The sequence below is a fragment of the Lepisosteus platostomus genome, chromosome 3 (assembly GCF_059453375.1).
Source record: "Lepisosteus platostomus isolate fLepPlt1 chromosome 3, fLepPlt1.hap1, whole genome shotgun sequence".
Lineage (NCBI taxonomy): Eukaryota > Metazoa > Chordata > Actinopteri > Semionotiformes > Lepisosteidae > Lepisosteus > Lepisosteus platostomus.
The window spans coordinates 74556750-74628838 of NC_142613.1; the positions used below are offsets into that span (position 1 = coordinate 74556750).

At 38.6% G+C, this 72089-nt stretch overlaps 2 long non-coding RNA genes across 2 annotated transcripts; both read right to left on the reverse strand.

Moving 5' to 3' along the window:
• Window positions 1-8682: 8682 nt before the first annotated feature.
• On the reverse strand, window positions 8683-15382 carry LOC148675457 (uncharacterized). The gene is made up of 3 exons (XR_015935599.1): window positions 15158-15382; window positions 11257-11415; window positions 8683-9590 (listed from the first exon to the last, which is right to left on the reverse strand). It is a non-coding gene; the product is annotated as an uncharacterized LOC148675457 (long non-coding RNA).
• A 27973-nt stretch (window positions 15383-43355) lies between these two features.
• LOC148675458 (uncharacterized) lies at window positions 43356-49212 on the reverse strand. Its single transcript, XR_015935532.1, has 3 exons — window positions 48961-49212; window positions 48344-48393; window positions 43356-47394 (listed from the first exon to the last, which is right to left on the reverse strand). It is a non-coding gene; the product is annotated as an uncharacterized LOC148675458 (long non-coding RNA).
• Window positions 49213-72089: the final 22877 nt, after the last annotated feature.

Genomic DNA, 72089 nt, shown 5'->3' on the forward strand with positions numbered 1-72089 from the left:
TCAGATAGGTTGTTGCCTTTTAATATGAAGTGTAAGATTCATTTGACATTAACTGATGAAACTATGTTTTCAGAAGCAGTCACCCATGTTCTTAATCAACATCTTGAGGTAGAGAGTGTTACTGTAAGTGTTGCAGTGGTGTCTGGAAGCTGCCAGATCTTTAGTAAATGTATGCAGAGAAGAGGCGCTTGGCCTTTAAAATATAAGAAAAATGTACAAAGGATTGCCTTGTACATTCAATTTAATGAGCGTGAGGTGAAGCCCTATCCCTTCCATTTAACCGATCTCTTACAAATTCCACCTTTCCTGTGGCACAAAGGGGCAACACATGCCAGCATGCAGAGTCTCCCTGATGTTCAGGGGCTCCTTGATGAGAGTGTCATGGGTGATTTAATTGCCAATGACCAGAAGATAAGATGTGTCAGGATACCCTTTAGTCTCTCTTACAGCATGTCTACCATTAAGATGATGACTAAACACCCTTCTTCGTTGAGACATCTTATTATGCTGAATAACACTAGCTTTCAATCCCATCTAAGGATAAAAATTATACTGAAGTAAGATTTCATGTATGACCTGCAACTGCGTGTAGGAAACGTTCAAGTTTCTGATTTTACATTTCAGGCCTTTCTTCTAAATTTCTCAGCTTTATGTTTTCGTTTGCATTTCACATTTCATATTGATTACTTTTTCTTTACTCTAAACACTACCTTTTCATGCATGTCATTCCAAACTGGCATAAGTCTTTAAATGGTTCTTCTACTGTACAGTATATAATCTAATATATACACATTTTTTTCTAGCTTATAATCTAAAAAAATGCATGTAAAACAGATTACATTCCGAAAAAGTGTTACAAGTTAAAAGATGTAATAGAATTAAGAGAAATAAAAATAACATTTGATAAAACTATAAACTATAATGTGATAAAGAAACTGCATTTGCATCATTCTATACATATATTTAATTTTCATCAGAAAGGATGAGCAGCAGCGACTGGAAAAAACAAAGGCTTTAGATAAGGTAACAATTATACAATTTTGAATACGTTTTGATACTCGATTCTGGAAGGTGTGAAGAATTGAGAAGTCTGAAAGGGACCCCTGTAATTCTTATCTCTTAAAAACAAAGTCATGGCATCAACATATTTAAACATACAGTACAGCAGCTTCTTTGGCTGAGACATTAATGAAGAGTACTTCATTCATGCATATTTCATTTCAGTTACAAATGATTTAGGTTTTGCGTGTCTATTTTTACATTCTTTTAACGCTGCTCACTTGTACTATACAATATGCTCTATTGTTTTTAATGAGGGCTGTGCTGAGGCAGAGAACGGGATGCAGGTAGGCCCTGTAAGGTCCCTTACTGTCCCCGGACTGAGTCAAAGGTTGTAACTACTATTGATAGAGTTTTTTTATGCTGTACAAGGCATTTAACATTCATCTTCATTTACACAACTCTGGGTTAATTAGTCTTTATTTGTCTTCTGCAATGCTACAGCTGCCTCTGGTCTCTTCCAGTACAATTAAATCTCAGGGTTTAAACATTTATAGTGCTGAACAAATCCTGTTTAAAGCACTCTTCAATTAGAGAATATACTGTACGGCTGAGGTTTCACACAGAATGAAGAATAACAGGCTATCCTCTTGCATATCATGACTTCCGAAACCAAACATTGCGCATCACAAACAAACAATTCCATATGGACATATTCAAATATATTGCAGGCACGCTGTATCTAACAATAGCTTTTCTGAGAGAGCTTACACAGAATAGGAAATATATTCAATTTTCAAAGGAGCTTTTATCGTAATTCTATCATTTACGAGAATTATTGGCTTCAGTTGTTAACGGAGAGTACTGTTGCTTCTTTTTCCTTAAAAATCATTGAATAACAACAGTTAAGTACTAACAGTATAATAGCTAAAAACTCTCGCTGTTTACTTTTTTCACAAAAGGATTAAAACAACTGTATTTTACACTGCAAACACAGTGTAATCTCTTTGCATCAACTTGTGGTCTCGAGTCAGTTTCAATGACTCTGAGATAAAATAATCAATTTTTTTAATAGAATGACCCAGAATGGGTTCTCAACAATTACTGATTTATATGTAGAGATAAATGGTCTAAATCTTGTAAGAATGCTATTGCTATATATATCTCTGGAACTCCGGAAAAAAAAAAGTAAAACTGCAGCTTTACTGGATGAATGAGTATGACATTGAGTATAAGTGACATGGGCTGTTCCCATGTCTTGGAAACAGTAAACCTCAGTGTTGAACAGTGTCATCAAGTGTCATCAACAAGCAGATGTTTGTTATTTGTCATTAATACTGTTTTTTTCTCTTTGAATTTGTGCAGCTCTTGTTCAATTGCTTCGCTACTGATATAGATGTTGTTGTTATTATTATTATTATTATTATTATTATTATTATTATTATTATTATTGTTATTATTATTATTGTTATTATTATTATAACTCTACTATTGCTTAGAGGACCTTGAAATTCTGGTCTCCCAGCATCACTTATAGTACCTATCTGGTTTTCCAAGGAATTGTCCAGTCCCAAATCAGGTGGTAGATCTGCTGTCAATTGTACGATTCCAGCTACATCCAGGGCTGCGACTAATAATTTTATCTTGCAGCTCGGTGGGATCATAAATTGTATATTCTGTGGTGTAGGACATCCTGAATTTGTTCACTAGGATTCTTCTTCATAGTGGTCTACTAATATACAGCTTCTGATGAGACAGGATTCAACCCTTGTGATGAATTTACAAACAAATAAATCATCTACTAACTAGGCAGTATCCCATGGCACCCCCCACAGGTGAGAGGAGCTGAGCTACACAGTTAGAGACATATATAACAGGAAAGCACAGGGAGAATACAAACCTCCCTCAGGTCCTGAAATGTATGCAAGCTCTTGTCATCTGGGTTCTCACACAATCAGAAAATGAACACATTTTCTAGACCAGGGTGTGAAGTGATGGGATATCAGCAACAGGAAATGATTCCATATTGAAAAGCTTATCGAATCTTTACAGGGCTAAAGAGAATACAGTTTGCTACCCTCCAAACACGTCAGTGAATTTCCAATGATTAGACCTAAATGAATAGAAAGAGCCCTAGCATTAGGAGCAGAAAATACCAACCCCGAAGATTTATCAACTTAATGCTTCCTCAAGTAGGCATCATGAGGTATGATTTCAGCCCACGTTGTGCAGGTGGTTTGAACCACCGGAGGAGAAACCTCCTTCCCTCTGTACCAACAGTATAGTGTTTTTTCAAAAGTACTCGGACCACAGAGTCAAGCAATTTGAATTTGTGATCATGAGGTTAATATGGGCTCCTGAAAAAAATTGGCCCCTGTGTGTGTGTGTGTGTGTGTGTGTGTGTGTGTGTGTGTGTGTGTGTGTGTGTGTGTCTGACACACAAGATGCATCCCACCTCACGCCTGTTGCTTGCCAGGATAGGCTCCGGCTCCCCCATGATTCTCAACTGGGATGAAACAGTTAGAAAATGGATGGATGGGTGGAGGTTAATACGAAATCAAATATCTAGTTTATTTTTAGATAATCCAATGTCTTCCTTTCACTGTATTGGAAAAACACATATACTCGTGCTTAAGCCAGTGATTTCACGTGAACATAAGCAGTAGGACTTCATGCAAAGCTTCAGAGAGTAGAGGTCAGTATTTGATGGTTTTCCCTTCGACACAATAACTACACGAGGTCTGCAATCCAATGAGCTCTCCAGACTCTTTGCTGCAATGACTTTGAGCTCTTCCTAGAGCCCATGAAAAAGCTGTTGGCAGCTGAAACTGCTGGACCCAGAGACAAAACAAGTGAATAATCATAAATAATTATGAATGGGTTTTAAGGTCAAAACTTGAAAACACTATCTTACACACTATCTTAATAGAAATTATAATTCAATGTGAAACCTCTCATCACTTTATGTCATTTCCTTCTATACAAGCACTATAAAGGTTATAACAGAGTTGGGCTGTGTACCCAAAGTTTGCTTTGGCTCTGCATTTTGATTGTGGTTAGTCATTGTTCCAAATGTTTTAGCATTAACTGCGTCAGAAAGTCTTGTGGCTAGCTGTACTATCTAAACTTCAACTCAACTTCAACTCCACGTCTGACCTACCTAATATTTCCCCTCTAGTTTATACTGCTGAATCACTCCTTGCTTCACCACCATTCCTGCTGAGCAGCAAGCTGTAAAAGCTGGTGTGCATCACCACTTAAAAGCTGATTCCTTTCTTTACCATTTAATTTGAATTCTTATGGATATAAGGCATTGTATACAGTAGATGTGAGGTATTCGTATTATTATGGGGAACACAGGGTACTAGAGCCCTCTGCTGCAATTAGGTCTTGATGAGCTGCAATACCAGCTGATGTGCAGTTTTATTTTGTAAATGTACATCAATTTTGTTTCTTTCTCTTTAAAACAAAGATAAAACATTACTCGGTAATTATAACATGTTTCTCCACCCATGATTTTGAATAACAGCTTTGGCCAAAACATGAATATTAAATTACAGATTAAATAGGTCTGTAAATACAGTACTATACCTTTACTACATGAACTGTTTTCTGCACAATTTAAATAGAAATGGATGTCACCTAACGTCCTCGGGTCTACTGCCCAGGTTCTCTGATTGGAATATTTTCAACAGAAAGAAAGCGAACATCCTTAGACGTTTCTGCAGAAAGCAGTAGAGAACATTTACCTGACATTTGCATATTGGCGTAACAAAATATGATGTTTGCCCGATTTCAGAGAAACAACAGTGAACAGGACAGATTTTTTATTGCATTGCGCCCGATGTCCTGAGTGAAATGGACACACATGGAAACCACAAATACAAAACCTTAGACACTAATTTCAGTTCTTTTTTTTCAGAAATGCTGAGGAAGTGCAACGTTTTGTGTAGATGATACCACATCCACAGCTAGCAAGTCATGTGTTGTGCCTTAATGCCCTTTTATGGCATTAATTGTTTATATAGAAGTGTTTAGATTTCCCTCTAGGGAGCAATAATGACAATAGTTTCACTTCCTGAAATGCAAGTTAGCTCAAACAATTATCATCAAGAAATACATGTAACATGATTATTTCACTTAGTTTCAAACACTGTGTGTGTCTAAGGAGGATGTTCTGTGTTCAATGGGCTGGGGTTTCCTGGCTCAGAGACACTGGATATGTCACAGAGCACTAACTCTTGAAATAATGCTGCTGCCTTCAGGCCCACAGAATACCAAAAATCCTTTCATATAATCTCCAAACAAATGACACAGCATGAGAAAAGACACCAGAAGAAATGACTGTCAGTTTAAGTCTCATTGTAATATGAAATGGATTTAGTTACAATCCTTAATTATTGTATGATGTAAGGAAAATAGTTGCCAAATGTCAACTCTTGATAAAATCAGAAAGAGAAAGGTTGTACTATAAATGGAAAAGCAGAACTGTTTCACTAGTTGCACACACAAGTCCACACAAATGTTTGCTGATTGTTGGAGGCCAAGTGGCCCGTGTAACTTATTTGGTTTTTAATATCTAATTGGTCCTGTTGTTCTTTGTGTCAGGTATGAGAATAGTGTTGGGTACCTTGTTCCAGATATCCACAAACTTTTGTCTAAGATTTGACTCACGATTTCAGTTTTAAATGAGCTTCCCAGTTCCCATCTGTGTACCTTGGTGTATGCTTCACTTTTGCTACTGAAGACGTTCATTGGCTCAGCTTTGTCAGTGTCCTCAAGGAGTTTGAAACCTTGTAGGTCCCCATTATAGATCTCACTGTGTGACACTAGAAAGATTTAGTCTTTTATGTTGGGAGTAAACATTGCTTTGAGCACAGAAATATACCCAGTCATTCTTCACTGGACTGATTCAAAAGCAGAAATACCTTTTTGTATAGATAACCAACACAATATTCTAAACCAGGTATTCTTTTGACACAATATCTCCTGACTCAACTTCTGTGCTTCGAGCAATAGCATATATTCTGACATTCTGTTGGCCTTTGTCATTGTTTTCTCATCTGATTATAGAAGATGAAAAGGTGTCAAGTTTTTTTCATACTCTGTGTATCCTCTTCCTGCTTCTACCCTTTCCTAGTTTGAATTTTGGATTTGCTACCTGCATTGCAACACCCTGCATTAATTGAAATTAAATGTCACCTGCCAGGTGTTTGTCTTTTTCATAGGTAGCTTCTACAAGCTTAGCATAGCCCATTTTTTATTTATAGTTTGTTTTTGCAACCTGCATGTAATAGGACATACCTACAATAAAGGTCATTATGAAATGTTTCTTCTGCGGTGTTTGCTAATCCTTTATTTTGGTATCATCTGCAAATGTATCTAGTATACTCGCTCTACCAGAACTATACTAGTTCTATACTATACTAGAGCATTGATCTAAATTAGAAGAAGCATATACATATGTACAGATATACGGATGCCTACCACCTCAAATTACAAAATTAATTATTTAGGAGGAACTATGTCAAAAACATTCAGAAAATTGCATGCAATGGATACAGGGTATACTTTGTGTTCATTACTGCTGTTGCTTATTCCAAAAATTAGAGCAAGACCTAACTTTTATATACATCAATGATGTCTATGCCCAAGATATCCTATTGCCATATAGATGTTCTCATTATTGTTTCTTTTCTCACAGGTGAATTTCTTATCTTGTTAAATTGAATTGGAATGATACCAGCAGGATGAGATGATTAGTTTATCTTAATCACTAAAATAAATCTTAAATGCAATTTTAGAATAGAGTATACAGGGTTACTGCCTGTGACCCTCAGATATTGGATGGGTATTTGAATTAATGCACTGAAGAAAGACACACAAAACTACTGTAACATACAAATTGTCCTTGAACAGTGGAAATTAATACTCTACATCAAAATTCAATCAATACCTCCTTCAACAATTAGATGCATTCTGCTATTGTAAAGTCATATCCAATAGTATCCATGGTGTTCTTATAGATAGCTCCACAGATAAAGGAAAAATCACATGGTATAAAATTAAGTGATATGCCTCTGCCACAGATAGGAAGACATTGGAAGACCTCCAGTGTCATATTTTATGCTCTACAACTTTCTTTTCCAGTTACAACAAAATTCCCACTGTGATAATACATCTTCCACTGTGCGTCACAAGATGTAATTTACAGAAAATATTTGTTGTCTAAGACTACAGCTATTGTGTTGGATTTTATGATAACGGCTTTTAAAGATATATCTTTTCCTCCCCTTTATCATTCCCTTTCCTGTATTCAGGTGTCACCCTCTCTTAAACAAATGACAAAAAATGATGCTAACTCCTTCTAGTCATTCTTGAGGGGGAAATGGTGAAGATGTTTCTTCTGTGCAGAGAAAGAGTGTGATTCCAGACTCTTCATCTGACATACCAATGACTAGATGGTAGATTCTCTTCTGTGCTTCAAGGCCAAAGATTTACAGTAAATAACTTTAATCCATCCATTTTTATGGACCCTATCCCAGCAGGAAATGAGCACAAATCAGGGTTCACCCTGGATATTCTATCTCAGAGCACACGCCGGCGCACCCTCACACCTGAGCCAATTTAAACTCAATAAACTCATCAAGACGGCTGGCTCTGTGTTGGGGCTGAGCCTTGACCCCCTGGAGGTGGTGGCGGAGAGGAGATTGCTGACCAAGCTCGCAGCCATCATGAGCAACGCCTCTCATCCGCTTCATGGGACTGTTACTGGGCAGCGGAGCACTTTTAGCAACAGACTGCTCCAGCTACGGTGTTCAAGGGAACGTTTCTGCAGGTCTTTCCTCCCAGCGGCTGTCAGGGTGTATAACACTGCCCTAGGCTAGGACTGTTAGCCCTTCATCTGCTCATCTATGGACAGCATGTTGCACTATTGTAGTTTTTGGACACTGCATTAATATACTATTTATACAGTGGTACTTTCAATCTGTACATACCTATGAGCATTTTGCACATATTTTCTTGTTTAACAGTGACTATTAGCATATTTTGCACACACCTAACTCTATCTTATTTTGTATTGCTGCGTTTATTTTAATTTTAGTCTATTCTGATGTCTGCCTTGCTTATCTTGGGCTGGGCTGCTGTAACGCCTCAATTTCCCTTCGGGATCAATAAAGTCTTATCTATCTATCTCTATTTTCCCAGAAGTCAATAAACCTACCAGCATGTCTTTGGAATTTGGGAGGAAACTGGAGAACCCAGAAGAAACACAGGGAGAATATACAAACTTCATCCTTTTTTATCCGAGTCAGAAATGATTTGAAAAAAGAGTAAGCAGATAAACTTGCAGTGAAATTCATTGTTCTCTGCTCTAGACATAACAATCTAATGTAAGAAACAGGAAACTGTTATTGCAGGTGTTTGTGTTCTGCATGTGCAGTTGTGAATTAAAATTGACATTTGTCAAAAAGAAATGGAGGCTTTAAGTGAAAGAAGCCCTTTTTAAGTACATTAAGAAACGTGAGGAATGAATAATGTTAAAGATTTTTTTTGTTATGCAATAAATTGTCATGCCAACATGAGGAATTCTGTGTAGTCAAAAAAAGAGGAACATAACTTATCACATGCAGTATATCAGAAGAAATTACAATGCAATCAAATATCGCCAACAGAAATAGTTTTAATCTAGTTTTTTTTACAAGAGATAATTCTTAACAAATTCAGGCAGAGTTTATATTTCATTTGTATCGGATGAAAGATCAAGCAGTGAGTCGCATTTTGTCACCCAAGTATTTAGAAATCATTACAAGATTCGCCCTTATAATTACATTTTTTTTTGCCATAAAGAAACAATCTTATTTCTATAAACAAACCAGACAAAACAACATAAGGTTTCTGTTAAGTTTGGTTTCACTTTTAAAGGGCTTTTTGTCATGCAGCAGAGCTAAGTTATGAAGTTACTCCTTATTGAAGTAAAATTGCAGTCAAGATCTGAGAAAGACAAAACTGCAGCTGGTCTTATAATAAAGAAAAAGGCATAGTCAGAAGTGATTATTAAAAAGGGGAATATTGTAATTAGTTCTGTGCTCCACCAATGTCTGATGTCTCACAGAATTATTACACGAAATTCTTGAGAGCACTATTCAACATGTAATATTAAGTAAGAAGGAAAAGTTAAAAAAATCTTTTGGATCAAGTGCCTGTTCTATTTTTTCATTTTAAAATTTTAATTATTTTTAAATAGTTGTCAGTATTTGTTTCTTTTAAACACGCTAATAAGACAGACCATCAAACTGAATATAACCACAAAAACAGAATTAGAAAGGTACCTCAGACATCACCTTGTCCAAGTGTGTTTCTCTTTTAACATTATTCTTCTTTCAACTTGTTATGGAACCACAGCAATGTCTGTTACTAGGCAACTTAAGAACATCAGCAGATATCCAACATATTAAAGGACTATAAGTTGTGACAAATTTAAGACTGAACAATGAGTTTCCATGGTGAGGATATTTCTGGAAGCTGTATTAGTTCTCTTTGCTCTTGCTGAAGCATCAAAAGGCAAGCTGTGTTCATGGAAACCCATCCTGCAGAATGAAGACATGGGTGTATTTGACAGCTGAAATTGTCCATTTTATGTATTAACGGTGATTCCTAATGTGTTAGAAACTGTGTTAGGAAATATTGTACACTGATTTTAAAATTCTCAGCAATATATAACATGTTAAAAGCATTTTGTGGCTTAATTGAACAGGCTTCTGAGAATCACACGCATAGATTAGATACGCTGCTGGTGCAAAACCATTTTCAATACCAATGTCATAAACAACAATGAGTTCTGACGTCCTTTTCTTTACAAGTATAGCATAGTTTAAATAGATCAGTGCTTTGAATATTAATATTGTTTATTAAAGGTCAGATGACACATCACAGCATTTTGGAAAACTAAAGATCCTGTTCTCAGAAAACTTTGTGTATGAACTGTCATCCTATTGTGTGTTTTCTTTTATCCCTTCCAACAAAAACTGATTTAGCACAGCCGTATCAGAAGTGCTTCGCTAAAAATAAACGACAACAAGAATATATGCATACATCCAACGCAATACATTTTCTGTTTCTTCAATTCAGGGTCACGGGGGAGCTGGAGCCTATCCCAGAAAGCATCAGGCGCAAGGCAGGGTAACCCTGGATGGGTCGCTAGTCCATCGTAAGGCAGACACAGAGATGTACACACACCTAGGGTCACGGACGTCCAAAGGGACTAACCGTGGGGAGCAGGAGAGCGGAAAAAGACCCATATGCGTAGCGGCGAGACAGGAAAAAGGCCCGGGCTCGTTAGTGCAAAGAGTTCAGGAATGCCGTATAGAAACCTATGCCCTCAGGGAGCGGACGTGGGGCGCCCTGGTGCTAGGCGGGTCTCAGGACATCCGAACGTCAATGCTGAGCGAGGACAGAGTGCAAGACCCGGAAATATATAGCCCAAGGGAAAGAGAGGGACAGGAAGGACAGCAGACAGGAAACAAGGGACAGGACAGAGAAGGAGCGCCCTATGGCTGCAGAGGGCGTGACACCTAGGGTCAATTTTCCCAGAAGTCAATTAACTTACAGTATGTTTTTTTGGACTGTGTGAGGAAACTGGAGGACCCAGAGGAAACCCACGTGAACACAGAGAGAACATCCAATCACCATGCAGAGAACAGCCCAGGATCAGAATCGAACCCAGGTCCCCATCACTGGGAGGCAGCAATGCTGACTACTGCACCATTGTACTGCCCACAAAATGACATAGGAGACAAAAATATAAATAGCACCCCCAGACAGTCCCTGCCCAAGGATAACTATAATATAGTCAAGCAACTACAATGGAATCCACAAGCAACAGGCCTTTAACTACGGCAGGAGCAACACACCAAGCCTCCACTGCCAGCACTGACACTCCCCTGCAACTACCAGTTGGCAAACCCCTGAAATTAAGCAGGTGTGAGCCTGGTCAGTACCTGGATGAGAGATCTGCTGGGAAAGCTAAGGTTGCTGCCGGAAGAGGTGCTAGTGAGACTAGTAAGGGGCGCTCACCCTGCAGTCTGTGTGGGTCCTAATGCCCCCAGGATAGTGATGGGGACGCTATACTATAAAAAAGGCGCTGTCCTTTAAATGAAACTTCAAACTGTCTGTAAAGAGTCCTGACTCTCTGTGAAAATGTGTGTTTCTTGAAAAGAGTATGGCATCCTGGCCAAATTTCCCATTGGCCCTTACCAATCATGGCCTCCTAATACTCCCCATCTCTGAACTGGCTTCATCACTCTGCTCTCCTCCCCACTGAGAGCTGATGTGTGGGGAGAGTACTGGTGCACTCTGGCTGCTGTCGCATCGTCCAGGTGGGGCTGCACACTGGTGGAGGGGAGTCCCCATTACCTGTGGAGTGCCCAGAAAAGCACTATATAAGTTTAAGGAATTTTTTCCATCATCTTCTTATCATCATTATCTCACGGACACCATGGGACCTGGCAGTAAAATGTTCTATTTAAATACTATCAAGTCAGGTTATAATCCATTTAAAGTCAGGAGAGTCAGAAACCAGACAGATTTGGTGCCGCTGGGAGAGGGCCAGATTAGAATAATACCTCCAGCAACATTGCTGCGAAGCTTGTTCACAAACCCCTGCAACCCTCTGAGTAAAGACCTGCTTCCTGCTCTTAGTTTTAAATGCATATCCATCCATAGTCGTTTTCACTCACGCCCTCTCATTCATTCATTTGTGTCCTGGGGTTTATATTTCACCATTCATTCTCAAGACTTCACTGTGATGACTTTGGGGATTTTGAGTACTTGAATCAGGTCTTCCTGTAGTCTTGTCTGTGCAAGATTTATTTAACCTATTGGTATACTGTAGCTCCACACATTCCTTCTTAATCCAGAATGTATGTGCTTAGTGCTTTTTTATAATGTGGTGCCCAATATCCTAAATGAGGTCTTACTACTTGCACAATATAACATAGCATTTTTTTATTTAAATAAAAAACATTTTAACTATGTACCCTAGCATTCAATTTGCCTTTACAGTGCTTGCACAGTGTTTGCTTAGCTTCTTAGTTTAGTAAATTAACTATGCTGACTATACCACAATCTTGTTTGTTACTGACATCAATTAAGAAAATGTTTTTTTCTGATTCCTAATTTTCTCAGCGCTGACGCAGCAAAGCTGACTTGGGGATTGTTTTCCCATCCAAATATACATTTAATGTTAACAATGCTAACGGTTTTACAGCAATTTATTACATATGTTCTCACGCATGTTAAAAAAAGGCCACTGAAACATAATGAAAATGAAATGCCAGTTTGTTCTCAGCTCCTTCAAGCCAGCGAAACGTATTGAGTATGCTTTCTCCATGAATCCAACCCTACATGGTATCTGAGGCTGAGCTGGAAAATACTTTGTGTGCTTCTGATGCATCATATTTTATTTGGTATTTTTCCCCTAATGTGTTATGTGTTTATTAAAGATGATCATTTTCATTTGACTGGGCTCGGTTTATTTCTTGTCACTTTTCCCAAGTATTTTCTACATGTTTTGTGTCTCACTTCAGAATCTGTAGGCAGAATCCGTTCCTGTGCCCATCAGCAGCTGTGCCAAAGAGCACAGTCTTATTTTTTTTGCATTTACATTTCTTCTGGATGTTTGGAACTAACCAGATGGTCATTGGGTCAGAAACCAATTACAAATTGGTTCCGAGTTCTTGAAAATGTAAAATAACAGGAAAGAGTTTCTTACTAGCAGAGCAAATAACAGACTAGTATTTAAAATGCATTTTCTTTCTATTTATTCTTTGTAACGTGGTGTTCAGATTTAATTATACAGATTTACAAGTTCTTAATATAAGGTTATATTTTTGATTCCTGGCTTCTGTCTCATGGTCCTTGCATATATTTTCAACTGCCAGTTCTTAAAGAGGAAACTAGCAGAGCCCATGTGTTCAAAAGTACTTCACATTTGTGCAGAGGTAAGTAATATGTGTTAACACACCTTTATCAAGTGTTACAAGGAGAAAAATCATGGATGCAGGCCTTCGGTTTTTGTTCTGTTTTTTTTTTTCAAGATAATTGCAGACAGTATCAAGTTTGAGATAAGGGGAAATCAAAAGAAGTAAAGAGAAACATGAAGTCAAATACCAGACTGACAAGGAAGTCATGTGAAAGTCAATTGCGTTGTTACCACAAGACTATTGTGTACAACTTGACAGACAATATTAGAGACAGCCTTTAGACTTCTGTGTGTCACTAGACCTATAACGATGAAGTGGAGGGAGTTTGATGATGTGGAGAGGGAGTTTGATGATGTGGAGAGGTAGTATAGCCTCACGTTCTTCCTATATGACAATACACACTTGTTTGTGTGTTTGAGGCTCACATTGTCAAAACAACCTACTCACCTGACAAGGACTGGATAAACTGCAGCCTATCAGCAGACGATGATTCTGCATTTCTCAAGTTACTGAATTGTTGAATAAAGGACTGGTATGACTGTTACATATTCTAATCACTCATCTATTCGTTAAACCGCATACAGGGGGTTTAATGCATGGTTAAGCATGGTTTTCTTCTTTATTTTCAGGAATTTACTTTGTTTTCACAATGCTTTCCTATGGTTTTACAATATGTTGCTCCTTGCTAAAAGTAAACAAGGATGATATAATTGCAGCATTCGCTGACATTTATCTTCTTTCAGTGCTCAGTCTGAGTATTCAATGTGTGAATAAGAATGTTTAAATTCCCATTAATAGTGATAATAATACTGGCCTTTGCAAGACATTGCAACATAGTGCACATTCAGAAGGACAATGTCACACAGCCGTACAATAATTGACTGCATTGTTAATCTAACGTAGTTAAACCACTGTCAAAGAATGATTTAGGGGAGCTCACCAGTTTTCTTACTGTCAGGACTTTGGTGTGCACCTCTGCTATGGATACTACATGCTTTTTACCTGGGCATGTACTCAAATCTCATTGCTCCTGCCCACTGAGCTGTACAAAATTACCAGCATTTGCTGGGGATCACCGTGCAATGGCCTGGTGTCCCATCCAGTCACAGAAACTAGGGTACGCTCTGAGTTGTCGAGGCTGTACGCTCAAGCATACGCTGCGTGTGTATGCAGGATGTCATTGCCATTAATGTGATATACAGAAGGAAGCCCTGGTAAAAGTTCTAAATGACTGTTCAGTTTAAGTAATGCAAACTTCCATATCGCCCAGCCCCCACAGAAATTGCAACACATTCATGAAATAATAATTGCACGATGAAATTATGAAGGATGAGATGAAGGATGAGAGTAAGATCGAGGTCATTTCAAATACATTTTTAGTTTTACACATGGCAATGTGACTCTTGGATCATTGACACTGGACAGTTGGGACTGGCCAACATTTGTGTTAAAACGTTTTGTTTCAGCTGTACTCAAGAACACTCTAGTAATGTTAAACATGGATTAAGATTATTTGTTTCTTTCTTTCTCTTTCCTTTTCCTTCCTTAATAACAACGACTAAATTACATTCAGTTAAATTAGGTGGGTAGCTGCGTCAGCATGCGTAGGCTGCAAAGGAACAAGTAATAGGTTTATTCCATGAAAAAAAGAAGAAAACACGACGTTTTGGCCGTGGAGCCTTCTTCAGGTGACAAGAAAAAGGCTAACGAAGGCTCCTGAAGAAGGCACCTGACACCTGAAGAAGGCTCCACGGCCGAAACGTTGTGTTTTCTTTCTTCTTTTCTTCAGTTAAATTAGACTACAATCTCAGGTGTATCTGAGAGGGAGAGGGTTTCAGACCCTATTTGCAGTCATTACCTCTTTTGAGTATTCACAAGTATCTGTCTTCAGCTTTACCTTTGTTGCAGAAGAAAAAACTGCACTTAATTAGCTGTGCCCTCCCAATTTCCATCAACGTTACAATAGTGTGTCTAACATCACCTCAAGACCATTTTTTTGCAATGAAGAATTCAATTCGCACTGGCTTCAAAAAGCACCAATTAAAAAGCAAATTGCGGCACGTACCTGTGAAGTGAAATATGCATTACTACTCTGTTTTGGGATCTAAAAACAAGTGTTAAACCACTAACAAAAGATCAGAAAGTAAGTAGAAGTTAATCAAGCAAATGATTACCTCAAAGACTCAGCCTCCTTAGTGAAAATAGGAGAGAGATGGAGACAGTATCAGGAAAGACGACGATGGATGATGATTTCTTTACAGAATCTGTTCAAGTACTCTTAAAAGCAGAAGCAAAGAAGAAAATCTAATTTACAAAACTTACCTTAGTGTCTTCAGTAAAACAATGCTTGTACAGTTGACCAAGCTTGTTTGTCACTGGTAATCCTTACTACCATATAATACCTTTACAGAGGAGAACCAACCTTTCTAAAGCATTTTGAAAGGGTTAATTTAAAAGAAAGTATGGAATCTTGCTCTCTTGGATATCCTGTTTCGGCCTCCAAAGGAAAAGAACTGATGTCTTACATTAGAATTAACAACAAAAGCAGGAATTATGTGAACATATAATTTAAACATGTGCTGCAATTCACCCATTGCTCTTTGGTGTGCTCAACAATCGTTTTTCAAACAAGGAGTTGAATTCTCAGTCTTCTCTGAACAGAGAAAATAATGCCTGGCATTGTTTTATAATCTCTTGAAAACCAATAAAGGGTATTATTGAACCTATGGACAACCAGAACAAACAACATTATTGAACATTTTTTAGTTAGACTCATAACTGCAAACAGTTAATGCAAATAAACCTTTGGTCTTGTCTAGCTTGATTTAAACAGTATTATGAAATATCTTTTGTTTTCAGTATACAGATTGGAAAAAAAAACATCCTAATTAAATGTAATAACAAATTTTAATTAAATTAAATTAAAAGACATTATAAAAATCAATTTTAGCAATACACAACAGTTGGTATATGCATTTATTTTCTTTTTAAACTCTATTTGGGTCTGCGATGCAAAACATATGGGAGAGAGTTACTAAAGAATAAAAAGATATGCCATTAAAAAAGGAATAAACCCCAACACACTGCTTAATTGCTTGGTTAAGCCTGCTAAATTCTATTTGATGCAGTTTTTGTCTCCTTAGTACAACTCCCTCTCAATGGATTTTGAAAATCTGACTTGTCTTGTTGTTCCAAACAACATGATGCTGCAATTTACAGATTTGCAATTTGTTCACTCTACACTATGCTTGTCGTTATTTCAAGTACTACATTTAATAAAACCGCACATTTTTACTGATAATCTATTATATAAAACAATAAAAAAATACATATTGCCTGATCTTAAAACACAGATCATAGGAACAGTTGTGCACAATAAGTCAAGCTACCCCCAACAGTATCCTTAACTAGAGACTAAAAATTAAAAACATAATAACAAAAAAACACTAGCACTTACAAACGTTTAGAATGAAACTCGTGACTAATATACCACAGAATAAGAGAGTATGTACTTTGAAAAAGGGGTGTTGAGCATCCCCAGTAGCGATGTGGCTGTTTCTCACATCTAGTCACTTAACAGGTTTGCAGGTTTAACTGTAAGGAGTCACAGAGATGTGTATTTAATGGCTGTTGTGACAATTTTGCTGGGCCTCTCCCAGTCTCCATTGATAAAGTCATTGATAGGGCTTGAAGGATCTGGTTTACAAGCAGAGAGAGGTAAAGCTCTGCCAAGTTCCTGTTAAGTTATGAGACCTATCATAACGTCAGAGGGGTATTCTGTGTGGCAAATGCATGAAAATCAAAACTGGTCACAAAACAGGGAAAGACCCGGTTTATAGATATACAGTATAGAATTGTGGATTTAAATTGTTAGTCGACTGTTTCTATGGTTTTATTGTGAAGGAGTCTTAACAGGATATCACAAATATCAATAACAAGGCCGGTGAAATGACTGCTGACTAGAAATTAAATTGCAAGCATCCCAGCAGACACTTTACAGCGTGAGCATCAAAAACAATGCCTCCTCCCTCCCCCCTCCCCCAGCCCCTGCAACTCAGACACAGGCAGCTGCTGCTCTGGAGAATCCCAGTGACCTAGATTCAGCTGCAGTTTACTGTCGGCTCCAGTCTGTGCTGTTTGCACTTCATCACTTTATTGCCAGCCTAAAATCCACACATGCATTCACATCAGTGCTCTGACCCACATTACCATGGCAACCCTTCTCCAATGCCCAAATGATGCACTATAGGCAGCAGGAGGGGAAAAAAAGAGACAACTCCATGACCTACGGTGCAGCAGATGCCAGGCTGCTCATTTACCATTGTTGTCTTTCTCTATCCTCCATTTTGCTTGGAAATAATTAAGCGGACATTCACGAGTTTTCAATATGGCTGAACACAAAATCCCAAAGATCCCTGAATGTTGTTGACCTCTGCAGTGGTGAGCAGTGATAGTGAAACTGTGCCTTTCTCCCGTCCAGACATCTCATTTCCCTCTTAAGAAAAGTAATCCACCCTGTGCCATATGGTCTTACTGTCTGCACTGCCAGCCCTGCTTTGGTTTTCTTTTCCTGTTTTTCTTTTCTTTGTCTGTGGAATTAGTGATGGTGGTTAACTTCTTGTCTCCTTTTTTATGAGTTACCTAGAGAGATAACTTGTTATTTTCTGAGAAACTGCAACAGAGCTAGAAGCGCTGTATTTCAAAACCAGCTGAAGTCTCCGCAGAAATTAAGCACCTCTGAAAACAGAGCCATGGAACTCTCCTGGAACCAGATATTTGAACTTGAAAAAGCAAATGAAAATGTCAGCCAATGTTAAAGCAAATTAAGGTTTTTTGACAGAGTTTGCTTGTTAGCCTTATGATTGAGTTGCATAAAAATACAGGTCCTCAAAATCCATGACACCCTTCCTTTTCTCATAAATGCATTATATATTTTTGGATTTAATAATTTCTACGAACCCTAAAACAATTAAAAAATGCATGAAATGAAACTAACTCTGGCCACGTATAATAATTGGTAGATTTCCATTCCACTAATTCCCCCCCCCCTCCCCCACAAATAATTCTGCTACTTTCCTGATCCCAGATTTGTGTGTTGAGTCAATATAATTTTAATATTTAAATGACTAAATATCTATGAATGCTGAATAAAAAAAAGAGAACCACATGGCTAATATTAGCACTGTGAAAATAATTATTTTTGTTTTGGTTCCTGTATATGTGGATTCCATCAGACAACATATTATTATTATTATTATTATTATTATTATTATTATTATTATTATTATTATTGGCCCATAAATTGTTCTACATTTATCTGCCAATAAAGTCGACAGAAGTTAGATCTGTGTTTTCTCTTTCATTACATAATGTACTTTCAGTTCAATTATACAGAGGGCAAAAACTAATCCTGTTCATTCCGGGTGTTATAAAACCAGAACATCAAAAACTGACCTAAACCATAAGGTCTGAATTCAGCTCTAAGAGCACAGCTACAAATTTCACCTTTGCGTTCCAAATAAGCAAAGCAGATTGGGTTTTAACATCACTGAAATCTCTGTCTTTACCATCAAAGCTATGACAATCTTTTCATTATGAAGGCAAGTGGTGGCAAGGTCATTGTCTGAGGAGTTCCAGTCCCACCCTATCCAAAATATTGGAAATAATGAAGGTTGAGCAAGCAGCACTTTAAATACAAGATTGTCAATCCACATCTGGCGATTATTTTCACATGTCGTCCATTGTGTTTTGTTGATACTTATTAGTATCTCTGCAAAACTTTAAACCTGTAAGAAATTTTTTAAAAAAACTTGTAATATGCAGTGGCCTACTACATGTGCACAAGCAATAGAGCCCAGATATGACTCTTTAGATCTTTTCTGCTGCGATCTGTTAGACTGTACTCCTCTTTCTAAACTGCAGACATTTTGAACTTGATTTTGTTTTTGGATTTGAATTATGTCGACATTTCACATCTGTATATTTGTATATTCCATTTAAACTGATTGTTTCTTTAAAGGTCAGGTCTAAGTTTACTTGTATGGTTCTCTATTTCAGTTCATTAGACTACAAAAAGAGGAAAAAGGAAAAAAATGAATGGGCTCCAGAGAATGTGCTGGCATTTTATCTTAACTCTTTTCTTGTGACAATCTATTGATTGATGCCATTCACATTTCTTTTGATATGGAAATGTTTGATGTAGAATTGAAATAAGTAGTAGAATGATGAGCCACCTTGGACTTTGACATAAACAATCTGCCTTCCCTTTTTGTTTTCCCATCTTTCTACCTGTTCCATGTTTATTTGCATACATTTATCATGTCCTCTGTGGTCCACTCTCTGTTATGCAAAACCCTGACATTTCCTGCAGCTCCTATCACTGAATAACTTTCCTTGTGAACTGTAGTTGTGGATAAACAATCGTCATCTCTACCTCGTTCCTTGGAACCATGCATTTCTATAGATCTTTTCAGCCCAAATACCCCACGGCGCTTTCACGTGCAGGAAGCGATCCACTTCAAGTGCAGGAGATCATGTGAAGAGGTGTTCACATAACACTCAAGAAAAAACATCATCATAATTTTACTGCCTGTGCAGAAATGGTTGAGAGTTAGTTGCTTCGTTTTATTTTGTTACAGTACTGTATATGATGATAAAAGATTGAATGTTTACATGACAGGACAGCCTGGTCATGGGGGTCCAGTCAGGCAGATTGTTTTCTCATAAAGGTCTCCTTAGCGTGTCCACCTTTCAAGGAGAATGTTGTATTCCAAATTTAAGTAAGATTGAGATTCTCCCTGTCAGGCTGCACTGCAGTTTTAAAAAGAAACCCTAGCATGTCTAAATGGCGTCACTCTACAGTTGAAATGATCTACGTGGCATGAGCTGTCCCTAATTTCCTCCCTCATAGCTCATAGTTTCCCTTTCTTGCAAATGGACATGATTACTTTTCTGTCCCTACCATACAGTATATACTATCTATCTACCAACACAAGTCTCAGCTTTCTGCACCCTCCCCCGTGTTTCACTTCCTAATTTTCTATCAGTCAGAATTTTCTGTCCTAATAACAAGCTTTTATATGCTAATAGTTGGATGCCATGGCAACGAGTGGAAGAAAAAGAGGTTTGCAAAAGAAATGCTTCAGAAAAAAGAATAGATAATACATGTTCCTGCTGAGTGAAAAACCATAAATCCTACAAGTGCGAAGCAGAAACAGTGCTGCCTGCCCTTTTGAAGTTGATATCTCGCTCTTCATTTCATTCCGGGATTTTGTACAGGAGTGTAGGGTTTTGTACTGGGTGTTGTATGAATGTGTAGTCCTGCTTCATGAAATGTCTTCATACAGATGGTTATGAAAGCTGAAGGCGACAGTGTCACTTAAAGTTTACTCTCATTTTTCTGGACAAAATTACAACTGTTTAAATATTTATTTAAAAATATTACTCTGATGCAAAAGAAAATTTGTATGCATCTTGTACGCCTTTAATGACACATCAGGCCATATTGAAAAAATAATTACAATAGTGGAGTAGCACACCAGCACAGAGGTTAGCATCCCTGCCTTACAGGGCTGGGGCCCTGGGTTCAATTCTGGACTTAGGATCCTATCTGCATGGAGTTTGCATGTTCTCCCTGTGTTCATGTGGGTTTACACCCGCAGTCCAAAGAATGCTGGGATAGGCTCTGACGTGTGACCCTACATTGAACAAAGCAGTTAGAAAGTAGATGGAGGAATTACTATGGGTATCAATGAAACCAAATATTCATTCAAACTGAATCACACGGAAGTCTTAAAACTCCACATTCTTTTTTTTTCCCAAGAGATAAAACAGATAATCCATTTCTGCAATCATCTTAATGATTCGTTTTTTGAATGTATTGTACATCGGCATGCATGAATAGATACATTGTTCCAAATAAGAAATGCATTGGATTCAGTTTAATCTAACACACCCAAATGGCCAAGTTGTGACAAAATGTTTGCTATGCATTTTCTATAAACCACTGTATTTACCCAGATGCACATTTTTCTTGTCCAATGTATTTTTAAACGTATTGTCTGCCAGGTCCGTGCTAAGAGAAGGATTCGAAAGTCCAGCCATTCATTCTTGCCATGGTACTGGTCAGCTCTGACAGGATGAAGAACAGACGGGCTCCTTCAGCCCTGGCGTCACTCCAGTTACCAATAAGGATTCGTGCATGAGCAATACTCAGCAAAAAAAGGGGCTCTGGCACCACAGTCTTCAATGGCAGAGCAAGTGAGCAGGTGGAAGATGGTGTAGCACCAGGAAGATCTAGCTGGGTGTTCTGGCGATGAACGCTGCTGCAGAATGAAGCCTCCTTTTGCCCTCGGATCCAGGTTGTCTTCTATCAGACGTGTATGGAAAGTGTAAGAAAGTGTTGGAAAGTGCTGTATGGTAAAATATATCACATACACTTGCTTTCCGCCCTCAGGCAAATTCTCTAAGTGCTATGGCAGCTAGCTAATGGTGATGGGAGCAGGTCAATGTCTGCAAGCACCTTGGGATGATTTGGTGCGAAGTCAACTGTTACAAAAGATCGTCACGCATTTGGGTTTTGTACATTTCAGCAGCTTTTTGGGATCTGCTCTGCTCACTCCTTTTTGCGGGGAAACTCTAAACCATTAGCCTATCAGATTTCAGCTTAATGAGCTCTATTTTCCATATATGCCTACTGGAATGTTAACTGTGAATCACATTTTAAATCAATCTGCATTTAAATTCACTTTCCCCTTTAACAATCCAGTATAAAACGGAGTGTGTGATAAATTACGTAAATGCAGTTTTTACATGCATTATGAATGGGTCAATATTGGATGGCTGTTACCAAAAACAAACAATTTCAAACACAAGCTGACACAGGAAGGAAGTGTTAGGGTTTTTAAAACAAAAACGCATTACCCTTTTTTCTTATATTTAAGTGCAGGAGACAAACATTTCTCAGTGGAAGGTTACTGAATAAAATATCTCAAGTTGAAAGTAAATTAAAGTTCAGCTTTAATTGGTATAGCGTGGGTAGTTACGCCATCTGCATATTGATCTGAGTGTTACGTCCCCGTGCGTGTCCGTGTTTTTTTGTTTTTTCCCACTTCCTGTGTTCAAGTACACCCCTCCTCCCCATTGGTCCATAGCTACACCATTGCTGCAGCTGTGACATCATTAGAATGTCATCTCTACTCCCGGCCAATCAGAACCCAAGATCTACAGTTTAAATACCGAAGAACGTCTGGCCTCGCGAGTTCCGGTTCGGTTTAGAATGTTGCTTGATTGTGCTTTTGCCAGCTTCGGCTTTGTTTTTGCTTGTATTACCTTGCCCGCACTTTTTACTTTCCTTTTTTACCTTGCTTGTGCTCATCTGTTACCCTATTCCCTGCTCGTGTGTTTTCTTCGGTGTTACCCGTTTTCCTATAATCGTGCAGTTGGTTCACTCGTGTCGTGTTTTTGTTAACTGTGAACTTGTTGTGCTTGTTGGTCGTCGGGTTGCATTGTGCACACGTAGGTTTGTTTTCTGTCTGAGCCTCACAGTTCTGGGTACAAACAGTTGGTCTTGTTACAATTAGGCTGCGGGTAATGAATGAGGTCTTTAAACATGGGTAGTGTAACAACACTAAATGACTAGAGACTTTCAATGGTGTCTTTCGCCACCTTATGCATTACGACCTGTGAAACATGCATTCTGGGATTTGCCAGTATGTCAATCTTGACCTGCATGCTTGCGAAGCCAGGAAAACTTTGAAAAGGGTTATAGACTATAAGGTCTATTAGATTTTGTCCAAAAGAAAGTGGTGTGGAAGTTTAATATGATTATACTGTATATTGTTTTTTTAGAGAGCTGCTGCTGCTGATTAATCCTCAGATTTGTTCAAAGGTAATTTAGTAATTCAGTTCAGAGAGTTTCACTGCAATGAAAAATGGCCGTGGATTGGAAGTTCTGGGTTATATTATTGAAGTAGTGTTTGGAGGTGTCTGGGTGCAAGAGGTAGGGATTGAATAGCATGCCAAGCATGCATTCCTCTTCCGTGTTGATATATCATGTAAAATCCACAGAGCATTTCTGTTGTTCTCTTAGCACACTGAAAATTATTGCAGAAAATATTTTAGGTCTTGCATTCCTGGGCAGGTGTGTTAACTCTCAGCCACCTACCTAATGGCAATTCACATGCAGTCTCCATTGCCTGCCAGCAAGTCCTGAGATCATGCTCAGTTTCTTAATACACATTGAGAAGACTGGAAAAAAATCTGTCAACTCCTGGCCCAGACATTCCGGGCTTTCTGTTTCCACATAGTGCCGTGCAGTATTTACACGGTGATAAAAAGGCTGTGCCTTTGTGCTGTTACTTTTGCTAAGCAGTATATTACTGCTTTTCTAAAGTGTAACTTAAAAGCTGTAATACATTTTCAGTCCTAACACTCAGTAAAGACAAAAAACGTTTATTAGTATGAAAAATCAATGGGATGTAGGCATTGCGCAAGATTTATTGAAAAACAGCTCTGTCTTCCTGCTCATCTAAATGGATTGGCTGTTCGTAATAAACTGCCAATGATGTATTAATAAAAAGCAAAGATTTATGTTGGGGTTTTACAGTATATAGCCCAGTCAAAGAAGCCATGATCTGCCTTATTCAGGACAGCACAGCTGTTCCCTGTGCAGCCCCGGTCAGCAGGATTGAAGGTCTCTCTGGCACAGAAAGAGATGTGTGCAATCAATGGAAGACAGTTCGAACAAATTTAATGACATGTCCAACAATAAATGACCAACAATACAATCTCTGCTGCACACAGGGAGTAAAGTCCAGTAAACGTCGTGTTTGATCAAATGACCAGTCACATAGACTTGTCATTTGATCGAAGAAAGTCAAAGAAGTTCTTTCACAGGCTACCATCAATCCATACAGTCTTAGCAATTTACTTGTGATGAAACACATTGACCATGTATGGTCAGTCCTCAGTCAAGCCTTGTAAAACCTCCGCTGCACCCCCCTATACATTCTGTGCCAGGAATAGACAGCAATGGCACAGAACAAGGCTTTCAATCCTCTCCACATCCGTGTTCCCCCACATCTCAGGTTTCTATTTATGTCTAGATGTGGTCCTGTTCACAATAGTGGCTTACAGGCATGTTAAAGGATCATTAAAGTTTTATAGCGCTTAACTCAGTTTGCATCAACATTAAACATGCCAAACAACCAAAACCGACAACTGCTCAGGAGGGAGTTTCATATAGGTTCTAGGTCATAACGGGATGTTCGATTCCAGATGGAGAATGCTCTAATACACCATCGTGCGTTGCAGTTAAATTAACCATAGAAGTAAATCAGCAAGTGAATCACAAGAATAGGGACTGTGAAGAAAATAAATTATACAGTATCAAAACTATTACAGAAATGGCTGATTGATCCATTAAGTGGGAGAGATGCTGACAAGAAAGCTAATTTATTCCTGGGGCAAATAAATCAATACACAAAGAGCTGTGTTCTTTTGCAAGAAACAGCATTATTTATAGAGTGATATCAGCTAAAGTTTTCTTTCTATATAAATGCAGGCAACCTCAATGATACTGTCATTCAGAGTGCGCATAGCACACCTACTACTAAGTACTACTAACCTATCACCTGTGTGTTGCTTTGGTATTTTGAGTTATAATATACAATAGAAGAAATTGTTTGTAATGCTAGGGTGTTTTGGGATACAGTCCTCCAGCGCAGTGCGCTCTGGCAAGAAAGAAGTTAAATCCCTTTTCTTTGAATGCATAATTTGGAAGCCTTAACTGTGTTGAGTCAGAGTTGAGGTAAACTGATATGACTGTTGAACTCACTTGTACTGATGGGGATAGAGGAGAATACAACCCCATATGTTATTCTCATAGATTAATCAGATGCAATGGAAAATATGTCAGATTATGTCAAACAAATATTACAAGGGTTTAAATATAAAAACACAGTGTTCCAAGTCCGTTTCCAGCACAGAAAGTTAGAGGGTGTGTTTGACTGTAAGTTAAAAAATCCCATCATTGTGCAGTCTTTATCAATATTGGAAAGTCCAGTCCATTATTTTCATTTATATGTAAGTAAAAAATGTTCCACTAGATTAACAGCCTCTTAAAGCATATCCAGAAACATTAAAAATAAAGGAAGTGAGACATTGAAATGAAATCTCAGCAGTTCAAAGCCTAATAAGTTTTTTTTCAATGCTATTTCACTGTGTCACACCAAATGTGATTGTCATATATCAAACGTAAGTGATGTTGTGGGATAACTTTAAAACATAAAATTGAAACACAGGGCACTACTCCCACAAAAAGATGGTATTCACAGCGAATTGTGAGAATGCATCCTCCTTTTCAAAACACTCAAGAGGTTTGATTGAGTAAAGCATTTGCATTCTAACAGAGATTCCCTTATTTTCAAGTTCCAGTTACAGTAACAGAAGATGATTGAAATTTAGTCTGAAATTAACAGCCTCACATGTTTGGATCATTTTCAACACTGTTTTACTATTCTAATAGCCATTTTGGACTGCCAATTTAATTAATCCATATACATCTTTGATTTACTAGCATTACAGTATATACATTATATCCTGAACATGCAGTGCGATATCAGCTAAAGATGCCATAGTTCTTGACTGTTGGGATCCTCCCTATCAAATGGAGGCAATAATTGAAGAATATGAGTCAAAGGTTGCAGTATGGATGCATTTAAAAACAATTCTGTGAAATACATTGTGATGAAAAATAATAAAAAGCGATAAAAATAATAATAAGCGCCTTGAGATTATGTATTATAAAATACATGATATAAATTAAAGTTTATTATAAGAAAGTACGCATTTTTCCCTGTCAGTATTTTAAGTAAACACTGAATTCTATAAACACCTGTTTCCCCATAGCATATTAATTTACAGAGCCTCACTTTAAAGCAATACTTCCCTAGAGCAAAGTCTGTCTCCCCTTGTGGAGTAATTTCCTTCTGACGCCATTTGGAGAATAAATTAACTCATTTTTTTGTAAACAAGTATCAGATGAATTAGCATGTCTTTACCTAGCTTTATAATGGGTTTGACTTAGATCTTTTCTGCTCATGTAGACAAGGTCACAGCGTCAAGGTCAAAATCTTTTTCATGCAGTCATCACTCTCAGCTTACCCATATATGACAAAAATACAACATTTAAAAACAAGAAATATTCAAAACAATCATAAAGGATTAATTTAAATTGTATTTGGGACTATAATGAGAAATTCTGACAGGAAAATGGAGATCATGCGAAATGAGTTTTTACTCAGTCCTTCGTGATGGATGTCAACAACATAACTCAGACTGCATAAGGACGCAGTACCTTTTCAATAGGTATCAAAACAGAAGAGCTACTGTAGAAGGCTCTCAGGTGTTAGAAACAACCAGGATTAATAACTCTCCAGGGCCTGATGATATCCCACCAGTTTTACTTTAGGAAACAAACAATAGATTCATAAGCCATTGAAGTAAATCTTTTAACAGTTCCTTCAGATAGGGGTAGTACCCATGGACTGAAGAATTGCTATAAAAATCACCCATAAAAAGGGTGATAAAAACAGGAAGACATTTCAGACCTGACTACTAAAAATATGCTTCCGATTTAGTTATGGAAACAATAATTTCAACTAAACCAGAGAATCACTTACAGTATATGGCAAGACGATCCTAGGGGTTAGTCAGGAAGGATTTAGAAAAGGTAAGTCTTGCTTAATTAACTTGTTAGAGTGCTTTGAACAAGCAATAACTTTGAACAATGGGCACATAGAGTTTACAATATGGTGTACTTTGATTTCAGAAGGCTTTTAATAAACAGATGGCAGACATTCAGGGATATGAGTGTATTTGGATCGAGGATTTATTAATAGATAAAATCAGGAGTATAGACAAGGTGTGAATGCTCGAATTAGGGTGATTTTGATAAGTGGAGTGCCACAGGTATATCTGCTAGGGCCACTGCTCTTCAGAATTCAGATAGATAATCCAAATTCTGATACAGTGAGTAAACTGGTCACATTTGCAGATAGTATTTAAAAGGAGATTTAGCAAAAACTGTAAAAGCAGCATATGCAGTTCACAATATTTAGATAAAATTCAAGACTGTCCAAACAACTTGCAGATGATGTTTAGACAAGTATTACATGAAGGTAGTGAAAACAATATATGTTTTTGAACTGTAAATACTGTAACGACCTCGGGTTCGGCGAGGAATGGAGCAGGCATGGGACTCAGGGAATGGGGATGAACAGCACATTTATTAACTCGAACCGGGGAATGGTACACACACAGGGACAGGGGTTACGGCGCTGCACCTACACTAACACACACACATGAAGGGAAGAGACTGTCCCCCAGCCTCCGTCCCACTATATACAGGCCCGTATCATGCGCCCAGGCGCTGCTAAAGTGCCCCGCGTGGCGCTACAATACTAACAGGGAAATGCTGAGATCAAAGGGTTTTTGATTTCCAATGAGTGGGAAAGTGATAAAAAGGCCCAAGAAATTGTATGGTTAAAAGCGTTGAATTTAAATAAAGAAATATTACGTTCAAAATGTATAAAGACCTAATTTAGAATATTGTGTACAATTTGCTCACCACGTTACAAAAATATATTTTTGGGTGGTGTGGTGGCTCTGTGGCTAAGGATCTGTGCCTATGGCTGGAAGGTTGCCGGTTCGTATCCCGTGGCCGGCAGAGGAATCCTACTCCGTTGGGCCCCTGAGTAAGGCCCTTAACCCCAACTGCTCTAGGGCGCGGTATAAAACCCTTAACCCTTAACCCCAACTGCTCTAGGGCGCCGTATAAATGTCTGACCCTGTGCTCTGACCCCAAGCTTCTCTCCCTGTCTGTGTGTCTCATGGAGAGCAAGCTGGGGTATGTAAAAAGACAAATTCCTAATACAAGAAATTATATATGGCCAATAAAGTGATCTAGACCTAGATATATTGCTACTCTGGAATCAGTCCAGTAAATAAAATGTGAGTCCTATAGTGAGAGGTTGAAGGAACTAAATTCTCTAGCCATGAATAAAGACTATATGGGGATCTGATAGAAGTATTCTCAATCCTCAAAGGTATTGAAAAGGACAGCTCAATGGATGTCTGCAGATCAAACATATGTATGAAACACTTAAGGAATGACATCACCCCCCTCTGAAATTAGACAATGTTGAAGAGGACCTGGTCTTGTGGTCTGGTGAAAATCTCCACTGTCTATAGAGTGGTGCTGTATGACTCTAGGCCTGCTAGTGACTGAGGCTGAGTCCAGGCAGGGTCTGGTGTTGGTGCTGAATTCTCCAGCGGCAAAGGACCCGTTCTCTCATGGTGGTGTTACCTGCTGCCTAGGGTCTGCCACTGAGTGTGCTGTGAGCGACCAGAGCCAGGGGCAGCAAGAGCTGCGTACGTTGCACTGGTGTTGCGACTGGGATTTCTCAGGCTGAGGTCTATCGGTTGCTGCAGAGGACAGTAGGAAGAATGTAGAAGAGGAGATGGAAAGAGGGGTGGAAGAGGGGTGATGGAAAAAAATACTTCATGTTTGTTTTTTCTTCCTGTGACCATTACCATTGCACAGTTGGATCATGTCCCCATCTGGCCCTAATAAGACCTAGTAGGTGTTATTTATGTTACAATGTTATTGTTTCTGTCAACAAAATGTTGAATTTCCTTTACCTTATCGCTCCACCCCATGTGCTTCCTGCCACAAGTTCTTTAAACCTTTGCCTTTGCTTGTTGGTGGGACAGATACTTTTATATGAAGTTTGGGTCACTCCGCCTTGCACAGAAGGCCTTGTGCTTGAGTGATTGGATTGCTTATCCAGTAGTCAAAGTTACTAAAGTCAATCTCAATCAATCAAAATGATTCCAAAATCCAGATACTTTTTTTTCTACTAAAACTCTACATGTCTAGATAGAGGGAGCTTTATTTTGATACTCAGTAATCAATGTTTAGCATTGTTCTACTTCTTAAGCATTTTCCCAGGCTTTTTCTACAGTATGTGATTTCTTTAGCCAGGGAAAGTAATGCCTTCACTCCTGTGCTGTTTTGGCGTTCACAGCCACTTGTTCTGAGTAACCTCACAACCACTCCTATTATTCAGCACTTATGTATCAAATATCCAGGTCTTACTAAACAAGTTTGACTGACTAACCTTTATGCATTTGCAGTTTGTGCCCAGAAGAGAAAACAATGCAGAAAGGCTGAGCACGGGTAGGGGGCATTTTGTAAGTCTGGGTCTTCTTTGTTTTTGTAAGTTGTACCACTTCCAGGTAGTATATGTACATTGTTTGTGTGTTAAGGGACCATTTGCACAGCCCACATCAATAGATCCAATAGATGGACACAGTAGGAAAATAGTTGAGCTCATTGTTTGTTTTTTGGCATCACATGAGCAGTTTTTTTAATGGTTTTAAATAAATACGACTGTTTCACATTGGATTAAAGCCAATTTGCACAGAAGGCCTTATTAAAAGATTGAACAGTGTGTTATTTCGGGTATGGTCATGAATTATTTCTGCACCTGCCTGAATTTCAAAGAAATTGAATAAATTCTTCTGTTCATTCTTATTTGGGTGTTTAACCTATTGTATCATGGTTATACTGCAGTTTTTTTTCAATGTTTACTTATTTACCTCATACTCTATAAATAAGTGATAATTATTAAATGTGTTTGTATAGTGTAAGAATATTTACTGTAAAAAGGATTTAGTCATTCCATATTTGATATTCCACATTTTATCACATTCTTATAAAAGTATAAATTTACATCAAATAATTTAAGGATCATATGAAGTGGCCTAGGTGCATAAGTAAAAATGATAAAAAAATCATGGGGAAAATCATTGTTTTATTTTTAGTAATTTCTGGATCTTTTCTTTTGTTAAACCACATTGGTGCATTCGTTATGCCCCTAAGACATGACCCTGTAAAGAGAAGCACCAAATGTCAGAAGAAGACAAGAACAGAAACTTTCATACCCCATCTTTTGTTTTAGCATTCTATAGTTAACCATACCTCACTGGTTTGAGACTTTACAAATGTCAAAAAGGCTCAGTAAGAAGGCATCAATACATATTAAGCCTGTTTTTCTCTCTCTGCTCTTTGTGTGCTATACTAAAAAAAAGATTTAAAAGGAGAGGTCTTTAATCTTTTAAACTTTGTCTAGAAAACTGCCCCAAGAGGGTAAACATTCCGAAAGGAATTATGTGAATCGAACAATATAAATACTTGACATTCAGATAGCTGTATTTGTGACTTACATATTGTTCTGTTTTGTTCACTTATGAATGTCATCAATAGACCAGAGCCTGAATGTAAAGAGGCATTAGGCAGATGGTTTTTTTCTTTTCCTGAGAGGATGTGAATAGAATTTCTCCAGCTTGCATTTTCCTGTTGTGATTTCAAAGAACGTAGAAGCACAGAGGGAGGTGGGGACTATCTGAACAACATAAGCTCTTAACAGCTGCAATGCGATGTTTAAAAAAAGTCTTTAAAAGTTTTTTTTATTGTTGAATTCCATAGAACATGATCTGGAAAGTATCCTCTATCTTTTGTTTCTTAATGTGCATTACACTATGTTCATGGTATGGAATTTGAGAGAAAGAGAGGAAATATTATTTGTAAAGGAACTTGTAGAGGTTAAGTCCATAATGAAAAGTAAAGAGAAAGAATAACCTTTTCTTTTTCAGCTTGCATGCTCTTGCAGTGCCTCTATCTAACTTATATTAGACTTACGTACTTACATATAATATTATTTGTGTTCTGATGTGATAGAATGAGACTTAGAACTCTTATCGTATTCACATGCAAATATTTCTTGCTACCCCATGATCCTGTGTAAATAATAAAAAATAAAATACTAAAGGGGTTAAAAATGGATGATTCAAGAAGACAATCTAACGAAGGCAAAAATGGTTAGCCTTTGGCATATTTACCATTAAGGTTAAATTCAAAATGCCTATAGTGTTAAATTGAAGTTAATGAGTTTCAAACTGCAAATTTCTTTTTCCAATATTTTAATTAAATAAAGTCACATTTTACACAGAAGTAACACATTATTAATAATAATTTATTTATTTAAGATGAACCCAGTAACCTGCCTTTCTATTTTTCTGGCATCACAACCTCAAAGATATTTAACTAAAAACTATTTAAAATGTTTTAAACAAGTACATTTACATGTACATTGTGACTTAATTTGATATTTATTCTAAATTTCAAGGACGTGATTTCAATTTTATAATACCGTCACCATTTGTATCAGATACGGTTTGTTTGGTGTTTTTTGTTTTAAAATCCTGTTCCAGGAATCAAAAAAGATTGTTGCCATCATTTGGGATTTCACTGTAAAATTTTAATTTAGCCCTTCTTTATATTCTGATGAAAAATTAAGCTACTTTGACTTCACCCACATAACATCTATAATGAAACAGTAGCAATACTGTATATATAATATGCATTCAGAATGACGTTTAGAAGTAATTGTACACTAACAAACACTTGTTATACTGTACCTTCATTTGAGTACTTATTTGAGAAAAAAAAATTCCAAAGGTCACATGGAGGCCCATTAGTACAGCAGGGCATTCCTCGGAGCAATAGTGTGACCGGCGCGGTTCCGCGCGGGCTTGTGCCCTCCGCCACCCGTTTCGTCCCGCAGCACCTGGGGCGCGAACCCGGGTCTCCGGCGTAACGCAACAGGGAACCAGCCGCATGAGCTAAAGGAGACCCCCCCCAGCCCAGGCAGACCCTGCTACGCGCAGGGAGGGCGATGACATCGCCGTATCCGAACGAGCTCCGCTACAGTAGCACGGTGTGAAGTAACCTTACTCAAGGGTGCAACCTGGGATTTGTACCCACAACCTTGCAGTCCAGGGTACTAACCACTACTCCCTGTTGCCGCCTATTACAATCATCTCAAATATTCACAGAATCTTAAAATAGGACTAGAATGAGTCTTAAGTAAAAACTAAAATCAGTTTGCATATTATTTTGCAGCTAACAGAGAATATGTGTGACATGTTACATTATGAACGAACCTAAAGGGGGCGGCATTCCAAGTCGAAAGAGGATCCATATGCAAGGGAGGACAGACGCAGAATGAAGGAGAGCCAAGGACAGGCACTGGAACACAGGAGCAAGCAGGCAGGCAGGGCAGACAGGACAGCAGGCAAAGCAGGCGGGCAGAGACGCAAGCAGGGCGCAGCTCTGAAGTCGGGCCGCAGACCTGCCGCAGAGATGAAAACCTGAAAGGGGTGGTCAGGCAGGGGAGGGGTCCAAGTGCCGGAGAGAGGTCCACGGGTTTGGGTGATTTTGGGGCGAGAAATTCAATACACAGAAGAAACAAGAACAAAGTGCCGGATCACGGAGCAAGATGCTGCGACCGAGCACTGCACTGTTGCTGGGGTGGGAATAGATACCCTGCCGGGGACAAGGTACTGTGAGTGCCGTTTCATTACAGTCCCGTGGTATTGACAACCTGCCTGGCCACGTTGCCACGGCACCACGCAGATTGGATGCTTGATTCGGTGACTGGCCACCGACCGTAATGTTTCAGGCACTGGAAACAACACTTACCCGAGCACAAGCTCTACAACTGTATTGTCCATCCACCCGCCCATCCATCCATCTTCTAACCACTCCATCCAATATCGTCCCTGTGTTTGCACGAGCGTCCTCCAGCTGCTCCAGCTTCCATCCACTGTGCAAAGACATGCTGGTAGAATAATTGGCTCCTGAGAAAATTGGCCCTGGTGTGAGTGTGTGTGCACTCCGCCCACCCCACCTTGCACCCGTGGCTCCAGCTCCACCTCAGACCCCGAACTGAAAGAAGCCGTTAGAAAACGGAAACATGGATATTTACGAAACAAATATGCGCAGCAAAAGTAGGTTGGCAGAAGAAGATTAATTTAGATGAATGTTCGAGGAAGTAAGGATCTAATTCTTGAAAGATTACTATTAAAATTTTAATTGTAAAGATTATTAGTAGCCAGTAAGTAAGCACTGGTGTAATATGTTTTTAGTTGTAAGTGTGTGATCTGTTGGCTCCATTCTGATCGTTTTAAATTAAATATTAGATATACCCGGCTGAATTAGCCAAACCCTGACATTGCAAATGCAAATGTTAACACAGCTGAATTATTTCTAATAAAGATTTCACTCTGACGATATTTCTCAGATGATAAAGTTTCATTCCAGTAATATAAATCAGCACAGATAACCAAAGCAGAAACCTATTATTCACTTTTGTGAACAATAGAGCGTAACTGACACAGAAATTAATTTGAGTCACCTGTGTTACGATTTGATATATATGACCTGAGAAAAATGTTTATTTGAGAGAAAACAGTTTCAAATACAATGTCTACAGAAAGGCCACACACCCTTTCCGAAGTAACACATTTTATAGCTTAATAACCTGACATCATAATGTATTAAATCAATATTTTTTTACCATTATTTGGACATCATCACAGCCAACTTCATTAACAAAACCATTGTGATGGCTCTTTTGTTTCGTGTTCCATCAATAACATTCTTTTTTAATTTGTCAGACTATGCTGGTAAATTATGTGAGTGTCTTCCTAGATATTAAAAACGGCCATCACAAGTTAATCTATGAGAACACACACATTCTGAAGTCCCAGTTATGTGTTTCTATATCCACACCCAGAAGTTCACAAATTGTTCTTTGGGATAGAGCCCCTTGGGTTATAATAATGGAGTAAGTAATAAGTTATACTGATCTAAAAAGATTTAAATAAACAAGGCAAGCATGTTTTCGGGAGCTTAATTCATTTACCTGCAAACCCACTTACATTCAGCTGAGTGGGTAGATTCCCAGTTGCACCTAAGGATACAGTATATGATATGGGTATCTGTTATGCACCAGAATTCCGGGATAACGAGGTAATTAATTTCACCCACGCCAATTATCGCTGCATAATGAGAGCTCCTCTGGTACGCAGCATGAGAATATCAGACAGCGAGACAGGAGAGGATAAAAAACAAATCACCTTGGCCATCTCTGACTAATATTGTATTGTATTTAATCCTTAAGTCAGAGGTTCCTGATCCTTGGCGTTTCAGGTAATACAGGTGCAATGTTAAATTGGGGAAGAAGGGTGGGATTGTGGGATCAAGCCATCCGCGAGTGGCCCCTGCAAAGATATTGCCTTGCCATCCAAAATGACTGAGGACAGGCGTTAGATACCTGGAATTTGGAAAAAGCGTGAGGGAGGGCAGGAAAGCAGAAAAATGGGAGAGACCCCCCAGGTGATAATGAAAAATTTAATACTGCGCTAAATGGCCTCTATTTAATATGTGCTGGGATTTTTAAATAAAATCTTCTGACCACAGGCTCGTAGCAAATTACAAACCCGACACCTGATGGCAGCTATCCACATGCCAGACGTGTCTTCCTTTGGCAACAAATCCTAACCCATCATTAAGGTCTGGATTTGTAATTTGTGTCAGCAGGGTGTTCAGTTTCAATATAGTCTGAACCTATTCCAACTGAGGATGAAGCAGCTCAGTTAGACATACAGTATTTTATCACGTTACATCAATGTGTGTCACTATTCTGAGTAGAAAAAGGGGTGAAAACATACATGAAATTAAATGCAAAATGTTTTTGACACGTAATGCATTGTCAGCCATGTAAAATGATCAAGTTTGTTAGTGGAAGATTATTTTTTAGAACTTCACAAACAGTATACTGTTGGTCAACAGGATAATAAGCAACTTTAACTTTAACAAAACCATCCACTGATTTTCACAAAACTACTGAGTCAATGATTTAGCAAAATGTAAAAGATTTGCAAGAGTTGTATGCTTAAATGCAGGAGAAGGTATGAGGCCTATATGATTTAAATTTCTATGAAGGCTGTCTTTGACTAAATCAAGATAAGAGGGGTATAATAAAGTTTTACTTATCTTTGCAAAGAGTTAACCTGGCTGCTATTGATAATAAGTATAATTCTTTATGGAATACTGGTACTGTTAAAAAGAGATCTATTACAGTATAATCCAATTAATTAAGCTTAAGGTGCCGTTAATTAAGCTTTATGTTGGATAGAAATCCCTGTAACTGTCTAGTACTAATCTTTGTTGGTAATGAATGACTTAATGAATGACTTAAGGATTATAAAAAAAATCATTTTGATTATTCAGATATATCCTTTCATTCACTCATCATTTATTCTTGCTTCTGATGAGAAATGTACCAAAATGTATACCCCCTACATTTTTCTCACTATAATTTGTATGTTTTTTTTAACTGTCAATGGTTCTGTTTCATTCAACATAGACAAATCCTGAGTATTGCTATGTGGATTGATATGTACAACATATAGAATGTAAGGTATGTATATAAGAATATATAAGTACAGTAGCAGTTCAGCCTCAGACTCCATCAAGATGGTCACATCCTTGCTTCTGCTCAAATGTAAAAAATGTAGAACTGTTGCACAGCGTACAATAAACAAGAACACCTTCCAGTTTACCACAATCCCACAAGGAATAAGGAGCTTGGGGATAATGGACGAATGGATTTAGAACTATCTAAACCAGTAAAAGCAAATAAAGAAGTAAGAACCGAAGCAGTGCATATGTTGGAATACATTACATGTTAGCTGTAAAAAAAAATCACAAGAAACACTACCAGTTTGAGAATTAAAAACAAGATGGCAATACAGTGTAAGTTTTACTGAAGGATGTACTGTAGTTGAGAGCTGAAAGAGCACAGGAGCTATCTAAACGCATGACTCTTGAGCAGATCTAGAAAGGAGACCAGGGACTGAACAGGGGTATGGCAGCCTTGCAGTTTATAATGGTTCCACCATGCATATATAATGAATATACTTTTACTTCCATGTATTCTTGGGGTGATTATTGAGTATTATCATAAATTTCTATAGATCTACCATGAAATGCATTACAACTATTTACCATTCAATACATCCCAATGCTCTGTTTTTACCTAGGTTTACTAGTTCCTATTGAAGATTTACAGATGACAGTCCACATATCTCCAAGTGCAGAATTACTTTCAATAATTTATTTGAGACATGCTCAGAGATGCATATCAATCATGAAGAATCAGAGAAGGGTGACGTCTTCATAAAATCTTTATTATAATAGAAGTCCCTGGGTAAATTGAAGGTGGATTTCAGATGCTCAGACTTAATCTTTCCAACAGTTCAGAATCCATCTGCAAAATTATTCATAAAACCTGTCGCTGGCAAATGGAAAAAGATGCTACGTTCACTTACTGGGATGAAATTTAAATTTTAATGAATCTTTGAAATGCAACACAATTGCGCAATATGTATTGGGTTTGTTGTTTTCTCAGTGGACTAAAAACAATTCCTTAAAACAATTATAAAGTAAGACGTCAGCTTCCTGCACAAAGATGCTATGCAATTAGCATGATTTGTTGAATTTTAAATCACTAAAATGTATTCAGTAGTTTGATCAAACCATAATTAAAATGGAGAAGAGGCATGAGTTGAATGAGTGATTCAGAGGACCAGCACTCAAGCAATTTAAGCCTGGTGATTATTAGTCCTCTATGAGCAGTGAATACTTCTGCACTATTTCATAGAACAACTCAAAAGTGCTTGGCACTCCAGTCATCTTAGCATTTTCATTGTAATGCAAGCAAAGGGGTGTTATAACCAGTGACAGGTCACTTACATGTTGATTTATCAAAGGGTAGTGGATGGGATGGTTGTCTGAGACAAAATGTAATTGGTAGCAGCAAAGGGAGCTTTGAAAGAGAGAACTGGTGTTGGGGGTTCTGAATTTTTTACAAAAGGCGACCTAGAGGGCTAGAGAGGGATTAGATGGAGTTTGGTGTGGTGAGCTCTTGCTCTGATTTCGTTCCGAGACACTCTTTTTGTGCAGTGCTTTCATGTTTTTGTCACGGATGTCGGAAGGGCATGCCGTGGAATGACTAGGAGAGCAGTAGAGACCCAAATGCGTAGTGGTTAAAGGGGCTACACGGAGGTTAGCCCAAGCTCAGGGGGTCGGACCATGTCGGTATAGAGACCTGTGCCCTCAGGGCACAGATGAGGGGCGACCTGGTACTAGGTGGGTCTCAGGACATCCGGACCCTCAATGCTGAGCCAGGAGCAGAGCAGACACGGGAGGTAAATAGGCTTCACAACAAGACACACCGGAAAGACATGAATAATCAGGGAACTAGGAACAGGACGAAGAGCAGCGCCCTCTAGATGTACAGGGTGTGACAGTACCCTCCCCCCCATTCAAGTGTGGCTCCTGACACCCAGAAAAAAAGCTGAATAAAAGACATGTGGGTTTTCTCCAGGTGCTTTCCCTTTCAACTCTCCTCCCAGTGACAAGCTGGCAATGATAACAGGTGCTTCTAAACTGCTGCTGTGTGCTCGCGTGTGCCCTGCGAATGATTGGCACCCCATACAGGGTGCAGTCCTGTTTTGTGCCCTCTATTTCTGGGTAAACTCTCCCCTGCCAGGAATAAGTGGCTTTCGGATGAAGGCTTAAAACAAAAAAAGTGCACACAGTCAAGGAAATCTATTGTGCAAGTATTTCCTTCTCTTTGCTGTCTTATTTACATTTCTTAACACTGTATTTGTAAAGAATATTTCGCTGATCACTTTTTATATGATAAAAAAAATGTTGACGTTTGGCATATTTACTGTAGTATGATTCACAGTTTTGATATTTTCTTATTTGCTGTATTTTAAAAGCAATATACATGCTTTTTTTCCAATATTTATCTGTCCCAAACTCAGGCACTGGGTAGATCCTGCTGATTTTAAATGCAGAAGTATAGTGCATGGGTGGTGCTTGTAATTTGCATGTCCACTAGACAGTAACTCATTAAATTAAGTGGGTGTGCAACCCCATTCATAAGAAATCAGAATATAATATCCAATTATAATACGAGGCTGTGAATGCTGTCATTAGCTTCAACTTCAGGATGGATTGTTAATCTGACCTCAGTCTGTGAAAAAGAAAACAATTTAAATTTAAGCTTAGCCATGGAAGTAGCAAAGTGGAAGCACAGAAAAAACAGACGCCTGTGAAAGCTTAATGCAGTGAGTGGATTAGCATATGTTATACAAACATTGGGGTGCAACATGAACAGAGAGCATGAGGAGGTTCACAGCAGTCCTTGTATTATTCACTGTTGCCTTTGCATCCCTGAACAGTTAACCGTCTCCTATTATATTCAGACATTAGACAGACATTATTACCGACCGCAGACATTGATATTTAAGTACGATGACATTCCACTTTGTTCCTGTCTATATCCTTGCATATTAATTATTGTCTAAATACCAAATACCTTTCAAACTTTTGAATCATACTATGCATATGCAAACGCCATAAGCAAATTTATGTTCGCATAATTCACCCACATTAGACATTAACAATGAGATCGCTTAATACAAAGAAACCTCCCCACTGTCGGGGTCATTCTAATTGTTAGAATCTTTTTAGAGATGTCATACAAGTCTTACAGTTTATGCGAATGCTTTTCGTGAAAGAGCTTGGTGCTACAGTATTTGCAGCAGCAACGGGACTCTTCGCTCTGGATCGCAGTGTTCAAAAACCAGTGCCACCGACTGGTTACTGGGGAACACTGGACTGTAGGATGTGCCAGCCCAGGGTCCTGATTACTTCATCATTTAAGATCCTAAGGGACTGCTCTGTTCTTCAGAGCAGGGGTGTGGAATCCCAGTGTCCTGGCTAAATTACCCCCCCAGCTCTAAAACATGCCACATGTAAAGTCTACCCTTAATATAAATGGTGAATCTCAGTCATCTACCTGATCTGCTTTGTCTTAAGTACACCATGGCTGTCGTGTTTCACCCAGATGACTATATGTAAGGCTCTTTGAGATCCTTAGGTGTGAAAAGTCCTATATTGTATATGGTCAAGGCACTTAATAACAGCAACAACATGAATTTTATCTGGATGATTATAAAAAAACATTATACCATTTTTCACTTATAAGTAATTCTACAATAAGGCAATTGCAAGAACTGAAAGGTGAGTATCGGCATAGCTTTCTATTGAAATGGCTGATACAATAGGCTAGAAAATACTGATCGTGACATGCATAGCGAGGGGAGCGATACAAACTGACACCGCCTCATCTTATAACCCCTGCTGAGATAACATCTTAGATTAGTTTAAAATACAGTCTTACAGTTACTGTATATGTTGGCAGGCTGTTCGCTAAACTATTTAATTTAAAATTACACTACCTTATGTGCTGCCTTAGATGAGTGTTCAGTGAACATAGAAGAGATACAGTTGAGAAATTAGTACAGTTCAACAAATTATCTTGGTGTTAATTATACTTTAAAAGATAGTAAAATAATATGGTTTAGATGCTGGGGAAATGTACTGAATGCTGTTAATTTTTTAAAGCGTTCTTCTTTGCGTTTTTTTTTTTTGTCCCTGAGGCCAGGGTTTTTCTAAGCAGTTATGGATAAAGTTAAAGCTCACAGCTTTGGTCATAGTCATGGTGATGTTGGAATTTTCCCTAAAACAATATACATATGAGGCCAAGAACAAAAGAAACACCATCCCTCCAACCGCTCACGTGGCTGGACAAATATTAAATGCTAAACAACGGAAGACAACACACAGAAGCAAATCTGCTTTATTACGTGTTCTATTAAAAGCAAAACCTTTTTATTGGTGTCTTGATGCATTATTGCAGATAGAATGGCCTAAAATATCACTAACAAAGTGTCTACTACTCCTGGAATGACTATAATTGGGATGTTGTTTTGACTGAAGTCTGAAATAACAGATCGTCTGGGTCTGATGTTAAACTGTAAGCAACAATATACCCTCACATGTCTGAACAGAGTATATCGCATAATTATTTCATGCATTCAATGAACCAGTTAAACAAACACATGTAATTTGTTGCAGATTTCATTCTCATTAAAAATGAAGCAATTTGGAATCGAAGATGTCCACCTGGGGTTAAAACAGGGAAGCTTAGCTTTGGTTGTCAAGGGCCACTGTCCAACTGGTCTTACAGATCTCCATTTTCTTCAGAACAAGGAAAGGTTCGACTTGTCCAGTTAAGCAAATTAGGAGTTTAATTAAGAAATTAAGGACTTATTTGGAAAGAAAAACAGAATCTTTCTGGCCTACCTGGACTGTGGTTGTACACCCCTGCTGTAAAGGGTTTTAACTTTATTTACCTTTTTCTTTGTCAGCGTGATACAGTATTACAAACATTTACTCCCCATGTGCATTAGTTCATACTGTACTAATGGGCTCACAACACAGTCCTCTTCGGAGGTTATCAATAAAAGAACAATTGTTTCAGAAACCAAGGCAGCTTCCAAGAGGCAAACTTATCTGTGCTGATAAGAGCAAACTGAACAGCAAGCAAGTGATAGGAGAGAAAGAAAGGGAAATACGTAAAAACAGTTTTCTAATCTGTACAGGAAATTCATTAGCTCCTTCGCTGTAATCAGAGTTGCTCTTATGTCAATTTGACAAAGCTATGAGTTTAATGAATGTTTTTTGCTGAAGCCTTGATCAAAGGTGACTTGCAGTGAAAACAATGTGAAAGTTACATAGAGCAGTTAGAAAAAAAAGACTTGAATTAAAATATAATTTATGACTGCTACTGTGGTGAGTGATTATAAATTGGTTATTATCACTTCTTTCCTACCTAGAATCGTTTTTAATAACTTAAAATAATCAATTTTGTCTTGTTAACCTGTGGATATTGATATGAACTATACATGGGTAAGCACAGGAGATTTAAATAATAATCACATTGAGTTAGAAAACTGTGGCTGCATCTTGGGACTTTCAACAGCAGAACTAGTTAGACCAGTTTAATCATAACCGTAAAACCCCTGTGATTTATGAGGAAGTCATTAAAAAATCCCAGTTATTATGAAACTATATACTGTGTATGAGTGTATATGTATTTGGTGTATTAAGCATAAGCTTAATGTGTATCAAATCTCTAGATAGAACTGCAAAAAGTAAAAAGTGGAAAGCTGCTGTTGGTAAGATCTCAGAACTGTAGATATGGAAATTGGCATTTAAATTAACAACGGCAGCATTCTTTTCACACTTGTGAAATACTGCCACAATTCAAATGTCCCAGCCTACCAGATTAGATCTATTTTCTTCTTTTCCTCAATGGGTTTTGGCCTGCAACCAGTGATGTACTGTAAACATATAATATTTTCAGGGTAGCCAAGCTGGGCAATGATTCCCAAACCTTTACCACCCAGAGGTCCTGGTATTTATCCTAATTACCACATGTCGCTGTTTTGTTTTTTACAAAATGGTCAGAAATGCCTTGTTTAATACGAGTTTATGAATCATGAATCGATTGATTAGCACAGGTTTGCATTACAATTTTAGACTGGGCTTTTCTTTAATTGTACAAACTGAATTTCATCTTAAGGTTAAGGTTACTTACTTAACAACTGGCAACTCATCATTACACTGTGCGTCAATATAAAAGTCAGCTAGAAAGTCTCTTCAGTCTAGCATTTTTAATGTTTGATGTGATGTTTTAATGTAGTCTCAGTAAGTTCCTTCTACTTACATACTGTTAATTTCCTACTTCTGCTTTAACGTGCTTTGAGATGTCCTTGTCAGGAAGTGGTCTTTCAGGACCCTATGCAGACAACACAGTCCGGGGGGGGAGTGAAGAAAACACTGGGAAAGAGGCATGCTAGGGGCTGGAAGGAAAACAGGGGGCGTGTCCATGGTGCACTGGTGTTCGGGGGAGGTGTTGCCGAGGCAAACAGTCCAAGGGAGTCTGAGGCAAATCCAAGAGTGTAGCAAATGTCTGAGACTGGGTGATCCATCCTGACAGACAAACAGAGTTAAAAGCTGGAGCGGTATCCGGCGGAGGGTCGGGGGAATAAAAAGGGGGTAACAGGACCAGATACTCCCTTATCCTGGACCCAGAAGGTCGGGACGCCGTTGTGAAGCCTGTGCCACTGGGTCGCTCCTGGACTTGCGGGTAGGTGGGCTTCCGGGCGTCCATCTTCCAAAGCTAAGCCCCGATAGGCAGGAATGGCCGGCTTACTGTATATAGCGCGGGGGGCTGGAACCGGAGGCAGGTGTGGGAGACGAGTATAAAACAAGGAAGGGCTGGAGTGTTTACGATCGTGACAGTCCTGACATGAAAGATGTCCATCCATTTTCCAACCACTCCCTCCAGTTCAGGGTCACAGGGGAGCCGGAGCCTATCCTGGCAAGCAACAGGCGCAAGCTGGGTCACCCTGGGCAGAACACCAGTCCACCGCAGAGCACACACATACATGCACAGATTCACATCAGGGCCAATTTTCCCAGAAGCCAATTAGCCTTCCAGCAGGTCTTTGGACTGTGGGAGGAAACCAGAGCACCTGGAGGAGACCCACACGGGGAGAACATACTGTACCATCTCTATGCACATATCGTGGCACCACTGCTCTGGAATCGAACCCAGAGCCCCAGCCCTCCGTACCACTGCGCCACTGAGTTGCCAGGAAAGCTGCCATGTGAAACGAATTGATCTTATGAAAGGGGGGTCTACTGTGAAAGTCACAGGCCGGAAGTGTCAGTGGGCACTGCTGAGAGCAGCACGAGCTGTACATCTGCGTCACATCCCTTGATCCGCTGTGTAGATGATGTTCAGGGATTCAGTCCTAGACGTTAGACAAGCACATGCCTGTTTCTTAGCCTCTGAGCCCTACTGAACACTTTGCATTCCAGTTTATCCCAGAACTGCCCAATGGGGCTCAGATTTGGAGATTTGAGCACAAATAGCATAACTCAGATTCTTATCTCTTAAGGAGCCGTTACACAGTACATTCGTTCAGGCAGGACGAGGATACTGTATGTGCTGTTCTGTGGGAATGTTGTTATGCCAGGATGAGCCCACAGGATGGGCAATAAGTGAGGTTCCAGGACTGGATCAAGGTGGCACTGTGCAGTCAGGCTCCCATCCATCACTTCAGTTCTGTAGCAACTAATTCCTCCTGTCTGCGTCAGTCAGTTGTACACATCAATTAGCATAGTGCTCCATGCATCTGTACCACACTCACTGACATCAACACGGTTTTACCTGCCTTAGTGGTAAGTACACTAACAACTATGGTAAAATGAAAATTATGATAAACACACCAATTAGAAAGCGAAGTACTTAAAATGTCTAATTTTACAAAACGTGTTTGGTTGGTAACAGCTTTGTAAACTATTTATTACGTGCACTAAAGACATGTTTGTTAATATCAGAGAGGACAGCGCTTTGTATTTATATATTTGTATATGAAGCTACTGAGCATGGCTAGTCTAACACACAGAAGAATACAGTAGGATCTAAAGTAGAATGAATATAGGCCATGTGTTGAATATATGGGAACTTTAATATGCTATACTGTACATTATATTCATTATGGGATTAATGTGGCTGGAGTTGTTGTAGTGAATAGCAATAAATAATGAGGCAATGCAGTTGATCATGAAGAAAAAAACGGTCTGCAGATCCCAAGCTGGACAGCACGACTGGATTATAAAACAAAACTCTGTGTTGTCGATTGCGCCAATGACATGCTATTCCCATAAAAACATGATGATGAATAGATTATTTATATAGTTATGTTCATCTTCTCCATTGCATACAAAACAAAACTTATTTTCAGCCGCAGATCAAAGCAGTGGCAAGAAGGGGATGTGTAGAATAGCCAGATGAGGGAGGAAATGAGAAACAGGAACAGTGTTAAATATATTCGACTGAATTGTGAGCTTAGCAGTTTCAAAATCACAGATACGTCTGCCTTTTAAAAGAGCAAATGGGGGCACAAACAGAGAAAAAATAACCCAGAGGACAAAGATGCTATTAGAGGAAACAGACAAATAATGGATTTCTACCACATTTGAATGTTCCTGTTTGTAAAATTAATAGATTTTTATTTAGAAGAAGTTTTAAATAGGCTTCCACCTTATACAGCTTAAAAAAGATAAACTGCTTTCATGTGTCACTGAATATGCTAGAAAAGGTCATTCACAGTACCTCAAATTGAATACTTAGAGTACGGTTATTATGAATGTAAAAAATAAAATAAAATTGCCAATAATGGTATGCTGTAAAGATTAAAGAAATGTGTTTATGTTAATGTATAATTTTCCTTTTCACATTTTTATATGATGATGTGCTAGCATTTCAAAAAAAAATTTTGTACTTTCCAATGAGTAACAAATGGAAATTTAGAAACAGAGAAATAAGTCAAGGTTAATTCCATAATGTAAAGAAAAAAACTAATAAAACAATGTTTCAGCTGTCCAAACAGCTGTTTCAGGTGTGTGGGCAGATATACACAGGAATACACATAGACACAAAGGGCAGTGATTTCATGGAGAGGTAAAAAGAGGAACTATTCCCTTGGACAAACTTTGAGATATTTGATACTCATTACTCTGACATTTTCCCTGAAATGGATGGACAGTCTTCTTCCTGTTTCACCAATGCAGACAACAGGACACTTCCTGAAAGTGATGCAATAAAAGAGATTGCTGGGCTAGCATAATACCCTCTGGATCTCCCTCATCCCAGTTTGCGTTGATTCTTCTGTTTGCACCCTTTCACAGGGAGTGAAAAAATCTTATACAAGAAGAATATCAGAAGCCAAAATTCTGCTTAAACTAGTTTCAGACCCCCCCCCCCGTCATCCGATGACCAACTGATTTCTCCATAAAATGTTCTATTTATTTACAGATGTGAGCCAAGATTCCTCACCCAAGATTATCATCTCTTTAGCCTGAAAAGGACTCAATAATAGGTGTATTAAATGCTGAAAAGATGTCATGGGAGCCGGTCCTGACTCCCGTGAAGTGCCTAGTTTAGGACCCTGTGCAGACGGTATAACCCGGAAGTGACTGGAGAAGGGCTACAGGGAAAACGCAGTTAGGAGAGGAAGGGGTGGTAAACAGGGGGTGGTGCCGACAGTGATCCAGGTGCAAGAGGGGAGTGCAGGCAAAAAGGTCCACAACAGTCCAAGGGGGAAATCTGGGCGCAGTCCAAAATCCAAAGGATTTGGGTCTAGGAAGTTAAAAACGGAGTGACGAGGCCAGGCGCTCCGAGCCCTGGACTCAGCTCGTCAGGACGCCGTTCGGAAGCCTGTGCCCTCAAGCCGCGGATGTGGGGCGACTTGGTGCTAGGCGGGCCTGCAGATGTCTGTCTTCCAGTGCTGAGCGCCGAGCTTCCAGAGCACCGGGTTTAAATAATATACGAGGAACAGGGGGCAGGTGAACGTGATAATGAAACTAAAATACAAAAGGGATGGAGCGCCCTCTAGAGAAGGGATGGTGATCATGACAAAAGAGAAGAAAGAAAACACAACGTTTCGGCTGTGGAGCCTTCTTTGGGTGTTTTCTCTCTTCTCTTTTCAGCATGGAATAAACCTATTACTTGTTCCTGACGCAGCTACCCACCTGAACCATCTCTTTAGCCTGCTTTTCTCCTCCTCTGTGCATTCTCACATTCCCTTTCTTTTGTCCTCTTTGCTCCTCCCCCTTTCCTTATGTTTCTGCTCTCTCCCTCATTACCCTTCACACATGAAAAAAAGCCCCATATCTGAAACACTGCGTTTTTCCTTCCTTATGTCTGCTTTTCAGCAAGGAATGAGCCTTCGCTTGTTCCTTTGCAATGTGCATGTTGAAGATGCAGCATCATTTAAATCTTTAGGTACTGTAGACTTACTGTAGATATTTAGGTGATGTGTAATTGTTACAGACACAAAACTTGCTTTACAGTAGTTACAATCTATGGAGTTCATTCTACAATATATTTTTGAAAATAGTAATATATACAAAAAAAAACAGAAAAATATATTTTCTAAATAAAATACAGAGTTTTGGATCCAAAGAATGTGTTATAAGGAAAATAGTAACTGATTCACAGTAAGATATGGTGTGAAATCACGAAGCATGAAGCTAAGTAAACCCAAAAAGTTAATTATAAAATAGAGCACTATAATGGATTTTCCAGAGAGCATAAGAAAGCAAGATAAACACCAAAAACATTAACCCTTAAATGACCAGATATTAGGACATGTAACTAATTAAAATATTCTGTAAGCTTTTGTCTGGGGATAAATAAAACAGTCAAAATGAAAGCAGACTTGAAAATGGTTCAACCTGTTTAAGTGTCACTGCACTGTCAAAGCTCTCGTCATTTCCCTCAGATGTCTGGCCCTGGGTTATTTTCCATGCTTCTACTTTCTTTAGAAAAGTGAGCTTTCCTCATAAATCTCAGTTTCTTTTGTCTTACTATTGGTTTGTGTGTTTCAGATTTTATATTACTAAATAAACTATCAATTACATCTTCTGTCACATAAATGAAAATGGCTAAATGGGATCTTGGCATGAGATCAGGTTATATTATTCTCTACAGAATTATTATTCTCTCTAGAATTCTAACTGAACATTTACCTTAGAACAGCTACATTGGAAGTCTTCTAATTGTGTAACAAACTTAATTAGGAAGTGTGTCTTTTTTGAAAGCCAATTACTGTTGCGGCGTATTAAAATGTATGTTCAGATTCTGGTCTGATTATCTGTACATTTTGTTCAGATTCTGGTTTTTATGTCTACGGATTCGTAGGATTCCTTTGGATTGTTGAACCTTCAGTAACTTTGCACCTTGCACAGCAATATTACATCTCTTAAATTAATTAAGCAGCAGGTTCCTTATTCCTTATTTAGTAGCCCCAATGAATGAGTAGAATGACAGTTATTTGGCATCACTCCTGATTGCAAAATACATGTTTTACATATTTCTCATAACGCAATGAAGAATGAATTTTAAACAACAGTTGCCTTGTTTGTCTTAAACAGTGTGCTTAAGTCAGTTCGCTTCAAACAGTATGGAATATGCAGTGGTCAATTTCAAACTAAAAAGCAAAAATAAAGAGCAAAACACACATTTTGGCAGCTGAGCCTTCTTCAGGTGTCAGTGTGAGTGGAAGAGATGGGGAGAGAGAGCGTAGATTTGGAGGAAAGATATGGGGTGGGGAAAACAAAAGAAAAACACCTACCAGTTCGGACAAATCGAGTTGACACTAACAACACAGAAATGGGGTTTCTGGTATTTACAAACGAAGCAAAGAAAAACAAATTCTCCAGAGGCCGTGGAGCCGGTTCTGAAATAGTTCATGCGGTAACAATGGAGACTCTGTGGGTGGAGGAGCAGCTGAGGCTGGGAGAGGCTCAGATACAGCATTCACAGAGGACCAGCGGTCGACCTGGAAGGAGTGATGTGGTTAGATGCCCCCTCACTGTTTTCAAGTTCTGTTGAAAATTAACTCCTGAGGTTACCAGTCTATATCAGCACCTCACTGCAGGGTGCTGCAGGAAGAAAGAGAAAGGAAAACACAGTATATACTGTATCACAGAAAGTGAAATAACCGAAAAAAAAAACAACAGGGGCTTTTTTTTGTACTACAAAACCTGTCTGTTGACCTATTCTCCTCCAATGAGAGGATGTACACTGCAGGTGATGCACAGCTGAAACATACTGGTTCAGGAAAAGCCCGACATCTGCCCCATGCAGATGTCTCTGGGATAAAGCAAAAGCAAAAATCACCTTCTACTCTACTGCTTAAAATCAAGGGGTGCCAGTGTGATGTGTCTCGCCCTCTCTAACTGCTCCTGTCGGGTTTCAAGCCTGGTGGATTGCAGGCTGTGAGTACACCCGGCTCCAGTGCCTAGACAGCAGATTACTCCACCACACCAAACGCCTGCGTCCGCCGCTGCAAGAAGATTCTGCACAACACCAGGGAAGAGAAGCTCAACTCTGACCCTGCCTGGACTCAGCCTCAGTCACTGGCAGGCCGAGAGCCATACAGCAGCACTCTATAGATAGTGGAGAATTCCACCAGACCACAAGACCAGGTGCTCTCCCACAGCAGCGTTCGACTGCCTAGATTCCAGAAGATATCTATCACCTTTTTTATCAACTTAAAAAAATCAGCCATTCAACAGACTTGATGATCTCTCCGACAATACTGCGTGCTGAAATTCAATATTTACAAGAGTCATTAGTTAGCCAAGAAAACAACTTAAATTCAAAGCTTCAACTTATTTCATGCTAATATTTATTCTTCTAAGCATTAGGAAAATATTTTTATATCTTTTTCCTTCGCTACCTTAAAATTTAGATCTTAACTTCAGTTTTCTCTAGTAATGTTTTATTTACTTAATTGTTTCACAAGAGCAACCTTCTTTAAATACTATACCAATTTATATTGTGTAAATTGTTTATTTTTTACTTATCCTACAAATTAAATGTTCCCACCTTTGGGTTCCTTTTTGTGTTCCTTTTTCTAGCAGCTGATTCTTTCAGTTCTGGTAATTATCAAAAAGAAAGAAATCCACTGTGAAACAATGAAAACAGCCAGGCTTTGTCTGTAAATATTGGTACTATTGCTGCCACTAGTTATATGCCTACATTTGATGTAATTCATTGTTTTCATTTTGAAAACTGATATAGATTTTGTCCCATGTGCACTTATAGTTATCTCTTCACTGATCAATAGAAATCTATTTATGCTCTTTAACATACACAGGATGTATGCCATACGTACAGAGACCAAGTGCTTCTTTCAGTGATATTTCTGTGTATATTCCTCACAGAATTAAGATCACTGTTGCCGACACTTTTTGTGCCAGACTGCCTGCCAGTTGAATATATTTACATTTATCGGCTTAACACAAATAAGCAGCTGCTAAGTTGCTCAAATCTTTTCTCATATGCTCGATATAACTAAAAATTGTCATGTACTGTACACATTTGCACTCCATAAAATCGGTATCCAGGTATGCCTCTGGAACAAAACCTAGCACTTTGAAATCCAAAACACTCCACAACAGCCCAAAACAGGAAGCATAGCAAGGGCACCAAAAAGAACTTACCATAAGCGGATTATACAGTGCGTAACCGCATATTAGGTAGACAACACCTACCTAGTATGCCAAAGAGTGTGTGGATTTTGTATTGGTTTAATCTGTCGCCTTCAGATGCAAGGATGATTATCATCTTTACCCATGAAGGATAGCCATTAAAGGAATGCATGACTTTTGTTTGCACTTCTATAAATCATTTCCAAGGCGGAACAATTCTGAAATTGACCACGCAGAAACCTTAACACTACTTCTGAGATTCGTTGTATAACTGACACTTTGCATTGTGTATTAAAGGACATGTTAGGCTTTTTCTTTCGGTTACGACATAACAAGAACATTTCTTCCTATATTATCCACATCAGTATTGAATATATTAACATAATCACCTGAAATCTCTTATAAGTTATTTATTAATAACTCTTATAAGTTATTTATTCAAGTTAGCTGCCACTGATTTGATATCTGCAACTACTGTACTTCTTTTAATACTCTTTGCTGATCAACATTACACTTCAGACAGATCTAAATTGTGTCTGCTTCATGGGTGCAAAACTTTACTCCTAAGGACCATTCAAAGAAACGGAAATCACCACTCCCTTAATGGGACCAATTAAGCAGTTAACTCAGTTAGGTAACATCCCAGGGGAAGTGAACATCTAAATAGAATGTGGTCCTTTAGGCACTGGAGTTGTGTGAACTTAGTCTGTGTTATTTTGCAATAGAGAATTTATGTTGCGACCTTATGTTTATCATCTGCTGCAAACCTGGTGAGTGTCATGCCCTGTACTCCTAGAGGGCGCTGCTCTTCTGTCCTGTCCCTAGTTCCCTGTGATTATTCATGTCTTTCCGGTGTGTCTTGTTGTGTAGCCTATTTACTTCCTGGGTCTGCTCTGCTCCTGGCTCAGCATTGAGGGTATGGATGTCCTGAGACCCACCTAGTACCAGGTCGCCCCACATCCATAGCCTGAGGGCACAGGTCTCTATACCGAAATGGTCCGACCCCCAGAGCCTGGGCTAACCTCCGTGTTGCCCCTTTTGCCACTAAGCACAGGGTCTTTACGTCTCTCCTTGTCATTCCACGGCATGCCCTTCCGACATCCGTGACAGTGAATTTGTTTAGAGTCTGTACTGAGGATGTGTATTGGGAACAGAAGCCAGCTAAAAACCTACGTCAGACCAACAACGTCTATCTGTATGTTGTTCTTCCAAAAGCAGGGTAAGACCTGAACTATATTCTTTAAGCCATTACAGCCCTCAAGATGCAGGCCTAGGTCCAGTAGCCCACAAGAACATTTTTTGGTCATCTGTGCAGTACTGCTCACCTAGGTGCCCCATTCACTGACATCTCATTTAAGCCATTCAATCACAAGTCCTGTAAACATTGCTTTGAACTGGACGATAGACCACACTGGCATAAACTGAATCATAAGCTCCTCCATCACTGGTGCTTCATGGGTATTCTCTGTCAAATTGGAATTGGTATTCTCACTCTGTTGGTAGCAGAGTGACACCTGCAGGATTGGCTACACTGAATCCTGAACCAATTTACTGACATTAAAACCACCAACAAATCTGCTTTTGTAAGTTTAGATAACGAATTGCAACATAAGAAATGAGTAAATCCTTGATATGACAAGGTGTGGACAGATTGTCATTGCTAGTTTGTAATCATTTCAAAATATCACTGGCAAACAATAACCAATAAAATAAACCATTTCGGTAATGTTCTGAAAACTGTATTAAAGGGCATAAACTAGCTTCAGCATTCTTTACAAGCTGGAGCCTATCTTTAGTTAAGAGAAAAATTGATGAAGGTGAGAGACTGCAAAGGCAAGTATTACAAGCTCTGCATTCTTCCTGTTAAAAACCACTGTAAGATTAATAATATGTCTGAAATGACAGAACACATTTCTAATTAAAGTTTGGAAAAACATTTTCAATTCCTCTGACTAGAAGAAGAAGATGGGACGTACTGTAAATCCGTAGCTCAGTCTTGTCTCTTTAAGGGAGGGAGGTCTCTTTCCAGCTGTTTGCAGATCTATGAAAATTCTGCCTGATGTGAAGCACATTCTTACTATATTTGCAAAAATGAACAAAAGACTGTGAAATAAACTCCACCGGACACGTCATAGGCAAAAGCTTCAGGCTGCACTCAATTATGATGTTGTTAAATGAAAGTTCGAAAGATCTCAGGTTAACTGAATCATGAGTCACTGCCCAAAGCCAGGAAAGCAACTGCTGACAGCAGACAGAAACTGTTGCCACTAGGTAATATTACAAGGGTACATGAAGCGTCCAAGACCAAAAATCAGAACACTTTAAACTGCAGTGGTTTTCTTCTTAGATATATAGAATCTGTTGTGCTTATTTTTGAAAAAATAAACTTTTTATGATGGTCTCACCTCAGTAGTGATGAGGACAAATATATAGCCAGATGCAAATGGAACCTATTTATTTTTTAAGGAATAGTGTTGGTCAGTAAATGTCAGTGTACTTTCAGTGAAGGATGAGGAAATTCAAAAGGATCTGACAGGAAGTAAAGATGAAAACATATCTCTTGGTCACACACTTATGCCTCTGGGTGTACACATATTTATGATTCTGGGTGTAATAACTGCCAAGTAAATTATTAAGTCGCTGAGCAGAAATCTTTTCTAACAAACTCTTAACCAGGTAAAGAGATTGCAGTTTAAAGAGTTTAGGCTTAGTTTAAGCTTAGTTTTGGTGCATTATATTGAAATGATCCAAAATTACTTGGAGACACAAAGTAATTGTTGAACTTAGGGTCAGTGTTATTAGTCCCCATCCCCACGAATGTGATGCAACTCAAACTTAACTTTATTTTTCAGTAAATCGCTGGAGTGTTAAATTATGGGGAATCCATTCTCTATGAAGCTGAAAAAATATATATATACTTATTTATAGTTCTGACCAGTATGTTATTAAAGTCAGGGAAGAAAAATGCATTTTTCCATACTTGCTTTTCATTTTCTATCCTCTGTCTTCCGCCCACAAATGGCAGAAATATTGTTGCTGGACTGCTTTTCCTACATGACTCTTTCATAAAGAAAGTAACTTTCAATTCATGTGACAAGCTACAGGGGAACTGCTGGTCTATACGGAAAACTCTTGGCTTTAACAATCTGCAAAACTAAACTTGATTTTGGTTACAAGCTACAGTTTTCACTTCTCAGTGGGAGGGGAAGGTTTTGACTTGGCAGAGATGTCGCATTGCAGAGACGATAATGATACCTCTTATATATCACAGACTGAAGTTGGGGCTGTCAATTCCTAACTAGATTCTCAACTGAATTTGTATTACACACAAACATGCTTGCCTGAGAAGCCTCCTCTGTGAAGTTCATAAGATTTTGAATGTTTTAAAACTGAGAAGTAAATCACTCTGATCTCCTTTCAAAAGAATGGATGCACATAAAACTCCATCAGCCAGTCTTACTCACAGAAAGCATATTTGCTGAACGGCATTAGAATTCAGTATCTGAAAATGCAACATAACCATTAATAAGGTATACTTTATGTGAAATATTGATGTGATGAGTGTGCTGTACTGTTTGCTTATGCTTACCTGCTAGGCTAGGAGGGTTTATCTAATGCTTTGTCTTGTTGATTTGGTCGAAGGCTATACATACTGTAGTTCCTACAACATTTAAGCTGCATGTCAGGAACCTGAGATATAATTGTGTTGCTCGTTCAGGAAATTATTATTATTAGGAACATGGCCTTTTTGAAGGAGGTGCACTGATATTTTATTGATCGGATAAACACTGTTTCATCAATGGAGTTCGCTGTGAAGGTCACAGGTTACAAGTGGTTGTGGGCACTATTGATAGCGTTATAAGATGTAGATCTGTAACATGTATTTTGCACCAGGTTGCAGATGCTGTTTTGTACGATTATGTGACACAGGTAGGACAAGTACGTGCCTGTTTGATGATCTCTAAATACTAGATACCACATGCCATCCCAGCTCATTCCATAAAATGTAAAAAGGGCTCAAGTCTGGTGAGTACAGCATCCATGGAATGACTGTCGCATTTCATCTGGCAAGAAAGCAGTTGTTATACAAGCTGAGTGAGGAGGTGTGATTTCCTGCTATACCAGACGTCACGTCTGGATGAGCCTAAAGTAAGGGTAGCCAGTGAGGTCTCAGGACTTGATCATTATAGTGGATGGGCAGTCATGATGGTCCCAATCACAGCTTTTCTCCATTTTGCTGTCATACACAATAATTAGAGTACAGTTCCTCATGTATGTACCACACTTGCTGTGGTGAACTCACAAAACCTTGATTCAACACTAGAAAAAACTTGGCTCCAATAGTGCTGAGTCCACCTGAGCAGACTTACTGCGGAGCTACTCATGGTTAAAAGAAAAAAAACATGTCGTTTTACATGTAACATTTGTTTTACTAAATTTTAAAGTTTAATTACAGTGGATGGAAGACATAATGAAACAGTGATAATAAAATGTTCTTTAAGCTATTTGTTGTAGCTTCAAAAAGTTACTGTATCTTTTCACAATACATTGTTTAAAACAATGCATGGAATTATGAAAATGAAATTACATCATTCATATATTAGTTGATCCATATACAAGTCTGCTCGGCATAAATTAAAACTCATGCAACAATTAAAATGGTGTTTGAAATTTTCTGATTTTAAATATTCTTTCCAGAATATTTTCAATGACTTGCAAGGACAGTATATCACTATTCTCTGTAAAATGCAGGCTACTTGTGAAGATCCATACATTCAATACACAAACACATGGAGAAAACAATCAGATTATTTATTGTACTATATTCCAAAATCATGAGATAGGTACTCTTCTCCAATCCGTCCATTGTTAATCTGTCAAAGTATTAAAAGTCAATATGGAAAAAAAAAATCCAAAATAGATTTCTAGTGTATTTAACAACTTAATTGAACAAGTAAAATCCAACAAAATTACATCAAATTGTTTTCCTAACTTAATACAGATCCTGGGATATAGCTAAATGAATGTCAGTGGATCTGCTTTCAGCCTGCTGGCCTTGTCAAGCCAGTACAACATTTGTTTCTAATGAAAAGCACACCGTATACATGTAGCATGGGTTGTACTAAAGTAAATAAGATAGATAAAAGACAACCGATATCTAGGGCTATACTATCATGGAATGATCCTTAATTATTTGTTTGAAATCATTGGTGTGTCAGGAGCAAAATAATATTCACCACTTTCCCCTTTCAGTGTGGATACTGATGTCAGTAATAGACTAATAATTAATAGTATCATAGCCACTTTTGTGAAATAGTGATATGATACATGGTAGCTAAAAATGTCTTGTAAAATGTTACATAATACTATATCAAAGTTCAATTTAACTCGGAGACTTTATACCAGGGAGCAAGGGAAAGTGCAAATCTGTCCGCAGATCTTAACTCACACTTAGTTGTTGTGAAGAGAAATGCATGAGTATTTGAACAACATCATAAAAGTATCACAGGGTATCTTGCTACTATATAACACAACTAACTGCCCATTTTACTTTCACTAAAGATCTTTTCAAAACAGTTTCCTCAAAAGAAATACTTAATCAAGGATGCTCATGATTTTGCCTTTTCTTGGGAATTGTGGTATTGTGGGTTACTGTGGCCCTCCAAATCCTATGGGTCAGCCTCCACAGGTCTAACAAAGCGAAGTGGCTCCTTTTTTTACACAGAACTATATCGCATTGTTGTCCTTGCACTGTACTACCTATCAAGCCGCAACAGTGCGCTATCAGTCAGAGTCTGCCTCTCTTGTTGGATTTTACAAACGTGATATCACGTTTAACCACAAATGTACTGTACGAAGTACAAAATATTTTTTTGTCAAATATGAAAACAAAACTGAAAAGAAGAACTTCTCAGCAGGGCAGGCCAGACCCTTTTCCTGATGAGTCAAAGCTTGTATCCCCTGAGCCCACAAACTCCACATGTGGGGAGCATCAGAGGCGGCTCCGAAATAATTCACTGGAGTAGCCATATAAGGAAAAAACAGGGCTTGACGTTTTTAAAGTGTTTAAGAAAAAGAGGCATTTACAAAATCATTTCAATGTATACGTTCCTCTCACTCAGTAAGTGAGGATGCGGATCCTTGTGATGGACTGATCTGACTTGGTCTTGGAAATGAATATCGCTTAAAAAACATTTCTGTGTTAGAATGTAGCAGTTTTGTTCTTTTTTTTTTCTCAGCCAGGTTGCTTCTTCTGCCTTTTTACATTTGTGGCTTCTTCCCTAAATTATTCTTTTCTTTTTATAACTTGATTAATGTAGGATTTTCATCTACATCATCTAAGGTGTTTTGCAGTGTATAAATATAAAAAAAATTACATTTACAGAGGTAAGGTGCCTATATCATTTTTTTACGCCTTTGTTGGTCATGTTATTTCTACGTCTTTTAATTTCTGCTCTTTGTGGAAACTGACATCCAAACATTTGATTGGCAGAGCAAGCTGCTGTGTGTGGGTACCAACGTGTGTGGTCCGATTGAATGTCTGCTGAGAGCGAGCTTGGCTTCATGACTGCAAGCTGTAAAGTCTGGATCAGCAGAAGCACTTCCACGCATGCAGATGAGTCATTGACTGTGTAAATATAAGGTTATGTGAGGTAACTGGATGGACAACACCCATACCTGAGAAGCGGAAAGCAGAAGAAAGAGGATTTACCTCTGTCTGAGAATGTGAGAGCAAGAAAAGCTCCTTAAAATACCTCACCTTTTCCTGTTTGACTTGTGGTCTGAGTATGCACATCCCCTCCGTGACTCACAGCAGATTAAAGGGCATCCAGAAACTCTTAGTGCTGGTAAGAAGCAGACAGAGGTCTGGCTGTGGGGATCGATTCAAAGTGAATGGAATGGATTGGTCACAGCTGGAAAGGCAGATTTTGAACAAGCAGAAGACTTAAAATGATCTGGTTTTGATCTGGTTTAGCTGAGAATAGACCCCACACACTCCGAAAAGTAGGGTCAAAATGTGTCTCTTCCCATAGGAAAAACACCAATGCAATGAAAACATGGTGAAAGAACCGATTCTTTATTTTAGTATGGGTTTTTACTGACTGGGTGGCACAGTGCTGCAGTGGTCAGCATTGCTGCCTTGCTTCACTGGGGCCCTGGGTTCAAATTCTGTGTGGAGTTTGTATGTTCTTCCTGTGTTCATATGGGTTTCCTCCAGGTGCTGTGGTTTCCTCCCGCAGTCCAAAGACATACTGACATAGGCATAATTTGGCTTATGGGGAAATGGGTCCTCCTTTGAGTGTGTTTGTGTTTTTGTGTGCCCTGCAATGGAACTGGCATCCCACCCGTGGTGTACCCTGCCTTATGCCCACTAGGCTCTACTGCAACCCTGTACTGGAAGAAGCAGTTAGAAAATGGATGGATTTTACCAACTAATGAGGAATGCAAACAAATACAACTGTCCCTTCCTTTATAAACTTACCTTAAATGTTTAATTCATTTTCAGACATGGCCTCTTACATTTAATAATATCACTAAGGATAATTCCTAGAGTAAAAACTGAAATATACTAAGATTAAAACAAAGTCTGCAAAACAAGTGGATGCATTGTAGTCAGTGAGAGAAATATAAATCCTTTGACAATGCCAAATAAGATGCTTCTATCTATAAAAGGAAGACCTTTCTCAACCTTTGCCAGCATCATTTCTTTATAACATGCTGTTAGTCAAATGTAACTGGACAGTTTGTTAACAGTAAAGTCAACATTGTCAGCATTGATGGTGCAGAAATTGCCCCTGAAACACAAAAGGAATGAAAAGATAAAGTTGATATAATTCTTTATTTCTATCAAAAGTCTTATAACATTTTCTTCACTCATTCACAGAGATGAAATATTATTCTTTACAATATATCCCATATTGACTCTTTCTAAAGCATTTTTTCCCCTAGCGTAAAACAAATACTGTGGTTTCACCTGAAATATTGCCCAATCTTTCATGTGTAATTGCACACATATTATCTTGATACATTCACACTGAGAGTGCCTCCTATATCTTTCCCTGCTGTCTTGGTATGTACCTTTCAGCCTTTGGTTTAATTCTTCTGTCGCATTCCAGCAATCCCTATAGAAAACATACACTTCCTGGAATGTCCTAAGCTGTGTAGTTGAGCAGGGAAGAAAGCCCTTCCAAAGTGCTGAGAATAGAAACCAAATTCCAAAACCCTTCTTCCTAATATTTCCATGTAGTCTGCTTTTCTTAAAATAAAATTAAAGCATTTCTTTTGATAATAATTACATATCCGTCCACTGAGGTTTTCTTTCATTCCTGCTCAAACACAATTCGAACACATTCCAGTGGCAGACACTAAAACACACAAAGACTAAAACGTAACCTCCATCAATATTTCAGACTTCTCCAGGGGAATTACGATGGTTTGACAGAAGCAAAACATGCCTTCTTTTCCTTCAAAGAGCTCATGCTTCCTTCAATGCATGGTTGAAAATAGAAAATACACTTTGCATAGACGAATGCTTTGAGTTTTAAAACTGGTTAGCATAAGTATCTCATAAGCAAACACATAGATTTAGATGCTAAAACACTTTTTATGGATTAAAAAAAACTATTTTCCCAGTGGGAGCAAACAGGAGAATAATAATAAATGTTTTAACACAGGTAGAAAAACATTCAGGCACTATTAAAATGTGCAATCATTAAAACTAATGTCTGGTTCATGTTTCAGAGAAAGTGTGGTTAAAGCCTTGGGACTACATCTTGGGCAACCAGGGCAACAAAGGCAAACCTGTTCATTTAAAGTCCGTACTACACAAAAATCTACAGTTGCCAGGTTTATATATTTGCTCTATGATTCTTTATTGTCTGACCACTTTTTCATAACATGGAGCCCAGTTACCAATTATTGAGACTGCCATACAGTATGTGAATATGCCAGTCTGCTCCCATGCTTGTGGTGTCTAGGACACTGTGTCTGGCACACAGTACATGTTATCAGTGGATACCCTCCTTACTAATATAAGGACACTCAAGGTGAAAACATATGTATTGTCAAAACAGCAAAAAGAACTGAAAAAGGAGTTTTAAACAGACTGTGTGTTTCATTGCTTACAAATGCAGTAAGGTGTGATACATTTTCAATTAATAAAACCCAGAGTTTTTTATATGATTTTTCCTTGTCACCAGTGAAGCTTTTTGTTTTCTTGTTCCCGTGAGACACCCTACAGTACATCTACAATATCACCGCAATCCACCTTGAACACCACAGGCAGCTGCTTTCTACTCTCATAGGTACATGTCCAGTAGATTCTGCATAAAGCAAAGCACAATTAGTAACAGCGAGGATCTTAATATAAACTCCACATGGCAATGTAAATATTTCACAATTGTTGCAATTTCTTGATTACTTCAGTAAGAATCTAAATGTTTCTCATGTGTTTTTTAACAGTGATGTTTGAGTTTACATTTAATGCATCCTCACCGTCTTTACAGTATTAGTTGTCTCCCTTAAGTACCCGTAACTCAGACTTTTGAAAACAATAGTGACAGAACACCACATAATTTGTGACTATCTTTCAAATTACTTCAATATCCGTCAGATCTCGTATTTTTCTAAGTGGTTTTGTTTGAAACCTCTCCAGGGATTTGTAGTGCACTGTGCCTGGCACAATATTTATAGGTAAATGAAAAGAAACAAAAACGATTTCTTTCCAGTTGGTTTCGTGTTGGGAAATTGTATGCTTAGTATATTTTCTAAACAAAAGGAACAACAAGTAATAGACGAATTTGATCCCCATCTTTAAAATCAATACACATACTTTACAATTCACCCCCACTTACTTCACCCTAAATATTTGGCTAATTCATTCCCACACCAGCCTCAGTCAAAATGTTTTTCCATGTCAGTAGAAATTTAATGCATTCCTGTTCAATTTTTACGTAGCATTCTCAAAATATTAGGCACTGTCTATATTTTCCATTTGCTTTTGAAATTTTTGTCTATAAGTCTCTTGAAAAAACAATCCAAACGTACATTCAAATTTGGCTGTGGAATGTTGTACTGAACGGTAGGCACATATCAATAATAAACGTGTTAGATATTATTATACAGTATGTATTATAATACAGTTACAGAATATTTCTGTAGAGTTATTGGTTTCAGGATGTCGTCCACAGGAGTCTGAAGCTCTTACCTAAAGACCAGACCAGCAAGAGGGCAGATTCTGGATTCTTGGACTGTGGGCCTTGAGGCTTGTCTGTAATGCTCTTAGCATAATGAACACAGTGGAAGGGCAGTTCCGCAAAGTAGAATTATGGTGCTGGTCTTCTCATTGTCCAGCTGTTAAGACACCGTAAAGCACAGTGATTTCAGACTTGACCCCATGTCTCTGCGTCGATCCTCAATAGTCCCAGAAAGGGCAAATATGCCCCTCAGCACGTTTGCCACCACCCCGACTATCTACCCTAGCGGGCCATATGCTTTGGATCATGTGGTAAAAAATGTCCATGGAAAAAAAAATGAAAACATGCCTGCCCTCCATCCTTGAGAAGAAGACATGTATTCCCCCTTTCTCCATGGAGTCCGGCGGAAGAGGGACATGGCAGATGTCATCGTATCCCTCCTGCACCATGAAGGTTTCACAGATCTTACAGAATCCCTCTGCGTCCGATACCAGTGCTCCTAGAGGTGCCAGAATGTCTTTGCTTCCCCAGTATGCCCCATCCTAAGCAGGTTTTTCACATCCTGAGCACTTGCCCCCTTAGATAATCAATTGCTGCCTCAGCTCCTGCAGTTCTTAAAAAAAGGGTGAGTTGTGTCCTCACTCCAGATGACCTGCTGGGTCAACTTTTGCAGGTACCCCTTGCCATGTTACTCATATACTAGGCCCCTCACAGTGGACACCAGACAACACAACGGTATTTTGCTCGTTCCTTTGCAGATATCGAAGAACTCAAGGGTCTGGATCGACTGAGCAACCTTCATGTCCTTCAGGATTCATGAAGCTCAGCAGCCAGAGGACTGAAACATGAACCATCCAGAGTAGAACACGGTTGCTGTAAAATACACGAGGGGGGGATCTTTCACAGTTTTCACCACTGCCAGCTGCCCAAGTCTGTGCTGTGGCTGCTGAACTCCCTGCTGAAATAAACAAACACCCACATTCTTTCTTGCTACTGCTGGAACAACCTGTGAGTCACTAGTCATCAGTATTCATCATAAACATTGTACTGGAGTGGGGGTACACAAACACAGGAGCTTCGGACAAAGTGCATGGGCTAGAACCTGAGTGAGACCCCACAGCATTTCCATCAAACGCTTTGACTTGCCGACTCATCAAAACTTATGATGTGCTCTGAACATATACAAAACAAACAAAAACATTTATTCTGCACTGAAAAATGAAAGAGGAAAAACATCCTTTTTCCATTGCAGAGTTCTTCGAACATGCAAAAGAGAAAGGGAGAGAACAGAGATAAAAGAGGATGTGGAGGGCTGCGGTAAGAAAAAGAGCAGAGGACTGAAGGAGTAAGGGGACAGTGAAATGGAAATGATTAGGTGGAACTGTGAGGGACAGTTTACAAAGGATCTGTATATTATCCTACATAGGTAGGAAGCACAGATGTTATTCAAATCCTGTTGTTGATAGACTGTGATCACAGCGGGAGCGAGAAAATGTTGGACTATCATCAGGTGGAAGAGGTTGGTTATCCTCATTCCTCAAACATACAGCGAAAGCAAAAGACATCTCTGGCTTTCTCTGCCAATGGAAAAACTGGGACACTACATAGTCTATACACTGTATCTCTAGATTGTATGTTAGTATGTTAGTATGACAAGTATGTTTGCATTGTAGAATCTAGATTGTATGTTAGTATGCTAGGATAATGATATATTGCTAATTCCATCAATTCCTTGCAATTATTTTTAATCTTCAATCCCAAAACACTTTCAGTATTGGACGGGTTCCAATTCATCTACTTCTGATGAATTGCACAGCTCACAACTTGGGTGACACTCATTTACTGTATGCACTAGAAGCCCCACAGCACTGTTTTCACTATAATTGAAAAATCGGATCACTGGATAAGTGAAAAATTGTTCCACTAATTAATTGAAGACGAAGTTTATGAAAGGCCAGACTGCACAAGCCCAAAGTTGATTTGGGCTAGGACACTAGCATTAATACCTCAGTCTCCTATGAACAATACTTCCAAACTGACTGAGGAAGTGATTAGGAAATGTTAGATCAGTGTGATAGTAATGCTGATTTGGTCTTAACTACTTACATCAAATTTTAATGGGAATGATGTGCTTGCTTTATACATAAAACTCCTGAAACAGATGAACCGAAGTAAAAATCCGTAAATGTCTTCTACTTTTTCATGATTAGGATAATAAGGTATACACGACAGAAGTACAATAATAGGATGCAGCTGTCAGACAAAATCCATGATCCAATAACTTCATTGTACAATGGAAACAAAAGTTGGAAATATTTGATGGAATTTTGAATTTATTTATGAATAAAAAGAATAAGTGACATTAATTATTTCATCTTAAACATACCACATCTTTAAGACGTAAAAAAGTGTTTTTTGATTCTCAAACCCTTGCAATGTTTGAAAACTTTACAAATAACAAAACTCTTGGGGAATGGGGTGATGTTGAGAAATTCATAACCATAGAAATATACATTTTTGACACCCTCTATTCCAGAAAAGTTCAAATCCTGTTGTTGTCAGCTGTGGTTAGGCAGGGAATGAGGAAGTCAGTCAGCAGCTCAAAAACGAGCTTAAGCTTTTGGTTTCTGATTTGCTTTATGTTACTCAGACTGTAAATAAACAGCACTGGTTTTTACCTTACGGCTGCATTTGTGTATCTGTATCTTGGCCTGCCTATGTAAAATATTGCTTATCATGGCACTTCAACTCCCAGGTGTGTCACAGTATACATGACACAAATGTTTACTGCTGTACAAAACAAATAAAGCTACATTTACAAAATACAGTGAGTACAAGAGCTCTATATCACAAAGTTTCTATATCTTAATTCAAGAACTGATGCAATAAATGTTGATATTTAAAAATTAATAGAGCAGACAATAAAATGATGAAATGACACCCAAAGGGATAACAAAATGCATTTAAATAGAATTGCTTGTCTCCTGCAGAATCAGTTGAGTAGCTCCAGATTATCTTAATGACTGCCTGCTCGGAGTATAGACCAGCTCTTAACCTTATTTAGATTTGCTGATTCTTGCTGAATATATATTTATTTTTCTCTGATAAGTTAATTCACTGTAAATGTGTTTTGAAGAAATCCCTCAGCTGACTGTTCTGCCAATAGCTGAGAAAGATAAAGTTACAAGTAAAACTGTTTTGGGAAAAGAACCTGAATCATCAATCTAAGATTGAAATGTTCATAGAGCATAGATAATAGCTTTCATTCGTCCTTACATCCATTTACTTAAATAGCTTACAGTAAATACAAAGCATTTCAGCTTCATAAAAGAGAAGCATTGTTACTCATGACAGCTCTTCAGTAAGAATGCATGAGACAGCCAAGATAACTTTTACCAGCACTTTATATCCCTTTCTGTTGCAAATAAAGAAGACAGGTTGTTTTTTAACAAAGTAAAGAAAGTGCTTCTGAGGAGGTCAAAAGAATTGCAGTGCAGCATTTGTGATACTAATGCTTAGAACCCCTTTGCAAGGTCTTACATCTGTGTTGAATTTGTTGTGTTTACATCTCTGTGGTCAATGGTAATGGAATAAAATATGTGTGATATATCAGTATGTCAATACGTTAAAAGCCACATTTATCATCTTTCTACCAAGCAAGACAAAACGGACAAGTACTCCATCCCCAGCACCTATCTTCAGCTATGTGCATGCATTTGTTATAATTTTATCTTGTATTATGATGCCTATATCTGAATAATATTTAATCTTATGTAATGGCTTTCTGTGCAATCTCATATTCTTTAATTCCGTAATACCCAACTACAGATGTTCACTTGAAATATCTTGACATTATCATTATATATGACAAATATTACAAAGGGTTCTGCAAACCAAAAATGTTTTTTGCACAAATAATTTAACACAGTAGAAAAAATTATTTAACACAGTAGAACTCTTAAGAAGAAAATGTTAGCTGCTTCCCATCAGTGGGTTATTTTGTATTCATTCTGTGACTAATGATTGCTTTTAACATTATTTTGTAATTTTACTTTTTGTTGCCTGATAGATATTTTCATTCTTTGTCTATCGTACACATCTTCCTAAAGAAAATCAATTCCTCTGGCTTCTTCACAGAAATGGAGCTTAATACAAATGTACTTGTTAATTGGTGAAACTGTAGGAAGCAAGTACAAGCAAGCAAATACCGACACAAATGCCAAAACCAACCCACAGTGATGCACAATGCCAACAGGTCAGTTTGTTGCTAAACAGAAATGCACTCCAGAAAGCACCATGACAATTAGAGCATTGTGTGACAAGTCATTAGGGCATCAAAGCATGTGTAGGTGTAGGAAATCAACCCAGCCAAGCCTCTGGTGAATGTAGGCCTGATTTAAAGACTTCTTACTTATTCCCAGAGCTGTACAGATACAAGTCCATCTGCTTTAGGAGATGATTAGTCTAGTTTCTTCTACTCAGGGCAAAGCATGCCAAAGTGCTTCAGGTCACCACAGCTCGACTGAGGTTTAGCAAAGAGCCATAACCAACGTGGAGTGTTGAAACCATCATACACTCTTCCAAGGCACTTTTCTGAAAGCCTATTAGTATTCAAAGTCACTTGTGAAAGGGTGCATTCCCTTAAAGATTCTCAGAATAGATTTTCTGTTCGTATTCATGGTTCTTTGTCAGAATGGTAACAAAGGTCCATTCTTAAGTGAAGCTGCTAAATATTGAATTGTGGTTTTCATGCCCTCCCGAATGCTGAGAGTTTCTAAGTCCGCCTCCTTGTTCTTGTGTACCTGGACAAGGAGTAATGTAAGGTCAGCATCTGCAGCATTTGGACTGGAGGGGGAGCTCAGTCCTGGAGCTGCTTCTCTTTCTGCTGGGATTCCTGCATCCCTCTGACTCAGCTTATGGGCCTCTGACAACCCAGTCTCCAATGTCAGAAAAGCAGAAGAAAATATAGCACCTGGAATCTCTAATTAGCTAAATTTGAATTCTCTGGTTTATCAGCCTGTGGATCCAATCCAGTTTCACTTTTATACCTTCCCGTGTTAAGGAAAGTGAATTCTAAACAATGAAACATATATGTCCTAATATATTTTGTTATTCATGAACAAAAGCCATATGGACCACAGCTCATGTTATATGGAAAGAGACGAATTAATTGAATTAGTTTCCCCTACATTTCCCCTGTATATTTTCAGATGACCATTTCCTGAACTTTACTTATGAATACCTGATATACTAGCCATACATATAAAACAAATTAAGCATTAGAGCTGCTTCACAAAAATCAAATATTTTTCCAAATCAGCAAAACGAATACACAATTAAATTGTTAATACTGTTATCTCTTTCAGCAGACATAGTGTATATATGTGTGTTTCATGGAGAGCAAGCTGGGGTATATGAAAAGACAAATTCCTAATGCAAGAAATTGTGTATGGCTAATAAAGTGATCTTATCTCTCTTATCTTATCTTATACTGACCGTCACAAAAGAGCAAACATACCAGGAAAAGACATTATCTTTGTATTTGCATTGTTCTTGTATTGTACTTTTTTGTACAATGTATAAGCAGTTAAGCATTTGGACACATTGAAATCTGGATAGTATAGGAATAAAATGGCTTTCTTATTCATTTACTACATTGGTCATGCATGATAATATAATAACAATAATGCGCAGGATTGAGGTTTACATTATTAAAAGTAATAAGACTAATAGAATTTAGTAACCTTGATGAAGTAAAATATAAACAACTTTAAGGAAAAATTATATTTGCCTCTCCATTTGAGACACAATGTTTCACCTGAAGAAGGCTCCACAGCTGAAATTATGTGGTATCTTTTCTTTTCCTTTCGGCATGGAGTAAGCCTTAACGTGTTCTTTTGTACCCTACACATGCTCCACACTGGAACTTCTTCATTTAATTGTTGAGTTCAAATTCAGAAAGGATCTTATTAATCCTGCCAGAGCCTGTGAGACCACAGTGACTTTCTGTGGTAGGAGGTGATAACTTGCGTCCTCACTTGACTTAAGAAGCTGTTGTCCTCTCTACCTAAGAGGCACTTAGATGATAATGATACTCTGCCATGCCCATCTGTGACTAAAGTGAGGAAAGCACAACGTCTGGGATTTCAGGTCCTTGGGGATTTATAGAGGCCCTGCCCATCTGTCTGTGCTTTATTTCCACACTGTCAAGCAAATCCCAGAGTGGGACCCAGGACAAAGTAGATGAAAACCAAGCTATTAAAAACGCGTGTGACTGGACTTCAGTAACACAGCACTTACCTCATGGCACTTAAGCAAAGTGGTTTAAACAATAAGCTGTGAAGCATCCATCTTAATTCTATGATAGCATGCCCATCCGGATAGTTCTAAACGGATTTAACTATTTTCATCATGAAGAAAACAACAACATTTCGAACAGCCCTCAGCCTATTTGATAGAAAGTAACTTAAAAAATAAGATGATGAATTCGTTTTCGTTAATGGAGTGTTGACTACATTGCATTAATTATTTTACTGCTGTGAGTGGAAAGAGCAAAGCAGTTTGTGCGTATAGTGAGATCAGCCAGAAAGAAGCTAGGCCAAATTATTTCAGTTGTTAGGTATAATTGACAGGCAGGTTCGTTTAGTACTACTGATGCAGATTTGTACAGTGTACAGTGGGCACCGAATCTCCCAGAGGAGCCCTCACTAGTTTTGAACTGCTTTTTTCATACTGACGGTTGTTTCTGTGAGCCCACATCAGATCTTTCTGCTTTGTTTCACACCAGAGAATACAGTATGTGTGGGCCTGGAGAAACCTTGCAAAATTAACAATCTCCACAGATACTCTGGCTCTGCACCTGGGGATGTGGCTCCATCTAGGAAACTGAGCATAATTACAAGATTAACACAGAGGAACAATCCAAACCCTGAGCTTATCTATACACCACACCAGAGGACATTTTATGTGTGTACTGTTATTATGTTCTCAGAATTATAATCTATTCCTTAACGATAGACCTCTCAGTTTGTTTGGGGTTTCTGTCTTAATAATATTCTTACTCTGTGTTTTGTAAATGAAAGTGTAAACCTGTTTTCTGGTATAAAAGTAGTGATTTTTCTTGTTGTTATTAGCATTTTGGCAAGAATTCATTTCAATACTATTTATGAATAGTATATACTGTACAGCTTTTCATGCATTTCATGTGTGTGGATGGTTGAATCAGTCTTGGTCTTATTAATCCACATCAAAAGTACTTTTACAATAATGTAGTGTAAGTTCATTTTCGGAGAAAGGTAATGTGGAAATTAAAGATTAATATTCGTCAGTTCAGGAGAGTAAAATCTTTTGGTTTTCCTGAAAGGAGTTAAGAGAGGAGTTCCCTTGGGATCATTAAAGCACCAAAGCTGGGCAACTGCGGGGAGCCTAGGCACAATTTGCTGTCCGAACAAAAAAGAACTGCATCGTTTGCAAGGTTAATAATTGAGTTTTAGGATTGTGTAACATTATTAGATTGTTTACATCTGTCTTACGTGTTTTAAGAGGAAGAGGTTTTAAACACGTGAGTGAAAATGTGAAGGTTAGGTCTTTAAAATGGATTAAAATTCAAAAGGAGCAAAATAACCCCAATTTTAGAAATACAGCTTTCCTTTTTATTGAACGTACTGTAAGGTGCAATACATAGAGCATGGCATGGCCTCGCAGTGCTGAGACTCTGGGTTCAATTCCAAACCTGGGGAGCTGTCTGCGTGTTCATCTGTGTTTCCCTTGTGTGCTCTGGTTTCCTCCCACAGTCCAAAAATAAGTGCAGGTAATTGACTTCTGGGAACACTGGCTGCAGGTGGGAGTGTGAGCATGTCTGCGTTTGTGTCTGTGTATCTGCCTGCGATGGCCTTGCTCCTGCTGCTCGCTGGGATAGGCTCTGGCTCCCCCGCGACCCTGAATTGGAGGAACCAGTTAGGAAAAAGATGGAAAGAGTTTGGGAGAGGGGAATGATATATTGGAAAATTTGGGGGGAAAAAAATAATAAAGAATGTAAAATGGATGGTGTAATACATGCAGTATTCAATATCTGTTTTTGTTAATAAACTGAATTTGCTGAACAATGTCACTTGATTGAGATCAGTATGAAGGCAAACTGGGAGTATTCTGTCTAACCTGCCATCACCTCTGTGAATAAATGCCATAATAAATAGCATTGGATTGTGTACTGTGAACTGCATATAATTTGCTCTCACCTGCTTAGATATTGCGTGCACAGCAGTTGAGCCCTACACATTTTCATCCAACTCTTGGCAAACAAGCTGTCTGCAGAACAGATAAGGAAAGATTGTCCAGCCGAACTTTTTTTCTGTGTTGTGAGAGAGTAGTAGGCTCAGACGGGATGGAGGTTCGGTGTCTGAAACCAGGTTGCAAAGACAGCAAAGAGAAATGACCTGCCATCCTCAGTCACCTGACCAGCTGAAGGAACACAATGGGTCAGGTGACATCTAACACCAGCCAGCAGACTAAGGCTTCCAGGTTGCTGGCTGGGAAGGTATTAGAACCCCTGTTGTGTGATGTATCAGAGGAATTCTTTATTATTTTTGAGTACTTGTGTTTCGTACAAGAGGTAGATTGTTCAATATTTTTTATCTATGTAAAATGTGATTTAAGAATGTGGATTGTGCTTTTAAGTATATTGTAATGCTCTGGGGTTCACGTGGGTATGCACCCTCGCTGCTGCCGCCTCAGGTCGGCCCCCCACCGCTGGGGACTCGAACCCGGGCCTCCAGCGTCACTCAGGGACCCAGCCACTTGAGCCAAAGGGAAGTCTCCCCTCAGCCCAGCGGCTGCGGTCCCTGCTATTCACAGGGAAGGGCGGTGACGTCACCGCACTGGTAAGCCGGCTTGAACAACCTGCAATGGTGGCCGTATGCGTAACAATATTCTACAACATTACTGAACCTTACAGTTTTTTAAAACTTAAATTGACCAATCTATCGATTGTATCTGGCAGAGGTTTTGCCAGTTTGACATCATGATAAGACCATGATTTAATATCCACTGCAGACTGTGATCACATCCCAGAAAATAAAAACAAACATGGTTCTTTTCAAAATACTGTTTGAATTAACATTATTTTAGCCTTATTCTTTACAAATTACTTTTTCTAGGTCACCAGCCCGTGCCAAATTCATTTTGAAGTAGAGGTTTTAAAAATGAATAATCCTGTTCATTCAAATGTCATTTTCCTTTACATTATCTGCTAGCAAAGAAAGGAGCTAATCTGTGGATGGGAGGCACTCAATGGGAAAGTAATTGTTGATCTAATATAAGGTGTCAGTGTGTAATAGGCAGCACAATAAGTAATGTTTCCAATGACATTTTCATAAAGAAGTAGGATGCCATCCCTTTTCTTGCTGTCAGTACATCTTTAGCACCAGCTGTCTTACAGATGATGAAATGATAGGTCAGTGCACTCATCCATTACACTGCCAAATATGGACAGTCTGAGAAACAGAGAAGAAGGTTTGCAGGTACAGTATCGCTTAGGACCAATAGATTCTGTAAAATACAGAAAGGTTATGGGAAACCTAAGACTGCTTTGGATGCAGAATCATATCAAAATCCTGAAGCTCTGAATTTAGACAGGTTGTGACAGGCTTTGAAATGGTTGCTCCCAAGTTCTCGTATGATGGCAATAGACAGTCTTGAAGCTCTCTACCATCGTGCTGTAAAAGAACCTACCTGCACTGCACTTTTTACCCTCTCTTTCTGCTTCATATTTTTTGCCAGGTTTTTAAACTTAGTCCATGATAAGTTGACAGGCCTTACAATAAACTGCAGTGCATCCTACTGACAGACCTACATATACTGCATACATACATTATAAACTTTGTTTTAAAATCGATTATCGACAACTATAATTCCTTCTTAATAGGTGTGATTTATTTCTTATTGTTTATTCTACCTTAAATTATATGGTTCTTTGTCAGAACCATTATATTCCTGGTGCTCTTTGACTGACATTTCTTCATTCAAATAGAACCACGTCTGCAGTATGTTTACCATCTTTAAAAAGCATTTTTTTAAAAACATATTTTCAATATTAGTATATTATTCAGCATGTTTGTTGCATTAGTGTATGGCTACATATTAAAATATGTGGATTTGAAATAAAGTTAATTGTTTTAAAACCGGATCTATATCCTGGTCTGTACTGGTTCATGTGTATTTTATTGCATATACTGTCTTGATTAGGTTGTACAATTCACATAGGTCTGGAAGACTTGTTTTTATCTGACCTACTATCAGATTTTTTTAAATGTAATTAGTCTGCTGAGGAAAACTTCTTCTCATTTTGGGTGTGGGGAGGTTATGAACTCCGTAAAATTCCTTTTTACTATTGCAGGCCCTCCAGGGAAGCTTACAACTGGCCAGTCAGGGTTTCATAAAAAAATAAACACAATATAGCATCTTCTGGTTGATTTGATTGTTTCAAATCAAGTTACAGTAATTACCATCAAATTCTTGCTATCAAGCATGTCCATAAACTTTTTGTCTGTGAATCAGTGACAAGCCTTGGGACTGATTGTTATCACCCCAGTACAGTAATTTATTGTTTGACAGCTTATCAACTTATAAGAAAACAGCCTACAAAATTAAACCCATATTCCTTTTCTGCTGTACACTCTATAGCTCTGTTTTTTCATGGGTGTGCCTATTTCTCTTTCTGCGGCTTAGGGGAAAGGCAATAAAGCATATACTGTATAGCCAAGAGAAACATCATCTAGCTTAGCCTCTCTGCATACAGTATTGGAAAATAGTTCTGGAAATAGTCTTGAAAAAGCATATACTGAAAATTCTGAATTATATATTAATAGCTGCTGTGTAAAAATGTAATTTTACCAAATGTAGTATCAGACGGACGTGCGATAATGTCATTGGTTATAATTCAATTACACTATGAGTACAGGTTCTCCTATTGTCAACAGCACCAGTTTAACAATCTCACCTCATAGTCATACACAGTGTATCCGTGAGCCAATGAAGGAACAGGTAAAGATTTATTCCAGGCTGGAAGATTAAGAAAAGAAACACTTCTATCCATGACATCTTCCCCATCTCACAGGACGACCCTGCCACAGGGTCGAGCCATTGACAGAATGTGCAAATAAAAAGTCTGCACTGTTTACAGAGAGGTAGCATAATGTTTCAATACAATATTGCTTCCCCACAACACAAAACAAGAGTCATGCAACACTTCCTACATGTGTCTGTGATGAAATGTTCTTGTGCTGTCCACCTGGCTCTTACCCGTATGTAGTCCTCCATGGGATGAATGTGGTAGATGGATGTCAACATCACACACCATGAAAAAGCACTGCAAGGTGCTGATCAGTCGGTTGCTTTATACAGTGTATTAAGTGTGAGAATATATCTGTGGTCCACAGGCACAATGTTTCCTGGCAACACCACTTGGATGCTTGTGTTTGAGCTAATGGTGGAACCAGAGGGAATTGATCATTTGTGGGGTAATAATAATAATCATTTAAAAATTGCTTTTACTTACTGTATATAGTGCTTTTCTGGACACTCCACTCAAAGGCCTTTACAGGTAATGGGGACTCCCCTCCACCACCAGTGTGTATCCCCACCTGGATGATGCGCCGGCAGCCATAGTGCGCCAGAACGCTCACCACACATCAGCTATTAGTGGGGAGGAGAGCAGAGTGATGAAGCCAATTCATAGAGGGGGATTATTAGGAGGCCATGACTGGTAAAGGCCAAGGGGAAATTTTGTCAGGACGCCGGGGTTTCACCCATACTCTTTGTGAGAAGTGCACTGGACTTTTTAATGACCACAGAGACTCAGAACCTCGGTTTTATGTCTCATCTGAAGGATGGTGCCTTTTTTACAGTATAAGTATACTGGGGCATTAGGACCCACACTGACCACAGGGTGAGCGCCCCCTGCTGGCCCCACTAACACCTCTTCCAGCAGCAACCTCAGCTTTCCCAGGAGTCTCCAATCCAGGTACTGACCAGGCTCACACTGAGCTTCAGTCTGTTTCCAGTTGTAAGTTGCAGGGTGATATGGCTGCTGGAAATGGGGTATGCCTGACGTGAATGAAACGTGTGTTTCGTATCTTACATGACTTGCAAATCTCCTCAGAAACCTGTTTAAAATGGATGAGATCACTTTGGGTCAGTCACAGGGTGTCAAGCAGGCTAACAGAAGGGATTCAGACTGTAATCTAAACCTGGGACCAGGAAGAAAAGAACACAGTCCAAGAATGAAATTTAACTTCCGTAGTATTTCTTTGAACATTTTATAAAAGTGCATTTAAGTTGTTATTTTAAAGGTATTAAATAAATAGCTAGAATCTATCTTCCCCACACACACACTTTTGAGCCCCCTATGTTGAGTAAAAAAGAACACAAACTCTGAACTTTAATGCACGTGCAGCAAAGAATCTTATCACTTTAAAAAGCGATATTATTTAAAGGTCCAATTAAATTCAGAAATATTTAAGAAAAAACATTGAAAAACAAACTTACTTTAGTTTAGAAATCCTAATACATCTTAACCCTGATAAACCATGGTTACTTGCCAAAAACAGTTGTTTTTTTCATTAAATACTGTTTCTAATTAAATACTGCACTAAATGTGTGTACTTGCATTAATAATTAGTAAATGGACGGGAAACAGAAGCTACAGAAAGAGGCTGAAGGTTCAAAAGAAGTGATGTAGAGTAGGTAGTGGAGTACCTTAAGTATCAGCATGTATGTCCCTTTAACCATGTGAACCCATCTCCTGAAGCAGGTCATTGCTGACCCAGGGCAGCCCACTTGTATGAAACAATCTGGACAAGGAGATGCATCAAAAGGAAAAAATGTGAATCAAATTACTTGAAGATGTTTGTTCATGAATACACAAATGCTTCTGTAATATTTTACCAT